Below are 72,089 nucleotides of genomic sequence, written 5' to 3'. Positions count from 1 at the left end.
CCCTCAAAGTCAAGGCCACAAACCAACCACCGCATTTTAAACTGACAAGATTTTTCTTCGAGTGAAATAGGGGCAGAAAATTTTGTTTGTTTCGGATAAACCCTCCGTAAGGAAAAGAAAGCACCAGACAGGTTTGACCATAAATTTTCAAGACCCTCCTGGAAAATAGGACCTAGTTTAAAATTCAAAACAATCATGAGTAGCATAATCTAGCATAAATGTACCCCAAAGGAATATAAGTTCGCTTCAAAGTTTGCATGTTTAAGATAGGATTCAATTAGGAGTTTTCAGGACCCTCCTGGATAATGGGATGTAGTTGTAAGACCTTCTTAGATAACAAGATTTAGCGGAAGTCATACCTTTAGAAAACATAATTCAACTTTTAAAACTGTCATTTAACTAGGAGTTTTCAGGACCCTACTGGATAATGGGATCTAGCTTTCAAATTTTTGGTAATATTTGGTAACGTGATTTAGTTTAACACTCACAGATGTGCCCAACTACCAAATTGGGGCAGAAAATTTTCTTTGTTTTGTCTATTTTATTGAAATTAGGAGCCCACCTGGAGAGCACGGGAATACAATTCAAGTTCAGCAATCAGGCACCCACCTGGAGAGCACGGGAATACAGTTCAAGTTAGAAATCAGGAGCCCACCTGGAGAGCACGGGAATACAATTCAAGTTCAGCAATCAGGCACCCACCTGGAGAGCACAGGAATACAGTTCAAGTTAAAAAATTAGTAGCCCACCTGGAGAGCATGGGAATACAATTCAAGTTCAACAATTAGGCGCCCACCGGAGAGCACGAGATTACAATTCAAGTTCAGCAGTCAGGCACCCACCTGGGGAGCACGGGAATACAATTCAAGTTCAGCAATCAGGATCCCACCTGGAGAGCACGGGAATACAATTCAAGTTCAACAGTCAGGCACCCACCTGGAGATCACAGGAATACAGTTCAAGCTCAGCAATCAGGCACCCACCTGGAGAGCACGGGAATACAGTTCAAGTTCAGCAATCAGGCGCCCACCTGGAGAGCACGAGAATACAGTTCAAGTTCAGCAATCAGACGCCCACCTGGAGAGCACGGGAATACAGTTCAAGTTCAGCAATTAGGCGCTCACCTAGAGAGTTAGTCATTTACACAAGAGAAACGATTTGCACATTTACACAAGATCTACTTTAGAGGCCAGCCATAGAAATCTGATCAATCCCTCTTAACAACCCAACATCAATGATCCAATAATACCAAAAATTGATAAACAAAATAAAATCACACATGAAAGCATGCTAACAGAGAAGCGGGGATCCGTTAACAACATTCATCAAGCTATTGTCATAAGATGAGATAAGTACAAAAAGAACCTTTTATAGATGCATCTGAGCTTTGATTCCTTGACAACTTTTGAAGCTAAAACACCAACAAAATTGCATAAAAGACTTCAATAGAAACTCAACAAAACCTCCTCTAACTCGGCTACATCGGACACCTCGACTCGATTCTTGGATTTTGGACTAGAATGCTCGATGGTTATGGAGTATTTTTAGGCGATGTTCTCTCTCTATTTCCATCAGTCTCCATCATAGCAGTCAAAGGGAAAAAGGAGATGATGAGAAAGAAGAGCAGTGGCCGTATTAGATTTCTCCGGCGAGTCCGGTGACGAGAAAGAGCGGCGGTGGCATGGATCTTCAAGAGGTGTCACGGTCGCGTTTGATTTTTTGTCTTATGCTTGTGTGTGTGTGTTCCAGCGAGTGGGTGGTGAAGGGGTCGAGGAGAAGAAGAAGTCAGGAGGGTCGTCTGAAAGAGACCATATCCAGAGAGGGGAGGGGAGTCCGAAAAATGGTCACAAACGGCGCCTCATTTCCTAGATCCCTAGGGTCTTTTGTCTGATTAGAGCCTTTTGGCTTTTTGTGTATCTTTGATATTTTTTAAAGAAAAACCACGGGTCCTCCTGGTTTTTTCAGTGTTAGATATTATATATAGGGGTAGGGATTAGGTTAGGGGTATGGGCCTAGGAATTATGGCTAGGTCAAAAATTAGACCTAAAAATGGGTTGCTCGAGCCCAAGTTTTATACTTTCTCCGCAAACGGGACTAAAATACAAACTTATTTATTAATTAGTCATACTTAAATAAAAATAACTGTTAAAATAAGACTGGCCATTAAAACAAACTATTTTTTTTGTATTTTTTCAAGGTTAAAAATGACTAACAAAACATTAATGGAATATTTTTTTGTAATTTTTATTTTCTTGTATAAAATAAAGTAAAAGAGTAAAAATTAGTTGAAATTGCTATATTAGGCATAAATTAAATATTTACGTGCTAAAATATGAAAAATCTTAGGGAGAGTCAAAAATCACATGTCTACAGCTGCCCCTGTTTGACTGAAAACGCGAAGAGTTTTCGGACTAAGAATGACTAGATATGTTTTTTGACCCGACCCTTATTTAAGGAGACCAAAACTAAGAGAAAAGAGGAATATGACTGAGCCCTGGTATCTGAGCTGCCTACATATCCTTGGCTATAAAGGAATCAGGTCACGTGTAGTTCAGAAGTGAGTGAGATGATGGAGTATGCTGAGGTGGAGAGCCAGTCAAGGTGTCGTTCCGCCGATGTTCCGGCCCGCGGTCCTGTTTTTACATCAAAATAAAAAAAAATTAAAAAGACTAGTTAAGCCTGTCAACTACGAGTTACAAGATTCCTATCTAGAAGTCTTCTGAAGCTTGATCTTGAGTCTTGAATGGTTCTTCATGCAGACTTTGGATTTGAACCTTGACGCTTGCTAGTTGCAGGTGCTAGCTCGTTCTTCTTCAAATTTTCGGATCAAGACCGGACATGTAGTCCTTGTGACCTCAACCATGTCTTGAGAAGCTCACATCTTTCATCAACTTCTGCATTTGGATTCACTTTTTGCCCTTCTTTTTTTTTATTGTGACTAACTTCTGTTGATCAGCTCGGACTGTTGACTCACATTCTTGCCGCGAGCTTCTTTTGTTGCTGACATGAATTGTAATCTGAGATGTTTCCCCTTTTTTCAGGTGGACGCCTGATTACTGAAATCAAATTATAATCTGAGATGCTTTCCTTTACTCCAGGTGGACGCCTGATTATCGACACTTAAATTGTTTCCCTTCCCTAAAACTGGTGTTGTTCTCCCTTAATCTCCAGGTGGGCGCCTGATTGCTGAACTTGAACTGTATTCCCATGCTCTCCAGGTGGGCACCTAATTGCTGAACTTGAACTGTATTCTCGTGCTCTCCAGGTGGGCGCCTAATTGCTGAACTTGAATTGTATTCCCGTGCTCTCCAGGTGGGCGCCTGATTGCTGAACTTGAACTGTATTCCCATGCTCTCCAGGTGGGCGCCTGACTGCTGAACTTGAATTGTATCCTGTGCTCTCCAGGTGGGCTCCTGATTATTGAACTTGAATTGTATTCCCGTGTTCTCTAGGTGGGCGTCTGACTGCTGAACTTGAATTGTAATCCCGTGCTCTTCAGGTGGGCGCCTGATTGCTGAACTTGAATTGTATTCCCGTGCTCTCCAAGTGGGCTCCTGATTTTTGAACTTGAATTGTATTCCCGTGCTCTCCAGGTGGGTGCCTAATTGCTGAACATGAATTGTATTACCGTGCTCTCCAGGTGGGCTCCTAATTTTTGAACTTGAACTGTATTCCCGTGCTTTCCAGGTGGGTGCATGATTTCTATCTTGAATTGTATTCCTGTGCTCTCCAGGTGGGCTATTGATTTCAACAAAATAGACAAAACAAAGAAACTTTTCTGCCCCAGTTTGGTAGCTGGGCGAGTGTTAAACTAAATCATGTTACCAAATATTACTAAAAATTTAAAAGCTAGATCTCATTATCCAGGAGGGTCCTGAAAACTCCTAGTTAAATGACAGTTTTAAAAGCTGAATTATGTTTTCTAAAGGTATGACTTCCGCTAAATCTTGTTATCTAAGAAGGTCTTACAACTACATCCCATTATCCAGGAGGGTCCTGAAAACTCCTAATTGAATCATATCTTAAACATGCAAACTTTGAAGCCAATTATATTCCTTTGGGGTACATTTATGCTAGATTATGCTACTCATGATTGTTTTGAATTTTAAACTAGGTCCTATTTTCCAGGAAGATCCTAAATATTTACGGTCAAACCTGTATGGTTCTTGCTTTTCCTTATGGAGGGTTTCTCCGAAACAAACAAAATTTTTTGCCCCTGTTTCAATCAAAGAAAAACTTGTCAGTTTAAAATGCGGTGGTTGGTTTGTGGCCTTGACGTTGAGGGTGATTGCTCCTCCATTTCCCATGATAACTTTGACTTCCGCTCGAAGACCTTGCTAACCACTTTCTCTGTCATCCTTATCAAAGAAAATACCTCTTCTCCATTCAGACCCAATACCCTCTATCTGTTGTATTGCTCATGAACTGACATTTGCCAAACCTTTGTGTCTCACATGAATCACAAAGCACGTCAATTACCACCCACTCAGTGTGTATGCTGTTCTTTCTTAACTTATGCCACTTTGATGTGCCAGCCAAATCTCGTTTTGTGCAATTGGAAAGCTGGTGGCAAATTTTGAAGTCATTTCTCACTTATTTTGACCAAACAGACTCAAGAAGAGGAAGTAAACAAGACAAAAGGAACAGAGTAAAGGACAAAAGAAAGAGGTGATTCCTAACAAGAAAACTACAAAGTAGAAACCTATCAGATGTGGATACCAACTCTAATGACCATGACATGCACCTGTGGCCTATTCTGTTGAGCAAGTCTGATGTTCAACTCCTGTTATACCTTTAAACGTGAAACTGGACTTCAATGCTCCGATTATCCAATCTGATTCACAATCCTTCTTCGACTTATAGTGCCCGAAGGGTTTTCACCATCAAGTCTCTCTCATTTTGTTCTTTTTCTCAACTTACCGTCGCCTCAAGGTGCCCGCGAAGGTTTTCACCAATAAGACTATCTCATTTTTCATTTTCCTTGATTGGACCGGAGTGTTGCCCCCGATATGATTCACCTTTACTCTCTTGACTTGGTATCTCTCGAAGACTGATCGGAAGGTCTTTCTTTGGACCATAATGTGGATTTTTGGATAGGGTTAGAAAGATAGGGTATCAAAAGGCTCAAAACAATTCAAATGGGTTCGAATTACAACTTTCGGAATTAGATTTCTTACAAAAATCACAACTTCTAGCCCAGTTTCTTCGCTTGGGGACTTTTGAATTTTTACTTTGATGAGACCGAACCGTGAGGTTGCCTACGTATCCTTAAAAGGAATCAGGTCGAACGTAGTTCATGTTATAGGAATTACTTTGTTTGTTGTGATTTTTCTTTTCTATTTCTTTCTCTTCTTTTCTTCTTTTTGTTTTTCTTTTTGTTGTTTTTTTCCTCTTTTTTCCTTCTTTTTTTTCTTTTTCTTTTCATTCTTTTCTTTCTCTCTTCATTCTTTTCTTTCTCTTTTCATTCTTTTATTTCTCTTTGTCCTTTACTTACATTTTGTACTTGCGTTTCTGACCTTTACTACTGATTCCAAAAGAGGGGTATGAAAAAAAAATAAGGCTCAAAAAAGGTAACAAAGGATAAAGTGTTTAGATAGCAGAACAAAATGCCTTCGTCATTCCAATCTTCAAAACATGCTAAGTACGAATAAATACAACTTAACCAAAGAAATCATACATAATATCTTTTGACCGCATCAGAATTGATAGTCATTTGTACACATTTGCCTTCAACATCTGTCAAATACAAAGCACCATTGGACAACACTCTCACTCTCATTAACACGAACGGCCCCCTGCAAATTTGGGGTGAACTTGCCTTAAGCTTCGACCCGATGTAGCAGGATGTATTTCAATAGGGTTTCTTTATGTTCTATCTTCTCCAGTTTCATGCAATTCGGGCTTGAAGTGATCTCAAAATGCCTTTGCTTACTTCCCCTCGCATGTCCCTATATCTTCAAAATTGCTTCATTGCTTCATGACTAAATTGACTTTTAAAACCAGGCTAAAATTATGCGTGCATGTCATGTCACTAGAGTCAACAGGAAAAGAACTATAAAAGAAAAGAGAACTAAACAAAAATGACTAGCAGTTACAGAAAATAGAAAATTGCATTAGACAGATGGTGAAAGGGTTTGAACAACAAAACAAGCAAACTAAACTGGGGTTACAAATCTAGAACAAACCTAAACAACACTAAACGAGCTTCTATGACTAAACAGCTGGGCAAAATAAAAGGATAGAAGGGTTTGAGTCACAGGACAATATCCGGATTACAACCTTGGAAATAACCCGGACAACATAAATGACAACAAAATAAACCACCAAAACTCCTCCTTGGCTAACCAAGAAAAGAGCGTCTTTCCAATCACCAAACTCAGCATCTTAGCCACTGACTTCTGCATCAACACTACTAGGACCTTCACAAGTCTCCAGCATATTGTTCTTAACAAATTGCTTTTGGGTTCCCTGTGCCTGCTCGTTCTTAGGATCAACCTCTGATAGGGCTGAAAGCTTCATAGCGTGTGGAACTCCAAGGATCTCAGAAGAATTCTCATATTCCTTTTCAAAATAAATCATACCCACCATATGCGTCTCATTATGCACAGGCGATGGCCCTTGGCTAGTGTCTGCTGCATCTGGATTTTGCAGGCCAATGTCACCTGCATCAATAAGCTTCTGAATTGCTTTCTTCAGATGCCAACACTTCTCTATGTCATGCCCCGGGGAATCTGAGCAATATGTGCACCTTTGAGAAAAATCAAACTTCTTTGGAAGAGGGTTTGGCATTTTTATCTGAATCGGCTTCAACATGTCCAATTTCCTTAGCCTCTAGAACATACTGGCATATGACTCTCCCAATGGAGTGAATGTTTTCTTTCTCTGCTACCTCTCATTCTTAAATGCTTGATTGGGCCGGAAACCTGATCCAGGGGGGTTTAGGTAAGCTTGTGGGGGCGGATAAGACATTTGGGGAAGTGGCGTGGGCCATCGCGGGCCTTGTGGGTGTGGAGCATATGGTGGTGCATTGTGAACAGGGTACTGGGAAAGTGATGTACGACTTTGGGAGTTCTGTGGAGAGAAGTAGCATTGGGGAGGGTCATCTGGTGCACAAGGATATCCACGGGGACGATGTCGAGGCTGGAAGTGTTGAGCAGGAAGGCCCATCGGATCATCTTTTCTATTTCTCTTTCTTCCACCCAAACTTACTGGGATGTTCTGAATGTCTTTCGTAGTATCTTTCAATGTCGAATAACTCATGATTTTGCCTGACTTGATTCCCTCTTCTACCATCCCCCCCATTTTTAACACATCATTGAAAGGCTTACCCAAGGCCGGGATCAAATGACTGAAGTAGGTGGGCCCCTAGGCTTGTAGGAAAAGCTCAACCATTTCTTTTTCACCAATCGGGGTACTAACTTGAGCAGCTTGCTCCCTCCATCTGAGCCCAAACTCCCTAAATCTTTCCTTCGGCTTCTTTTCCATTCTAGATAGGGAAGAGCGGTATGGGGTAACACCTGATTTGTATTGAAAGTGTCGAATAAAATCTTGAGCCATGTCACCTAATGTAGGCCACTTACCGACATCTTGACGATTATGCCACTCCAAAGCTGCCCCAGTCTGGCTCTTACTGAAATATGTCATCAACAAGTCATCTTTCTCTCCAACACTTCACATTTTACAGCAAAAAAACCCTCAGGTGGGCTACCGGATCTCCACACCCATCATACAAGTTGAATTTTGGCACTTTAAATCCCGCGGAAAGGCGAACGTCAGGGGACACAGACAGTTTTTTGTAAGCCATACTACCCTGGTCTCCCATTCCTTGCTTATTCTCTAAGGACTGTTCTATGCCTTTTAGCCTCCTGTGTATCCCATCTCGCCCTTCTCTTCCTGTGAACTTTTCATTTTCAACATGAAGCTCATCCCGAGGGCTCTTCTTGTATGAGTCAGGAACCTTGTGGGCAACCTCTGTGGGGTAGTATTGGGCATCATGAGCTTTGAGTGGGTATTCATTGTTGGGAATAGTGGATATGACAGGAGGGCAATTTCGAGAAGAGGTAATTGGAGGAAGAGTGATGGAGCTACTAGGGTGGTTGGGAAAGCTGTGATAAACGGGTGAATCTGGAGAGTATGGGGAATCATCCGGCACTACGACCGGAGTTTGGGTAAAGGCAGCATCTAAGAAGCTAGGTGGTGGCGGAGGTGGTGCCTTCCCATTCATCCAGGCATGATACATGTCCGTTATGTGTTGTCTCAACATCCTTACCTCATCAGCCAAACCAGTGTCCTGTTCAACCAGCTGCTTTCGGGCACCGGTATCAACCAACCCAGTTCTGTTGTTGTCTTCCATTGCCTTTTATATTGTGGAGAGGAGTTACTACTTCGAGAACCACAAACCAACCACCTTTCTGCTATGAAGATATCAAAAGGAACAAAATGGGGTTATCCCGTTAGCGTTAGGGCATTAACAGCTAAAATATCACATTGCGTGCAATGCACCTAGTCACACTTATCGGTTCTTGAATGACTTCCAGTGTTCTAAGGTCACTTGGCATCATCCCAATTTGTCCATTAGAATCTTATCTTTTCTTTTCTTTCCTCGCACTTCTTAGCTCGCTCATTTTCTTTTCCCTTTTTCTTTCTGATTATCGCTCTTTTCTTTCCTCTCATTTCTCATCCCATGATTTCACCTCTTTTTTTTCCTTTTTTCTCTCTTTTTCTTTTCCTTTTTTTCTTTTCTTTTTTTCTTGTAATAAATAAAAAATGATTCGATCAAACCTTATGTAGGTTGCTTATATATCATGACACCGCATGAATCAGATCTTTGCGTAGTTCTGGAAGATCGAGAGTAAAGAACATAAACTAACATTTCCTTTTTCATTTTCTTCTTCTTTTTTTTACCTTAGTGACTACTCCGATGAGAAAAGATTTTTTTTTTTGAATTTCCTAGACTGAATGCTCTATAACCTATTCTAAACTCAAGCTTAACGAGCATGTTTTTTTTCTTTTTTTTCTTTTTGAAACAAATACTCTATTAAGGAAAATCCTAGAAGAGAAAACCCCCCCTTTTTTATTCTTTTTTTAGGAAGAAAATATAAAGAATAAACCACAGCAAAGTATTTGAATTTTCACTTGATATCCTGATACAAGATTTCGAAACAAAGAATAAACAAAATAAAACTAAATGTTTTTGGATTTCAATTTTGATTGCCTAAAGGAAAAATTCTAATGATAAACAAAAGACAAAGTATATTTTTTTTTATTTACAATATCCTGAAGTTCTAATGAAAATAAAAAGAAATTTGTTTTCCCATTTTTCACTAATTTTCCAAAGAAACGCCCCAAAAGAAAATCTTTTGGATTTTAAAATTAATACCTTAAAGAAAACTTTTAAAGAGGTACTAAAAGAAAATTCTTTTTTTTTCTTTTGAATTTTGGTCCCAATATAGTAAAGGAAATATAAAAACAATTTTTATTTTGATATTAATTGCCTAAAGGAAAAACAATCTCAAAGGAATTTTTTTTTCATTTCTAGAATTAGTATTCTAAAGAAAACTTATAACGAAAATATAAAAACGCAAATTTTTTTTTTTTGGATTCTTGACTTATAACACATTTCCAAATGCAAAAACAAAAGGCTAGCCAAATTTAACTAGACAATACAAACTCTAACATCACCTAAAAGACTGAATACTACTATACAGGACTAGAAAATAAAACAAAAATAATTGACTCAAAAACATAAAATGGCTCCTCGAGCAGCTCCTGAATGCAATGATCCTGGAGTATCTGTCATGCTCAAACTCCGGTAAGTAGAACCACACCTGTATGAGAAAACTTAAATCAACACTATGTGAGACAATAACATTCCCTAAGACACATGCAAGACATGATTGGGGCTATTTTTGCAAAATGGCTTATTTGGCCAAGAGGTGGCTAGAAGTGCAAAATTTGGCTAATACCCCGCAAAACCAAGAACCTAAGATTTACTAGGAAGACCGGACCCTATGTGGGTTGCCTACGTATCACGCCCCGAAAGACGAGAATCAGGTATGCGTAGTTCGGGCAAATTGGATAGGGGCAAGAATAAAAAAAACAACTAATTTTAGAGAAAACATTTTTGCCTTTTTTTTTTTTGAAAAATGATGAAACATGCAAAATATTTTTGGATTTTCTTTTTCCTTTTTTTATTTTTGATTTTTTGGAAAATGATGAAAAAGTGCAAAATCTTTTTTTTTTTTGAATTTTCAAGCTCTTTTTTTCCCTTAACAAAAATGTGACAGAAAACATAATTAAACCGGTGAAGCCAGGTTTTTTCATTTTTTCATTTGCCCTCAACTATTATTGGTCCGCCAAATGACTCATTTACCCTTGAATAAATGCAACATGTAGCACATAGGATGAATCAAGATGGTCTGTTATTTTGGGTACACCTGTCCTAGACGGACTAAACCCCTGTGTTGGGTCCCCTAAGTCAAGTGCACATGATGCAAACAAACATTCCTACTAGGGATCTGGCATGAGGTTGAGTTATTCTGGGTTTAAAAACCTGGGTTTATTTATTCTAGACCTGGCTTACCCGAGCGGACAGCTCGAGCCGGGGGAGGGGGGCAGCGTACCGGGAATACAGAAGCTTCATCGGCTTTGCAACTTATCCGAACCTCGTTTTAAAATTTGGGATATGACTCTAACAGAAGAGAAGTCACACGAAGTGCACACTCCTCCATGATTTAGAAGACTCAGAGAGAAGAAGGGTTTCATAGCAGTTTATATACAGTTCACAGAATATCAAAGCGGTAAAAGCAACACTTAACACATTAGGCCCAAACATGTAACAAAATCAGATAATTAATTAAGCCAACTATAACAATTTATCTAAGCTCAAATTCGGAACCCTGAACCAGAGATTCTAGGTTCGATCCCAGCAGAGTCGCCAGAACTGTCACACCTCCTTTTTATTACACCCCCGGAAGGGAGTATAAATGGGAGTTTTTTTCAATTTAAAGTGATAATCGAAACGGGATTGTTTTATTAAAAATTCAGAGTCGCCACTTGGGATAATTTATGGTGTCCCAAGTCACCGGTTCAAATCCTGAATCGAGGAAAAGATTGACTCTGTATTACAGTCAGCGAACACAGAAATCCGGATAAAGAATTTTATTAACCCGGGGGAAGGTGTTAGGCATCCCCGGATTCCGTGGTTCTAGCACGGTCGCTTAAACTATTATAATTGGCCTATTATCTGATTTTAATACATGTTTTAGCCTATGGTATATTTTAGCTTATTAACCGCTTTTAGTCATTTTTAAGAAGATTCAACGTTATCTAAAACACGCCTTGAACCACGCCGAATGAAATGTACCTGCGGTCCACGACACGTTCTATTTAACCTTGTTGGAAATTAGAATCGGGTCACATGAAATGCACACCCGGATCCCTTAAAAAATAGTAATGTGTTGTTTTTGACCGAACAGGTTATCTAAAACGGAGTAAATGTATTCAGACTTAGCATATAAACCATCAAAGGCAATAAACTCATGCACTTACCCATTCAATTCAATCCAACTACACCCCTGGATCTTTTGCTATTATATTTATCTACTTCAACAAAATCCATTCTTAGATTATATGAACAAACATGACATCCTAACTTAAGAAACCAACAATACAAGTACCCATTAAATTAATCTAAAATAAAGATGAATAAGATTGTGATCACTTAAAGAGCAAAAATAAGAATTCATTACATGTGTTACTAAACATTCTTAAACTACCAAGAAGACACTCAATCTTCAAAGAAGCAGAATAACGAACCAAGTCTCTAGCAAACTTCAGGAACTAGAGAAACGATTTGCACATTTACACAAGATCTACTTTAGAGGCCAGCCATAGAAATCTGATCAATCACTCTTAACAACCCAACATCAATGATCCAATAATACCAAAAATTTATAAACAAAATAAAATCACACATGAAATCATGCTAACAGAGAAGCGGGGATCCGTCAACAACATTCATCAAGCTATTGTCATAAGATGAGATAAGTACAAAAAGAACCTTTTATAGATGCATCTGAGCTTCGATTCCTTGACAACTTTTGAAGCTAAAACACCAACAAAATTGCGTAAAAGACCTCAACAGAAACTCGACCAAACCTCCTTGAACTCTGCTACAACGGACACCTCGACTCGATTCTTGGATTTTGGACTGGAATGCTCGATTTTATAGAGTATTTTCAGGCGATGTTCTCTCTCTATTTCCATCCTTCTCCATCATAGCAGTCAAAGGGAAAGAGGAGACAATGAGAAAGAAGATCAGTGGCCGTATTAGATTTCTCCGGCGAGTCCGGTGACGAGAAAGAGCGACGGCGGCATGGATCTTCAAGAGGTGTCATGGCCGCATTTGATTTTTTTGTCTTGTGCCTATGTGTGTGTGTTCCAGCGAGTGGGTGGTGAAGGGGTCGAGGAGAAGATGAAGTCAGGAGGGTCATCTGAAAGAGACCATATCCAGAGAGGGGAGGGGAGTCCAAAAATTGGTCACAAATGGTGCCTCATTTCCTAGATCCCTAGGGTCTTCCGTCTGATTAGAGCCTTTTGGCTTTTTGTGTATCTTTGATCTTTTTCAGAGAAAAACCGCTGGTCCTCCTAGTTTTTTCGGTGTTAGATACTATATATAGGGGTAAGGATTAGATTAGGGGTATGGGCCTAGGAATTATGGGCTTGGAAATTATGGGTTATGTCCAAAATTAGACCTAAAAATGGGTTGCTCGAGCCCAAGTTTTATACTTTCTCCGCGAATGGGACTAAAATACGAACTTATTTATTAATTAGTCATACTTAAATAAAAATAACTGTTAAAATAAGACTGGCCATTAAAACAAACTATTTTTTTTGTATTTTTTCAAGGTTAAAAATGACTAACAAAACATTAATGGAATATTTTTTTGTAATTTTTATTTTCTTGTATAAAATAAAGTAAAAGAGTAAAAATTAATTAAAATAGCTATATTAGGCCTAAATTAAATATTTACGTTCTAAAATATGAAAAATCTTGGGGAGGGTCAAAAATCACATCCCCAGCAGAGTCACCAGAGCTGTCACACCTCCTTTTTACTACACTCCGGTATAAATGGGAGTTTTTTCCAATTTAAAGTGACAATCGAAATGGGATTGTTTTATTAAAAATTTAGAGTCTCCACTTGGGATAATTTATGGTGTTCCAAGTCACCGGTTCAAATCCCGAATTGAGGAAAAGATTGACTCTGTATTACAGTCCGTGAACACAGAAATCCGGGTGAGGAATTTTGTTAACCCGGGGGAAGGTTTTAGGCATCCCCGGATTCCGTGGTTCTAGCACAGTCGCTTAAACTATTATAATTGGCCTATTATCTGATTTTAATACATGTTTTATCCTATGGTATATTTAGCTTATTAACCGCTTTTAATCATTTTTAAGAAGATTCAACGTTATCTAAAACACGCCTTGAACCATGTCGCATGAAATGCACCCGCGGTCCACGACACGTTCTATTTAACCTTGTTGGAAATTAGAATCGGGTCACATGAAATGCAAACCCGGATCCCTTAAAAAAATAGTAATGTGTTGTTTTTGACCGAACAGGTTATCTAAAACGGAGTAAATGTATTCAGACTTAGCATGTAAACCATCAAAGGCAATAAACTCATGCACTTACCCGTTCAATTCAATCCAACTACACCCCTGGATCTTTTGCTATTATATTTATCTGCTTCAACAAACTCCATTCTTAGATTATATGAACAAACATGGCATCTTAACTTAAGAAACCAACAATACAAATACCCATTAAATTAATCTAAAATAAAAATGAATAAGATTGAGATCACTTAAAGAGCAAAAATAAGAATTCATTACATGTGTTACTAAACATTCTTAAACTACCAAGAAGACACTCAATCTTCAAAGAAGTAGAATAACGAACCAAGTCTCTAGCAGACTTCAGGAACGAGAGAAACGATTTGCATATTTACACAAGATCTACTTTAGAGGCCAGCCATAGAAATCTGATCAATCCCTCTTAACAACCCAACATCAATGATCCAATAACACCAAAAATAGATAAACAAAATAAAATCACACATGAAAGCATGCTAACAGAGAAGCGGGGATCCGTCAACAACATTCATCAAGCTATTGTCATAAGATGAGATAGGAACAAAAAAAACCTTTTATATATGCATCTGAGCTTCGATTCCTTGACAACTTTTAAAGCTAAAACACCAACAAAACTGCGTACAAAACCTCAATAGAAACTCGACCAAACCTCCTCGAACTCGGCTACAACGGACACCTCGACTCGATTCTTGGACTTTGGACTGGAATGCTCGATGGTTATGGAGTATTTTCAGGCGATGTTCTCTCTCTATTTCCATCTGTCTCCATCATAGCAATCAAAAGGAAAGAGTAGACGACGAGAAAGAAGAGCAGTGGTTGTATTAGATTTCTCCGGTGAGTCCGGTGACGAGAAAGAGTGGCGGCGGCATGGATCTTCAAGAGGTGTCATGGCCGCGTTTGATTTTTTTGTCTTGTGCATGTGTGTGTGTGTTCCGGTGAGTGGGTGGCGAAGGGGTCGAGGAGAAGATGAATTCAGGAGGGTCATCTGAAAGAGACCATATCCATAGAGGGGAGGGGAGTCCAAAAATTGGTCACAAATGGTGCCTCATTTCCTAGATCCCTAGGGTCTTCCGTCTGATTAGAGCCTTTTGGCTTTTTGTGTATCTTTGATCTTTTTCAGAGAAAAACCGCTGGTCCTCCTAGTTTTTTCGGTGTTAGATACTATATATAGGGGTAGGGATTAGGTTAGGGGTATGGGCCTAGGAATTATAGGCTTGGAAATTATGGGCTAGGTCCAAAATTAGACCTAAAAATGGGTTGCTCGAGCCCAAGTTTTATACTTTCTCCGCGAATGGGACTAAAATACGACCTTATTTATTAATTAGTCATACTTAAATAAAATAACTGTTAAAATAAGACTGACCATTAAAACAAACTATTTTTTTTGTATTTTTTCAAGGTTAAAAATGACTAACAAAACATTAATGGAATAATTTTTTGTAATTTTTATTTTCTTTTATAAAATAAAGTAAAAGAGTAAAAATTAGTTGAAATAGTTATATTAGGCCTAAATTAAATATTTACGTGCTAAAATATGAAAAATCTTGGAGAGGGTCAAAAATCACATGTCTACACAAGCTGCTCTCCTCTTGAATTTAGGCCCAGGATTGGGAGGATACTCTTGCAACTTATAACATTTATCAATTGAATGGCCTGGCTTCTTACAATATATGCACACCATATTAGTATTCCCCTTCTTAAAAGACTCAAAATTCACCTTAGAAGACTCAAAATTCACTCTCATAGGATAGGGCTTCTGAACACCAGAAAAGAAAGATGCTAAGTCAGAGTTAAATGTCGGATTAGAAGGTTGAAGCTCCACTTGACTCTCATCCTCGATTAGCATTTCATAAACACTATCTATGTCAGGTAAGGGTTTCATGAGCAGGATATCCCTTCGAGCACCAGAATAAGACTCATTCAATCCCATAAGAAATTGATGTACCTTTTGTTCCTCTTCTAACTTCTGGAATGCCTCTTTACATCCGCAGGTACACTCTGGATATGATATGGAATAAGCTAGTTCATCCCATAGTTTCTTAATTCGATTGAAATAAGAAGCAATATTGGAGGCTCCTTGAGAAATAGAGGCAAGTTCCTTCCTAATCTGAAACACCTTGGTTCCATGTGGTTTTCCATACCTTTGCTCAATTTCCTTCCATAATTTCTGAGCAGACTCAGTGTACATTACACTTTCTCTAATTTCTGTTTCTAGATTATTCAATATCCAAGCAATCACCATGTCATTACAACGACACCATGGTTCATACAGGGGAGAGTTCTCATTTGGCTTAGCAAATGTCCCATTGATAATGCCCAATTTGTTCTTACAAGACAGTCCTATCAACATACTTCTCCTCCAACTTCCATATCCAGTACCATTAAATGATTTGGTGACTAATACTGTCCCGGGTGAGTCGGAAGGATACAAATATAGTGGATGAGATGGTTCGACAGTAGAAGAAGCAGTGGAAGAAGAAGTTATAGTCGGAGGATCACCAATCGACCCCATACTTCAACAAAACTAGCAATTAAAGTCACAATTAACACATGCTGTGAAGAAATACCACAAATTCCGAGGAAATATTCACCCATACTATACACAATCGAGATTGAAACCAAAAAAGCCAACACGGCTCATGTCAAAGATGAGAACAGTAAATCAGAAGGAAATGTTACCGAATTTCGTCAATGTATTTGAGCGGAATGGAAAACGTGCCAAAAATTCGGTTGAAAACTCGCCGTAGAACCTCACCGTAGCACCGTCGAACCACCGCCAAAAGCAAAAAAAATGACCAAATCAATCAACACGGGTAGTGTCGATCGAACAACATGATTTGATTGGCTTTGATACCAAGATAATAGCTGAAATTCAAGTCAAAATTCAGTGCAATTTGTAATGAGAAAACCCTAGTTCTTAGCTAGGAAGAGAAGAAGAGACTAGAAGCAAAATTCTGGATTCATCTTCTTTCTGATAATGTAAAAACTGTACAAAAAGAATATATGGGCATGTTTATATATTTACAAATCAATCTTAAATAAAGGGACTAAACTAATGGACTAAGGAGGCCTTTGTTGGGCCTTGTGTGCATTTTGGGCTGAACCTCATCCTGGAGTCCAACAGGCACAAATGTTTATTAACAGACGCTTTCATTTGGGGCAAGTACTTTTATAAGATTCATTTTTCAGGATGAGAAAATAAATAAATGAAAGAGATTGTGTCCTTGGTTGTCGGAATAGTTAAGGACAGGTAGTCCTTAACTTTGACTCACAAGCTCATAAATTAAGGATAACTAGTCCTGAACTTACAATAACAAGCTCATAAGTTAAGGACACTTGGTTCTGGACTTAGAGTTGGAAGTTCAAAAATTAAGGACATTTGGTCCTTAACTTAGAGTTACAAGCACAGAAACTAATGATAGGTAGTCCTTAACTTAGAGTTACAAGCAGAAAAATTAAGGACAGGTAGTCCTGAACTTCGAGTTCCAATTTCAAAAGTTAAGGACATGTAGTCCTGAACTTAGAGTTACAAGTTCAAAAGTTAAGGACAGGTAGTCCTAAACTTAGAATTATAAATTAAGGACAGTTAGTCCTGAACTTATAGTAACAAGCTCATAAGTTAAGGACACTTGGTCCTAAACTTTATGAGCAGAAGGGTATTTTTGTCCGGGCAAGTATAAATTTATTAAAACAGTGACTAAAGACTAAGATATTTTAAACAGTGACTTAAAAGTAAATACATATTTTGTTACTGGCTAACTGTGCACTTCACCCTAATAATTCGTATTTTAAACTCCATTTACAAGCATCTCAAAGATATTCTAAAGTAAATTCAGAAAATGCAATTTGAAAAGGGAGAAGCATCGTATTCATACTTACCCTTCTTTTACCATAACTATTATCTACCAATTTTGTAGTAAAATACTTATATAGTAGGTAACAAATCATAAAAGCATTTACATATATGACATCCTAAGTGGTGCTGTGACATATAACTTTAACTGGCAAGCAGGATAGCCCTTCCATAAAGCAAGTAAAACAATCGCTTTAGCCTCATATTTGTGGGGCCCCTTTTTTGTTATACCCTAATAGACTCTGTATAACTTTAAAAAAGAGTTATGTAAAGTGAAAAAGTTTGATTTCTTTCTTTAACAAATATAGAGAAGAAGAATTTGCAACTGCTATGATTTCTACCAAGTAAATCGCACTTGAAATAAATATCAAACCCAAATTTTGTCAGAAATATGTGATATATAAGAAGTAACAATTTGATGCGAATGTTGATAATAAAATCTCAAAATCTTCCGACGACTCCATTAGAGTTGATTACTTTTATACATAATAGACAAGGCTATTTTTTCATTTCAAAATAGATTTGAACAATTTGAAGTATATGAAAATATTTTTGGTTTTCTATTTGGCAGTGAAAACTAAGACCACTAAATGCTGAAAATTTGAAAAAATATTGCCTTAATCTTGAATGTTCCTTAATGCGTAATAATCAATTCGATATTGATGGTTTAGATATATTTTCTGAATTAAAAAGTATTAAGGAAAATAGTACAATTAGAAGATATCAGTTTAAATGATACACTGAATCAAATAAAAATATTTAATTTTTTTCCAAATGCCTAAATTGCTTATGAAATAATGTTCATAACTCATGTTACTGTTGCTTCAGCGGAAAGAAGTTTTCAAAATTAAAATTGATAAAATCATACCTAAGAACAACAATGTCACAAGAAAGGTTAAATGGATTATTTATATTGTCAATTGGAAAATACTTATTAGGAGTTGTTGATTATAAAAAAAAATTATGAATAACTTTATATCTAAGAAAAGCTTAAAAAAATAGACTTCAAATAAATAATAATAATAAATTTAAAAATTTAAGACCCCTCATAAAGTTTGACTTTAAGCTACAAAATTCGCTGGACCGTCCCCGATACCCAGGACAAAGTTGTCAAGTTCAATATTGAAGTTGCAACATTTCTGTTGTAGAGATGAGCTATGATTATATAATATTGACTCCCTAGCTTCACTCTTACTTGAAAGTTGAATCCTTTCCAATTTACATATTCAATCAACTTTGAAAAAAAACTCTTAATTATATATATTCCCTCCGTTTCAATTTATGTGAACCTATTTCCTTTTTAGTTCGTGCAAAAAAAATAATCTCTTTGGAAACAATTTACCTTTATGCAATGATTTATAGCCACACAAAATATATGTGCTTCATTTTACACCACAATTTCAAAAGTCTTCTCTCTTTTCTTAAACTCCATACCCAGTCAAATGTGTTCAGATAAATTGAAACGGAGGGAGTATTATGAATAATCTGCTCTTCAAACCAGTGCCTAAAATGTGGGTTATAATAGTGCCAGTTTTAGTAGTAAGTTTGTGCTGATGTAGATGAATGTGATAGAGATGACATTTTCATAATTTTGCTATTCCTTCGTCCATTTTTAGTTATCCATTTTTAACTTTGCACTCCATTTAAAAAAATAAATGAAGTATGTATTATAATTTTATTCATAATAATAATAGCATTTTCAAAAGTATTGAGAAATGATTTGAGGAATGAGTAGCTACTTATAAGGGTAAAACAAGAAAAAAAAGATTGTCTTTCTCTTGATTTAATATAGTTGACAAGTAAAAATAAAAATATATTTTTAATATAGTGAACAAGTAAACGTGAATGGAAGGAGTACCTTTTCCACAATTTTTTTTCCAGAAACAAGCTTTTGAAATTAAGCAAAGAATGTATCTTACTTGTACTTAATTTGTTGCAGAAATTAAAGTGTCTTGTCATTGAAGTTGCGAAGATGATGTAGTTGAACTACAAGTTAATTTATCAATTTCTAAACATTAAATCGTCCGAAATCATTAAATGGTGACGCGTTTAAAATTCTTAAATTTCATAATAAAAACACAATAACTTAACAACAACCAAAAGAAATGTGAGGGAACCCCATGTGGAGGACCGGGAAAGGTATGGACTTGTGGGTCACGGAGGAAATAATGTCCAAAATTTCACATGGCAAAGAGTAAATCACGGCAACAACCCTACATTTTTGGTTAAACACCAAAATGGGCCCCAGAACTTTGGATCCCATCATCTTCAATCCCCAAATCCAAATAACTCCAAATACTGTCATCAACTAAAGGGGTCACTACCACTAGTTATTTTTAAAAAAAAATAGAAGTACTTACACACGATGAGGTTTAATGCTATATTGGAGTAAAAATATATATTTCTTTACCATGACTAAATAATATAAGCACTAATAAATTTCATTTAAATTGATGATTTTCTTAGACATGAAGTTCAAAAATCACACAAACATATAACATTCTATAAGTACTAGGGGTGTTCGTCGATCGGTATAATACGGTATTTAGATATTTCGGTTTGGTATTTTTGATATTCGGTTTCTTAAAATGTTATACCAATACCGTACCTAATTAAATTTTGCATGTTTCGGTTTTTCTCCTTTCGGTTTCGATTTATTCTGTTCGGTAAATTCGATTTATTCGGTTTGAATACTAACTTGTGCATCGAGTCATAGAATGTAATATTCTTAATTAAAGTACTCAAAAGTATAAAACTAAAAATGTTTGTTGACAAAAGTTTTATCCAAACCCAGTAAATATCAACTCAGAGAGAGAAAATTGTACATAAAAGAATAAATTTGATCATTAAAAATGTCTTGTTAGTTGCTTAGAGTTACTTGATGAACTTAGAGAATAAAGAAAAGCAAAAATTTTAGATTTTTTATATTTATGTTATAATTAATAATATGTGTATTGAGCAATATAATATATATTTCGGTACGGTATCGGTATTTCGGTATTTCATTTTAAAATACTAAATACCATACATATTACCGTTTTTAAAAAAAATTAAACCAAATACCATACCGAATACCAAAATATTGAGTACCAAATACCAAAATTTTCGCTTTCGGTAGGGTAATTCGGTATTTACCAAATTATGCACCGCCCTAATAAGTACTGATAGAATCTTGTGATCTTTTATTACTATTAAAGATAAATCTAAAAAGTTAAAAAAAATAAAAATCACATAAAATTGTATTAATTTTTTGTAGAATCAAAAAGAAAAACATAATCCCATAAATCCGAAATATTTATGATGAACAATAATAATAACAGATAGAATATCGATCTAAACGGAGCCGCCCTTAAGTGGAAGATTTTATGACGCCTCTTTATTAAATTTTCTAACCGTCAACATCAATAACCACCATTTATTCTCCCGGTTTCCGCGTATAACATAATTCAAGATTGAGAACAATCCATCGGGAGAAATTAAAAAATAGCCAGATTTATAATTGGTCGTTCAAAAATAGCTCAATTTTAAAAATAATTAAAATTTAGTTACTTTTTATGTAAAGATAAATTTGACCGAAAACACTGTTCAAAACTCGAAAAATACGCCAGTATATTATGCTGAAGTTCCAGCATAAGTATACTTGAACTCCAGCATATTATACTGAAGTTCCAGGATAAGTATGTTGGAACTCCAGCATAATATGATGGAGTTCCAGCATAAGTACACTAGAACTCCAGCATAATATATTGGAATTCCAACAAGTATACTGGTCCAGCATAATATACTGGAGTTTGGAGCACCGGTGCTCCAGTCTCCAGTATATTATACTGGAGCCAGCAACGTATACCGATCCAACATAATATGCTGGAGTTCATACACAGGTGCACCGAACTCCAGTATATTATGCTGGACCGGTCTCTGTTGCAGCAAAATAGTGGCTATTTTTCATTGACTTGGTAAACGCTGGCTATTTTTGAATGACCAATCCGAAAACTGTCTATACCGTGCTATTTTTACCAATCCATAAGCAATAAGCAACCTCACGCGGCCATGCACTTGCACGGTTGAAACTAGGGGTGTGCATTCGATTTATCGATTCGATTTTGACCCTTATCGATAGTTACTTATCGATTATCGATTTGTACATATTGTTATCGTGTCAATAATGTTTCGATTTTTTCGATTTCGATTTATCGATTTTTGGGGTTTATCGATTACACCAATAAGAAAATTTGCGGGATTCCACGGAAAGTATATTGCTATAAACACGCTTAATTAATATGGACAAAAAGAAGCTAAAATAAGACGAACACCGTTTATAACATAAAAATTGTGTCAACAAGCACATGCAACGAAACTAAAGTAAGGGATCAAATGTATGTCATCAACACTCTAACGGTATAAAAAAATAAAAATACATCATCCCGGCTAATTTTATTTTCTATTAATTTGAACTTCATTCCCTTGAACTTTAAATATGATCATTCATTAAATGTGGTAGATAAAATAATAGGGTTAAAGACTTAGGGTAAAGGAAAGAGTATTATAGAATAAGGGTAAAAAAAATTAAGTATATCTTATCGGTTTATCGATAAACGGATAACCGAAGAGGACAAAATCGAAATCGATAACTCGATAAGGAAAATTTCGAAATCGAAATCTATAAATCGATAACAAATAATCGATTCGATTTATCGATAAACCAATTCGAATGCACACCCCTAGCTGAAACTACACTTATCAATACCATATTTTCATGTATGTGTGAAAAAGAAAAACAATTTGACTCTATCAGTATGAGCTGTATGTTTCCTGTAATTATTTAAATTAAATTTGTGATCAATCTTAGAATATTTATTAGACCAATCCTTATTTTCTACTTTGTTATTGTAGAATTGTGATTGACTTATAAATTAGTTTAATACTACTACTTATTGACGAGACGTGCGGTGGTGTTAATGAGAGGTTAGAGGTTTGGAGGCAGAAGTGGTGGTGTCAACGATAGGTTAGAGGTTTGGAGGCAGACCCTGGAGTCTAAATATTTCAAGTTGAGCAGGACCAAAGCAGAATACTGGGAGTACTGCAAGTTCAGTGGTGCAACTCAGGTAGTGGACGAAGACGTGAGACTTGATTCTCAAGTCGTCCCTAGGAGAGAGAGTTTCAAGTATTTTGGGTCCGTTATTCAAGGGAATGAGGAGATCGACGAGGATGTCACGCATCGTATTGGGGCAAGATGGATGAAATGAAGGCTCGTTTCTAGTGTTTTGTGTGATAAGAATATGCCACCAAGACTTAGGGAAGTTCTATAGAGCGGTGGTCAGACCGATTATGTTGTATGGGGCGGAGTGTTGGCCAGTCAAGAATTCTCATGTCCAGAAGATGAAGGTGACTGAGATGAGGATGTTGAGATGGATGTGTGATAACTAGGGATTTTAACGTGTTTCATGCTCTTTCTTGCTTACGCTTTGATTATAAATTGTTACAAAATAGTCCTAAAAGGCTCATAAGTTGTGCTTGATTGTAGGTTTGATCAACAAAGTGACAAGATGTCAAAGATCGTCTCAAAGGAGTGAAACCTGCACAAGTACCAAAGACAAGGCAAACTCAGGACAAACAGGCCTAGTGCGACCGCACTACACCTTGTGCGGTCCTCACTAGGGAGATTCAGAGAACTGGCAAATCAAGTGTTAAAACAGTGCGGCCGCAGTGGAAATTGCGTGGTCCGCACTGAAGGCTCCGCGGCCGCACTACCATTATGTGCGGTCCGCAGAGGCAAAGATCAGAGAGATGAAAATTGCCAAGGCTCAAGCTGCGCAGTCCGCGGTCATGTTTGTGCGGACCGCATTAGAAGACTCCGCGGCTGCGGTCCATTTTGTGTGGTTCCCGGAGCCTGAGTTCAGAGAGATGAAATTGAAGAGTCAAGAGCCTAGTGGGCCGCAGTCCATTTTGTACGGTCTGCACTGACCCCGCAGGGGCATTTTTGTCAAGTTTTTCCAGCTTAGTATAAATAGAATCTTTGTCCATTGTTATCAGTTATTTTCTGAACAGAGCTGCGGTCGTGAGAAGACCATCTGTAGCCATTTTGGGCATTTTTACTTAGTGTTTATCATTGAATCTTTGTATCTACATTAGCAATTAATTAATATGTCTTTATCTTCATCTATTTCTCTGTTTTTATCTTCAAACATGAGTAGCTAAACCCATTAGCTAGGGTTGTGGCTCAACCGTAGTGTGGGTAATTGATGGGTGTTATGATTTAAGGTTAGATTGACTATGGGTGTTTGTTATTTGGGTCAATTTTATGGTTTAATCTATGAATTAGTGGTTACAAACACTGGTTTGTGTTAAGTTGACTTGGCTCTTCTTGAGAAAGAGAGCCCAAGTCTCCAAAATTGACCCAACAAGGAATTAGGATAGACTCAAGAGAATTAATAGTCCCAATTAAAGGGTTAAACCTCGAGAGAGTAATTACCCGACTTGAACCCTAGTTGCTTGAGCAAGATTGCCTACCTATTTAGTCTTGAGAGAGTCAATTGGGCAAAATCACACTCTCTGCAGAGGTGTGAGAGTGGGTAAAATCGTGCAGCGGTTATAACATATTTTTCCAATCATGTCAATCATGCCTTAGAAGCAATTACCCGTCAATTGGCCACCTAGGAGGATGCCACTACCCTAGTGCCTTTTTATCCATTAGATACAACTTTTAGCAATTCTCGTTTAGCATAATCTAGTTGGATTTATAATTAGTAGTTTATAATAGTAGTTTGTTAAAGAAAAACAAAAAATGATTGGAAGTGATATTTGGAACAATTACACAATCCTAATCTAAATAGATACTCGACTCCATTTCTAGCTCTCTGTGGAAATCGATCCCGACCCACAAATCAGGTAAAAGCTATTGCGACCCTCTCTTCCTACTTTTTAGTAGTGCGGAGTAGGCTGCGATCACTTTTTGGCGCCGTTGCCGGGGAGCTAACGGTTTTGGATATCTATTTAGTTAGTTTTGTGTATTGTTCTTCTTTCCTTCTTTGTTACTTACTTGTTTGTGTCATTAGTCAGGTACTAACATGGCTTTAAACAACGCTAATGACCCTCTTTGAAATGTGATAGCGGGGGAGGAGGTAGATGATCTTGAGCAAGATGAGGTGCCTCTTGCACCTCAAGGTAAACGGAGAGGCCGGAATGCCAATGCTAATCCAAATGACAATATTCCAGACCCTCCCCCGGTTCCTCCTAGAGTGGCTCCCAGAGTATTACCGAACCAGGGCTATACAAGTGCTATTGTCCCACCTCGGATTTGGGCGGGCAACTTTCAGATAACCAATATGATGTTGACCTTACTTGAGCAGCGTGGATACTTCACGGGCGCTGCAAATCAAAATGCATACAAACATCTCATGGGGTTCGTAGATACATGCTAGGGGAGCAAGCAGACGAATGTGTCCGAGGATGCATTGCGATTGAGACTTTTCCCGTTCTCACTTCGGGGAAAGGCATTAGATTGGCTCGAGAAACTCCCTAACCATTCCATCACAACTTGGGATGAGTTAGCGGATAAGTTTATTGCCAAATTCTTCTCTCCTAGTCATATGGTGGCACTTTGGGATGAAATATTGGCCTTCAAGCAAGAGCCAACAAAACCTTTGCATGAAATTTGGGAGCGGTATAGAACGATGGTGAATGAGTGCACAAATAATGATATGACCGAGGCCATGATCCAACAAACCTTCTACCGGGGCATAAATACTACAAATCAATGCATTGTGAACCAATTGTCCAGGGGCAATTTTATGAAGCTTTCTTATGATGAGGCATGTGATGTACTTGATGAAATGGCGGACACTTCTTCAACATGGCAGAGTAGAGCAAATGTGCCTCAAGGTAACCCTACGGTTATCCATATGCACAAGAAATTACATGATCACGGGCAAGCGATAGCTGAGCTTACTACTACTATGAACCAATTGGCTAAGGCACAATTGCAACAAGTTCAGAATCCTCGCCAAGTGAATGCCATGGAGGGTGTTAGCATACTTGTCAACAAGAGAAGGAAAATGAGGCAACAAAATCAAGTAAATTCTAAGAAATTTGTTGATGAATATGATGGGTGTCCAAATGATGGTTATGATGACCAAAGTGAAGAGGTACAATATGTCAACAACTATCAAGGCAATAGAGGCAACTCTTCAAACCAACAATGGCGACCCCAAGGAAATTGAGGCAACCAACAACAAAGTGGTGGCAATTGGAACAACAACAACCAAAACAACAATTGGGGTAATCAAAACAACAACCAAGGCAATTGGAATGAAAATAACAACAATTGGGGCAACAACAACAATCAAGGCGGGTGGAACAACAATGGAAACCAAGGCAATTGGGGGCAAGGCTTTCAAAGGCCCTCAATGTACCAACAACCGAACAATCCACCCCCTTTCCCTTCTCAAGGTCCTAGTTCTTCTGGAAATGATATGAGCAGAATTGAAATGATGTTCGAGCAGATGATGAAGAGGAATGCGGATTCGGATGCATAGTTAGCTTCTCACAACACCTCTATCCAAAACTTGGAGGTGCAATTAGGCCAAATCTCTCAGTCATTGAATACTCGCCCGAAGGGTGCTCTACCAAGTGATACGGTAGTGAAACCAAAGGGTGGGAACAATCATGTTATGGCAGTCACAACAAGAAGTGGGAGAGGCGATGATGATGTTAAGTTGCAAGATGACGAAGTCCCTTTGGTAGTTGAAGATGTGGTTGATGAAAATGTGAACAATTAAGTGAGAATTGATATTCAAGAAATCGAGGTGGAAACCCAAAATGATATGAACCCGTCTAGGGAACACATAATTAACATGCCGGAGCCGATTGTGCCAAAATCCAAGGCTCCTTTGCCAAGGCCACCTCCACCTTATCCTCAAAGGCTTGCGAAGCAGAAGAATAATAATCAGTTTAAAAAGTTCATTGACATGATGAAGAGCTTATCTATTAATGTGCCTTTGGTGGAGGCATTTGAACAAATGTCGGATTATGCAAAATTCATGAAAGACTTAGTTACAAAGAAGTGTTCTATGGATTGTGAAACTATAAAGATGACTCACCAAGTTAGTGCTATAGTGCATTCATTGGCCCCGAAGCTTGAAGATCCCGGTGCTTTCACCATTCCTTGCACCATTGGGAGTGCGGATTTTGCCAAGGCTTTATGTGACTTGGGAGCTAGTATTAATTTAATGCCCTACTCAGTTTTCAAAACTTTGGATATTGGGCAACCTAGACCAACCTCAATGAGACTTCAAATGGCGGATTGATCGATGAAGTGACCTTTGGGAATTATTGATGATGTGCTTGTCTGGGTGGACAAATTCATTTTGCTGGCCGACTTTGTCATTTTGGATTATGAAGTGGACTATGAGGTTCCTATTATCTTGGGCAGACCTTTCCTTGCAACAGGGAAGACATTGGTTGATGTTGAAGCGGGTGAGCTCACTTTCCGAGTAGGATATGAAAAGGTCGTTTTCCATGTTTGCAAATCTATGAAGCAACCTAATAGCACCGAGGTGTGCTCATTTGTAGACCTTGTCACAAATATGATTGTGGATGATACCAGTGCTATGATCAACATGGAGGATCCTCTTGAGGCCGTGCTATTAAATCTTGATGTCAATGAGGATGAAAGTAGAGTGGAGTGCGTGAATGCATTACATGGGTTGGACTCTTATTCTTATGAGCTTAGAAAATTGTCTTTGGATCTTAAAAACCGGAAAACTCTATCAACAAAGCCATCAATTGAGGAGCCACCTGTGTTGGAGTTGAAACCACTTCCTCCACACCTCAGGTATGAATTCTTGGGCTCAAACTCTACTTTACCAGTTATTCTTTCTTCTTGCCTTACTAACATGCAGGTTGAAGCCACTTTGGCAGTGCTTCAAAAGTAGAAAAGGGCAATTGGATGGACTCTAGCTGACATTCAAGGAATAAGCCCCGCATTCTGTATGCACGAAATCATCTTGGAGGATGATGCAAAGCCTTCCTTGGAGCATCAAAGAAGATTGAACGAGGCTATGCAAGAAGTGGTGAAGAAAGAGGTGATCAAATGGTTGGATGTCGGGGTTGTGTACCCCATTTCTGATAGCTCGTGGACTTCTCTGGTGCAATATGTGCCGAAGAAGAGTGGTATGACTGTGGTGACAAACGACAACAATGAACTTATTCCTACTTGGACAGTTACAAGTTGGAGGGTTTGCATGGACTACCAAAAGCTAAACAAGGTGACTCGAAAGGACCATTTTCCATTGCCATTCATTGACCAAATGTTAGATCGTCTTGTTGGGCGTGCTTTTTATTGCTTTTTGGATGGGTACTCGGGGTATAATCAAATCTTAATTGCCCCAGAGGACCAAGAGAAGACCACATTTACTTGTCCGTATGGAACCTTTGCTTTCTCTCGGATGTCGTTCGGATTGTGTAATGCTTCGGTGACATTTTAAAGATGTATGATGGCTATTTTCACCGACATGGTGGAAGATATATTGGAGGTCTTCATGGATGATTTCAGTGTGGCTGGTGATTCCTTTGAAGAGTGTTTGGGTAATTTGGATAGAGTGTTGACCCGGTGTGAAGACACAAACCTCGTACTCAATTGGAAAAAATGGCATTTCATGGTTGAAGAGGGTATAGTGTTGGGTCACAAAATCTCAAAGCATGGAATTGAAGTTGACAAAGCCAAGATAGAGGTGATTTCAAGGCTTCCTCCCCCCATTTCTGTCAAAGGGGTAAGGAGTTTTCTTGGGCACACGGGTTTTTACCGGAGGTATATAAAAGATTTTTCAAAAGTGGTACACCCCTTGTGTAAGTTGCTTGAAAATGATGCAAAGTTTGTGTTCGATGAGGGATGTATGCAAGCATTCGATCTTCTCAAGCTTAAGTTGACCACTACCCCTATCATTACCGCACCAAATTGGATCTTGCCTTTAGAGCTCATGTGTGATGCAAGTAACGTTGGGGTTGGGGCTGTTTTGGGTCAAAGGGTTAAAAAGATGTTTCATCCGATGTACTACGCAAGCAAGACCATGGATGAGGCTCAAAGGAACTATACAGTCACCGAGAAAGAGTTGTTGGCTATAGTGTTTGCAATGGAAAAGTTTCGACCATATCTTATGGGAGCCAAAGTTATAGTGCACACCGATCATGCCGCCCTTAGGTACTTGATGACAAAGAAAGACTCCAAGGCAAGATTGATGAGATGGCTGTTACTACTTCAAGAGTTTGATATAGAAATTATGGATCGGAAAGGTAGTGAGAACCAAGTGGCGGATCACTTGTCTCGTTTGGAGGAAGAGGGGAGGCCTTATGATGGCCTTGAGATCAATAATTCATTTCCCGACGAACAACTACTTGTAGTGTCAATGAATGATATGCCATGGTTTGTTGATGTTGCCAATTACCTTGTGATTGGAGTAATCCCGTGTGAGCTCTCTTCTAACCAAAGGAAGAAGCTCAAGCGGGATAGTTTGGATTTCTATTGGGATGAGCCATACTTGTTCAAGATTTGCACGGATGGTGTGATTCGTAGATGTGTCCCAGAGGAAGAACAATTTAGTATCTTAGAGGCTTGTCATTCTTCACCCTGTGGTGGCCATCATGGTGGGGTAAGGACCGCCTCGAAAGTCCTTATTTGTGGATTCTATTGGCCCACCTTATTCAAAGATGCGGGTGATTTTGTGAAGAGGTACGAAGATTGCCAAAGAGCGGGCGGAATTTCAAAAAGGGATGAGATGCCTCTCAATACCATTCTTGAAGTGGATATCTTTGATGTTTGGGGCATCGATTTCATGGGTCCATTTGTTAGCTCTTGTGGGAATACTTACATTCTCGTGGCGGTTGACTATGTCTCAAAATGGGTTGAAGCCGTGGCTTTGCCTAACAATGAAGCCCGGAGTGTTGTTGCATTTCTTAAAAAGAGCATTTTCACAAGGTTTGGCACTCCTCGTGCGATTATTAGTGATGGGGGGTCTCACTTTTGCAATAAAGCTTTCGACACATTGCTTTCCAAGTATGGTGTCAATCATAAGGTTTCGACCCCTTATCATCCTCAAGCTAGTGGTCAAGTGGAAGTCTCCAACAGAGAAATCTAAAGTATCTTATCAAAGATGGTCAATGCAAATAGGACCGATTGGTCGAAGAAGTTGGATGACGCTCTATGGGCTTATCGGACGGCTTACAAAACTCTGATTGGGATGTCTCCGTATCGGTTGGTGTTTGGGAAAGCATGCCATCTTCCGGTTGAGTTAGAGCACAAGGCCATGTGGGCTTTGAGGAAGTTGAACCTTGAATGGGATGTTGCAGCTAATCTTTGTGTTGAATAACTCAATGAACTCGATGAATTTAGATTCCATGCTTACTCCAGTTCGTCCTTGTATAAGGACAAGTGAAGTACCTTCATGACAAATATGCTCGTGGAAAGGAGTTCAACGTAGGTGATTTGCTTCTCTTATTCAACTCCCGATTACGTCTGTTTCCGGGAAAGCTCAAATCCAAATGGAGTGGACCGTTTGAAGTTGTGTTTGTGACCCCTTTTGGTGCTCTTGATTTGAAAAACAATAATGGTAAAGTCTTCAGAGTTAATGGGCACCGAGTCAAGCATTATCTTGGAAAGTTTGATAACAGCCACGTGGTGGCGCTTCTTCATCTCAAGTGATGTGGTGGTAACATGCGTCGTGCCACGACGTTAAATCGGGCGCTTCTTGGGAAGAAACCCATGTCTTTTTCTTCTTGTTTTCTTTGATTTTCTTTGTAGTATAGTATTGATTTTTTGGCTCACTGGTTGTGAGATGTTACAGGGTTGTGTTGATGCAGTATAAGGCATGATGGAAAAATTGAACAAGTATCTGAAGTTGCCAGTGCGGCCGCACTACATTTTATGCGGTCCGCACTAGTGTGACCAATGTGAGGACTCTCTGAAGTTTGCCACAGTGGCCGCATTGCATTTTGTGCGGTCCGTGGTAGAGCTCTGCGGCCTCGGTTCATTTTCTGCGGACCGCATAGGCTTGCCTTATCAGGTTTGATTTGAACAGCCCAGTGCGGACCGTGGTCCATTTTGTGCGGTCGCACTGGTAGGTGAGAATGGGTCCCAGGGGTTTTTCTATAAATAGACCCCATGGACCCCCTTTTACACTTTTCGCAAAATCGAACCTTAGAGCTCATATTCACTGTTCATAATTCTCCTTTGATCGTAGTAGCTTGTTTGCATTGTATTGATTCATTCCATCTTTATATGTGGTAACATTTCACTCAACTTTTCTTAGTTTAATTTTGTAACTTTGTTTAATTTTCATTTTGTCTTAATTTATGTTCCTCTTCTTTCCATAATTAGTTCAATTTTTAGGTTAGTTTAGTTTAAATGATGATTTTTTGGACTTAGTGAGTAAAATGTGCTGGGTAATTGAGTAGGGACCCTAATTAGGTAAAAGGTTGAACTAAAAAGCAAAAATTAGGAACCTTAACTCAGTGCCATATCTGGGCACCCTCTGCGTACCGCGATCGTGTTTGTGCGGACCGCGGTGCCCTAGTGCGGTCCACAGTACCACTTTATACGGACCGCGGTGATAAACTTCTGCAAGATGACTTTTGCTCAGTGCGGCTGCACTGCATTTTGTGCGGTTCGCACTGGTCCAGTGTGGCTGCGGTACCCTTTTGTGCGGTCTGCACTGGTCAGATTCAAAGGGTGGGTATTCTGAGCCCCACCCCTGTACGGACCACAGTGGTCCCAGTGCGGCCGCACTCCATTTTTTGTGATCCGCACTGGACAGTTTCTGCAACTGTCTACTTATGTTCTGCAATTCATTATGCACATATGTTTCACTGCTTCTATTGATACTAACAAGTTAGATGCTTGTGTTTGCAGATAATGGTTAAACAAAGATGAAAAGGCTCCAAACAACCCGACAGAGGTGATTCCTCCTAGGGAGGGAAGTAGAGATTGGTTAAACTCACTCCCCAGGTTCGTCAAAACATAAAGAAGATGAGAAAGGCAATTAAGGCAGCTGATAGAGCATGTGATCAGTCGGGGAGTGAGTATCTTCCCTCCCAAGATATCTCGTCAGACTCAGCACCAACACATTTCTTCTCAAGTTTCAGATTGACAGATGACACTCCTCTACCATCACCCACTGCCCAAGCACCAGGGCATGTTTCTACTGAGTCGTCTGAGGGCTCAACAACCGGCAATGGTGAATACTCCACCTCCCCCACAGCTTCATCATCCGGGGAGAGTGCAGACGGAGGTGAGGAGGAGGTGCATGGGGATGAGGAGGTAGCTGAGGGTGGAGAGCCTCAGGTTGGGGGTATTGCACGAACTAGAAATCCTGAAGTTTGGGAGAATAGGTTTGTGAGCCAGGTGGCGTACCACAAATTTCGGGAGTGGTGGCCGGTGAGAAAATTGATACCGGAGCGGAGTTTCATTGACAGAGATCTTTACCCCACAACCCTGACGTGTATAGATAGTTCAGAATGAGAGTGGGTTAGGAGCACTTTTTAGATGACTGCGTGGATGCCAATGAACACTTAGTCAAAGAGTTATACTGTGATGTATTCCACATAGTAAAGGGTTCCAAATTGACTAAGGTTCGGAACCTTAAGGTGTTGTTTGACGGGAAGTCGCTCAACGAATACCTGGGTTTCAATGAGGTAGATGAGTCTCTTTATATGGCAAAGCTGGAGATGGGGGAGGAGGTCCGTCCACGGTTAGCTCAGTACTTGGCAATCCCAAGTACCGTTCCGGAGTGGTCGATTGTTGGGGTCAAAATATTACGGAGGACCCTAAACTTTGAGGCGAGGGGCTGGGAGACATTTGTGTGCAGCCAGTTAGACCCTACTACCCATGACCAAACACTTTCTCTCCACCGGGCTGTTTTGGTTGCTTCCATTATGGCAGGGTACCCCATCAATGTGGGGAATGTGATGTCCCAGATCATTTCTATAGTGGGTGCCGAGAGAGACCGGAACTATCCCTTCCCCAACACCCTTACTATGTACTTTCGGGACTTGCAGGTGGACAAGAGGCCATATGAAATCAAGGTCAAAGTGACAACCCTGTTCTCCTGGTATAGCTTGAAGGGGAATGACAACCCCAAAGACAAGAACTACAAAGCCCCTACTTCTGCCCCAACTAGCTAGTCTGAAGAGCCAGTTGTGGTAAAAACCCCAGCTGAGCCTACCTCCACTCATACTGAGATGTCTTTCGGCCCTTCCACATCAGCAGGCCCGGAGATCCCATCTACCCGGGCCCATTCCATCACTGCCCATCAACTAAGCCAGGCCCTTCTAAGTATAAACAATTGGATGCAGACTGCCTCATCCAAGTTGTCTACATTGACTACCACAGTAGAGGCTTAGTCGGCTCCTCCAGCCCCACAGGTTCCCCGGTCGATAGAAGATGCTTTGAAAGAGATACTTGAAAACCAGAAGAAAATCCTCACTACTCAGGAGACATTGACCAAGGCAGTTGATTCACACAGCAAGGCTCTCAAGGAGCTTGCTCGGGAGCATAAGAAGCTTAGGAAGACACGGGCCTCCAAGGAGTCCGTGAAGGAGCTGCAAGAAGATGTAGATAGACTGAAGGCAGACCAGCTGCCTTTGGACCTGTTGCTCGATGACCCAGTCTCAACAGCTCATTCACAACCGGAGCAGACCCAGAGGCCTCCGAAGAGGAGGAAGATTCCTAGAGCAGATGATGCCATCATCCAGTTGGCGGACCCACCGGAGGCTTCCTCCAGTCAGCCACAGGGTGTACCAGATCCAAAGCCTGTCCAGGTCCAGGCCCAGGTCCCATCAGCTGAGCAGCAGGACACCGAGAACCAGTCTGAGGTTCCCGAGCACATAGAGGACCCAGGGACCATCCATGATCATATGCAGACCGACAGGGCTTAGGGAGTCCTCATATCCTTTTTCTATTCCTTTTTATGCTTATTTGGACTAGTTCGCATTGGGACAATGCCAACTTTTATTTGAGGGGTGCGCCCTACATTTTTGGATGACTGTATATATTGATTCATTTTATGCTTTCTTGATTTTCACATTTGGTCTTTATATAATTTGATAGTTAGTTACTTTTATCGCATTTTTCATCTTTCTTTGGGTCTATATATAAAGTTACATCATTGTATATATTCCCCCATTGTATATTCAAACTCCCTATTGTATATATTCATTCTATTTTCCGCAAAAAATTCTCGTTTTTAGCTTCTTATTTATGTTCGTAGCTTTTGTTTTGTTTTGGACGTTTTTAATAAGCCTTTGGTTTTCTTAATGCCACGGTTCTTTCCAAATGTGGAGTATTGTGTGAACCGGGCGGCTCTTCCCAATGATGAATGGCGTGACAACCTTCTTAAGGGTTTGAGTCCGTTTTTGTTTTTTGTTTTTAGTAGTTTATAGTTAATGATACCTCAAGCAAAGCTTCACTTGGGCCTAACACATTTGCCTTTGATCCCATGGTCAAAGACAAAATATTGTGTTTAGGATGGTGAAAGTCGTGACCTTGAGACTCTTGTGTTGACCGATAATCGTCAAGTGGTTTTTCGGGACCATTGTGTGGTCAAATCGTATCTAAGGTCATTGTGGGCCCCGGCTCTATATCTTTAGCGATCCTTTAGCTTGTGTGGTGAGTAATTGAATTGCAAATCCAAGTCCCGAGTCATTGGTCTAGAACTTGCCCTGAATGTTTGTTGAGGCGAAATACTAAGTGAATTTTGACTTGAGACGTGATTATAGGCTCTCCTTGATCCAAATGATAGTTTGAAAAATTCCATAGCTTACCAATGATATGATCCCTAATTAACCCTTTTGAGTCTTAGACCTGTTTCTTTCAAGAACTATGACACAAGCTTATACCCGTTCTAAAATATACCCTCTCTTGGCACCCGATCTTTCCTTGAGCACATGGCAAAAGTATAAGTTTGGGGGGAGAGACGAGGAATGACAACAAAGTGGTAAAAGGCAAAAAAATGAAGAAAATGAAAGGCAATGAAAAAGAAAGAAAAGCAAAAGAAAAAAAAAGAGAATGCTCAATGTGAAAAAGAATAAAAAGGGATTCAAGAAAAGCAAAAGAAAGAAAGGTGTGGAAATTTGAAAAAGGAGAAGAGGTTTGAATTGCACAAGAAAGAGTGACAATGTGTCTCTCTAGCCCTTTAGAAAGAAGTGAGATGACTCAAAGAGTCAAGAGAATGTGTGCCAAATAAATCAAAAGAAGTGCTTAAGGGAAGATGGAACCCACTTAGATCAAAACATTTCTTACCCTGAACCAAAAGCCTTCACAATGAGTCCACAAAAGCCCTATATGATCTTTAGTTGAATGAAGCTTACATTAGTGGATACTTACATAAGGGGCAAGTATATGATACTTAGAGCCAGACTTGTGACCTTTTCTTGAGAGAGATGAATAAATTTCCATTAACCTCGGTTTGTGTGACAATATTCTAAAAGATGAGGTTTGCTTAAGGAGAGTTGAGGATGTGTGAGTTTGGGTTCCACAATGACCAAAGTAATTGAGAGAGTTCTTTGATGTAATGAGTCAACTCTTGATGCTCTTATGTCATACTTGATCCATGTTTTTTTTTCAAAGGTTAAAGGTTGTTAATGATTCATTCGTATTGAGGGAAATTATTAGTCCCAATTTATGCTTGTTGAGGTTACTTTAGGATAGCTGAAAATTCTTGGATTTTCCCTTTAGGGGTGAGTCTTATTTTGTTTGCTTGAGGACAAGCAAAAGATTAAGTTTGGGGGAGTTGATAACTAGGGATTTTAACGTGTTTCATGCTCTTTCTTGCTTACGCTTTGATTATAAATTGTTACAAAATAGTCCCAAAAGGCTCATAAGTTGTGCTTGATTGCAGGTTTGATCGACAAAGTGACAAGATGTCAAAGACCTGCTCAAAAGGAGTGAAACCTGCACAAGTACCAAAGACAAGGCAAACTCAGGACAAACAGGCCTAGTGCGGCCGCACTACACTTTGTGCGGTCCACACTAGGGAGATTCAGAGAACTGGAAAATCAAGTGTTAAAACAGTGCAGCTGCAGTGGAATTTGTGCGGTCTGCACTGAAGGTTCCGCGGCCGCACTACCATTATATGCAGTCCGCAGAGGCGAAGATTAGAGAGATGAAAATTGCCAAGGCTCAAGCTGCGCGGTCTGCGGTCATGTTTGTGCGGACCGCATTAGAAGACTCTGCGGCCGTGGTCCATTTTGCACGGTCCGCGGAGCCTGAGTTCAAAGAGATGAAATTGAAGAGCCAAGAGCCTAGTGCTGCCGCAGTCCATTTTGTGTGGTCCGCACTAACCCCGGAGGGGCATTTTTGTCCAATTTTTCCAGCTTAGTATAAATAGAATCTTTGTCCATTTTTAGGTCATCAGTTATTTTCTGAACAGAGCTGCGCTCGTGAGAAGACCATCTGTAGCCATTTTGGGCATTTTTACGTAGTTTTTATCATTGAATCTTTGTATCTACATTAGCAATTAATTAATATGTCTTTATCTTCATCTATTTCTCTGTTTTTCTCTTCAAACATGAGTAGCTAAACCCATTAGTTAGGGTTGTGGCTCAACTCTAGTGTGGGTAATTGATGGGTGTTGTGATTTAAGGTTAGATTGACTATGGGTGTTTGTTATTTGGGTCAATTTTATGGTTTAATCTATGAATTAGTGGTTGCAAACACTGGTTTGTACTAAGTTGACTTGGCTCTTCTTGAGAAAGAGAGCCTAAGTCTCCAAAATTGACCCAACAAGGAATTGGGATGGACTCAAGAGAATTGATAGTCCCAATTAAAGGGTTAAACCTCGAGAGAGTAATTACCCGACTTGAACCCTAGTTGCTTGAGCAAATTTGCCTACCCATTTGGTCTTGAGAAAGTCAATTGGGCAAAATCACTCTCTCTGCCGAGAGGTGTGAGAGTGGGTAAAATCGTGCAACGGTTATAGCATATTTCTCCAATCATGTCAATCATGCATTAGAAGCAATTACACGTTAATTGGCCACCTAGGAGGATGACACTACCCTAGTGCCTTTTTATCCATTAGATACAACTTTTAGCAATTCTCGTTTAGCATAATCTAGTTGCATTTATAATTAGTAGTTGATAATAGTAGTTTGTTAAAGAAAAAACAAAAATGATTGGAAGTGATATTTGGAACAATTACACAATCCCAATCTAAATAGATATTCGACTCCATTTCTAGCTCCCTGTGAAAATCGATCCCGACCCACAAATCGGGTAAAAGCTATTGCGACCTTCTCTTCCTACTTTTTAGTAGTGCGGAGTAGGCTGCGATCAATGTGCGGCATGCCAAGTTAGACAGAATTAGAAATGAAGTTATCCGCGACAAATTGGGTGTGACGTCTATGGAGGATAAGACGCGGAGGTGAGACTAAGATGGTTCCGACATGTGAAGAAGAGATGCACCAGTGAGGAGGTGTGAGAGGTTGGCCTTGGAGGGCCAACGGAGAGGTAGTAGGCCGAAGAAGTATTGGGAGAGGTGATTATGCAAGATATGTCTTATTTTTTACTGAAGACATGACCATAGATAGGAAGATATAAATGTCTAGAATTAGGGTGGAGGATTAGGTAGTTGAGCTTTGTCTTTGTTTGTTATAGTAACTTTAGTACATCACTTAGTATCTTTCGTGTATTTTCGTCTTTTTAGATTTCTGTTATAACTTCTTGTTGCCTTCGCTTTGTTTTTCTAATTGCACTGTCTAGTCTTAGTTATGTGTTTTCGTTTGGTTTTCTGGTTAGTTTATTTGTCATTGGCCTTTTTTTATTATCTTTCATGAGTAATATCTTCCCAAACTCTAATTGTAAGAATGCACTGGGTTTGTTATTGGTGTTGTAATACTTATGGGTCGTTTGGTTGGAATACGATTTATACCGATATAAGTTATGCCGGTATAAGTTATATTGGGATAAGTTATGCTGAGATTAATTATGCTGGGATTGTTATTTATTCATTGTTGGGTATGTTGTATTAAGAATGACAATTGCATAATTTCTAAAAAGAAGGTATAAGTTATACTGGTGCTAATTACCAACCTTTTATAAGGTATAAGTTATCCCAATATTAAAATTAATATCGGGATAACTTATACCTGATTTGCTAACCAAACAGAATATTAAGATAGTATTAAATTTTTATACTACTCTTATACCTTGTTATACCTAACGACCCCAAAGCACAATGATTGACGTACAATGAGTAGAAACAACGTATTATCCACTAGATCTAAACGTAGGAGCTTTTGGATGACCTTCTGTTGACAGACCTAATCTTTTCTGTTAACTAAAAATAAATTTTTCTTGCCAATTGCATGCGAAAAAGTAGTCCACTGTGAGTATTAAAGAATTAGTTTGTCAGATTTGATTCAACTCCCGCGCTCAAAGAAATAGAATAATGCAAAATCTCATTAGTTTATGTTTAATTGCATGGATTACGGAGATAAAGTGTTCAAAATTTCTAAAGCAGAGGGACCAGTCTTTAGACATTCGGTCAAAATTATCAGTGCCTTGAATGGCTCCCTCATTTCTCTGTCTATTGCCACCCCCACCCCCACCCCCACCCCATCCAATCCGGATTCCAGGGGCGGATCACTATGTTGGTTAATATGTTTACGTATACATACTAAAAAAATATACTATTAAATACGTATTTATTTATTTATTATTCCATTATAATAATTTGAAATCCCTATAGTAATCCATCTGAATCAGCCTGTGCCTTTGTCTCTGCCCCACAACCCTTTATATCTTTGTTCATCCTTTGGATGGTACTATTATATACCTCAATCCATCTTATATGATGTTATTTAATATAAAATTTAGAAGAAATTTTTTTCAACACACATCAAAAAAATTACTTTAAGACTTGTGATAATAAAACGAAAATTTTGAAGTTAAAAATTTTCAATTACAGAAAGGTAAATTATTTTGAAATAAGACGGACAGTGACATAAATGGAACATAGGGACAAGTGAAGAACACTAGTCCTTTATTCCTTAAATATACCCTCTTCCTTCCTTCTTCTTTCTACTTACATCTACGAGTACTTCTTTCTGCAAATATGGTGGTGAAGGTTTCAATCTTGCTTCTTCTCTCCTTGCTCTCCACTGTCTCTGCCGTTCGCCCAGCTCCTCTTGAAGGTACTACAAAGCTCAAACATTAATCTTTTAATATGCTAATTTAAGCTATAATTTACTTCCCATTACTTAATATGGTCGGTTGTGGGATTTCACTGGGCTGTTGTTGTTGTTACTTATTTTCGTATAAAAATGCAATCTTGGAACTATCTCCTACCAAGAAGTCCTACCTTCCAGCTACTCCACTAGGTGATGTTTGCAAGCTTTTATGTTTTTTTTATGTGTTGAAGAATGTTTGGTTCTGTAATGCTATTCAGCTCTCTATAAAGAGGAGGTTCACATTGCGAAGAACATTTACTTAGGATTCATACTATTATGTTTTATAAAAAATAAGCTGCTCTTGTTTTTGGCTATAGGTGCTTGTTTCTTTTGGTGGGGTGAGGGAGGGTTAAAAAGGGAAGTGGTTGAATCTGTGCTCGATATAGTGTTAAACAATATTTTGTTAGGATCTGTACTTTATATAGTATGTCACTCTTGTTTGCTTGATGGGGTTTTTCCTTTTAAATGGTGCGGATTCAGATATTTAAATTTGATGGGTTCAATATTTATATTACCGCTGATTCATAATGCTTTTGCAATTATGAGTTCATAACTTAATTTGTTGAAATTTTAGTGATTTTTCACACATATATATATAATTATGCTCTGGCATAAAAAGATTGGGAGTTGAGCTCGTTAGAACTACATCGCATCCGCCTATGGGAAAAGGTTGCATCTTCGCTTAGGAGAGCAAGGTTTTTGTGTAAAAGAACGTTTTCTTGGATGGTTGGATTACAGTTATGAATTGAAGGAAATATTCTATTTTCAGGACTACTTCCAAATGGGAATTTCGAAGAGCAACCAAAGCCAAAAGACCTCAAGAAAAAAACAGTACTCGTAGGCAAATATGCTTTGCCCAAATGGGAAATCAATGGCTTGGTAGAGTACATTTCTGGCGGGCCACAGCCCGGCGGGATGTACTTCCCAGTCGCCCACGGCATCCATGCCGTGAGGCTAGGGAATGATGCCTCAATTTCTCAAACAATTCCAGTAAAGAAAGGCTCTTTGTATGCACTCACATTTGGGGCATCAAGAACCTGTGCTCAAGATGAGGTATTGAGGGTGTCGGTACCTCCTCAAACCGGGGACCTTCCATTGCAGACCCTTTATAGCAGCAATGGCGGTGATACCTATGCTTGGGGTTTCTATGCTACTTCTAATGTAGTTAAAGTTTCCTTTCATAATCCTGGAGTTCAAGAGGATCCAGCTTGTGGTCCACTCTTGGATGCTGTTGCTATAAAAGAACTCTTCCCTCCTCGGCCCACCAGAGGTATATTTTCGGGCTTTATTTATGCTTTTATCTGGCTTTTCACTGATTGTCATTATTTTATTAGGTAATGTTAAAGATGTATTATTTGTGCATCTAATACTTCAAAGGTATATGAAGAAGCCAATTCAAAAAAAAGAAAAAATCCAATTCAAAAGGTATATGAAGAAGTTCTATCAAATAGATATGTGTTCTTACATATTTTAACTTTCTTTGGAATGAGTTGAGCCAAATAAGCGAAATGGATATAGAGGACTCATGTAGCTAACCCTACTAGTTCAGTATTGAGTTATAGTTGATTTATTGATATATTTCAATTGTTTCTCTAAAGTTTACTATATGTTATGTAATGATCTAAAAAGAATTGTTTCTCTAAAGTTTACTATATGTTATGTTATGATCTCAAAAGAATTGTTTCTCTAAAGTTTACTATATTTTGATATTGCTTGTTGAACTTGTGAATAGGATAGGATTCTATACAAAGTTATAAACTTTTTAATCTGTTGAACGTTTCGTTTTACTAATATATGTTCTCCATGTCATTCATCTGCCTTCCATGTTTTTGTTGTTATGTCTAGTGAAATAATACATTTATATATAACCATTAATCCAGTATATGAAGTATTTTGTTGGGTGCAAGTGTGTGAAATTTTTGTTTTCTTGATTTTTCTCTTTGGTGTTCTGCAGTGAATTTGGTAAAAAATCCTGGTTTTGAAGAAGGACCTCACCTCTTAATAAACTCTTCGCACGGAGTCCTTCTCCCTCCCAAACAGGAAGATTTGACATCCCCACTTCCAGGCTGGATCATTGAGTCACTCAAAGCAGTGAAATTCTTGGATTCAGCTCATTTCAATGTCCCGTTTGGCCAAGCTGCAGTTGAACTACTTGCAGGGAGAGAAAGTGCCATTGCCCAAATCATTAGGACAGTCCCTAAGAAGGTGTATGCCTTTGCATTCACTGTTGGTGATGCAAAGAACGGTTGCCATGGCGATATGATGGTTGAAGCATTCGCTGCTAAAGAAACATTCAAAGTTCCCTTCAAGTCACAAGGAAAAGGCAGCTTTAAGACTGTTAGTTTCAAGTTCACAGCTATCGCAGACAGGACAAGAATTACTTTCTACAGCTCTTATTACCATACAAAGATCAATGACTATGGATCTCTTTGTGGTCCTGTTGTGGATGAAGTTAAGGTGACCCCTGTTGCTTAGAAGTACACAGAGCTTTTGTAATGGTCAATAGAGTTTTTTGCAATGCTAATTTCATACTTATTAAGCTACCACTGTGAGGCAATTGCTGTATTTTACCTATGTGATTGCTTTAAACTATGAATTAGATGCCTGCTGTGAGACTTGTGTACTATTGCTTTTAAGGAAGTGTGGATCTAGTTGAACTTCCTCTCCTTTACTATGTGCACTTTGATCTTGATTCTTAGATAGTCAAGAAGTAATATATAAAATTGTACTACTATATTTCAAACTTTTCATGTTTCTTGAAGGATGAAATATAAATGAGTTAGTACCCCAAAATCCGTCTAAATTATATAACTTTTGTGTGATGTCTACTTCTATCGCATGTTTCCGAAAATCCCCCTAAACTATATGATGGTTGAAGCATTCGCTGCTAAAGAAACATTCAAAGTTCCCTTCAAGTCACAAGGAAAAGGCAGCTTTAAGACTGTTAGTTTCAAGTTCACAGCTATCGCAGACAGGACAAGAATTACTTTCTACAGCTCTTATTACCATACAAAGATCAATGACTATGGATCTCTTTGTGGTCCTGTTGTGGATGAAGTTAAGGTGACCCCTGTTGCTTAGAAGTACACAGAGCTTTTGTAATGGTCAATAGAGTTTTTTGCAATGCTAATTTCATACTTATTAAGCTACCACTGTGAGGCAATTGCTGTATTTTACCTATGTGATTGCTTTAAACTATGAATTAGATGCCTGCTGTGAGACTTGTGTACTATTGCTTTTAAGGAAGTGTGGATCTAGTTGAACTTCCTCTCCTTTACTATGTGCACTTTGATCTTGATTCTTAGATAGTCAAGAAGTAATATATAAAATTGTACTACTATATTTCAAACTTTTCATGTTTCTTGAAGGATGAAATATAAATGAGTTAGTACCCCAAAATCCGTCTAAATTATATAACTTTTGTGTGATGTCTACTTCTATCGCATGTTTCCGAAAATCCCCCTAAACTATATCCCCCTTCATAATAAAATCCCCTCGTCGCTTATGTGACATTATGTGTGTTAATAAATTGCCCAAGAGCGCGTGAAGGCTAAATAAACCCCCATTAAAATGGCGTGTCTAACAGCTAATTAGCCCTTCTTTTTTGAAATTTATATTTCTTTTTATTTTCTCCTCTTTTTCTTTATATTTCACCTTCCTTATTTTCTTCACCTTTCTTCATTTGAATCCATCTGAAATTTTCTCTCTTTATCATTTTTGATTTTTTTCTTATCTTTCTCGTTTTACCCGTGTGTAGCTATCTTCTTTAACAATTTAGGTATCTCCTTTCAACAATCTTCACAATTCAGGTCTATCATAACCCTAATCTTCTATATCGAATTAGGAGCAGAAACCCTAGTTTTTATCCTGCTTTTCGAATGGAAGCAAGAATAGACAATGCAATCAAGATTAGAACCAAGATTAATTAAGAAAATCGCTACTGAGTGTAGCCATTCTTTGATGAGAGCAAAAAGAGAAAATGAGTTTTTTACAATTGACCCACTAGTTTTAACCCTAGCCTCCTTTTTTATTTTTAGTAAATTTTTATAATGATATAATAAAGTGTACTAAAATCTTAATTAAGTCTGTTTTTAGATTAAGATAAAGAAATATTCATGTAGATTGTCACATGGCAGATTTTAAAAATAATTTCGAGAGTGTATTACATGCACTAGTAAGAATGCGACGAGGGAGCTTATTATGAAGGGAGATATATTTTAGGGGGTCTTCGGGGACATGTGATAGTTTATGTAGGCAACTGACAAAGATTGTATAGTTTAGACGGGTTTTAGGATATTAACTCAATGTAAATTACATTACTAATCTTCTCACTTTAGTCACTTAGTTGGATTTTTTTTTTCTTTCTTTTGTTATACCCTTTCTATCTAATTTTTCTGGTCACCGTACAATCTCACAATCCCTTTGTCAGGAATATACCTCTAATAAATTCCAACTCCTCTTCAAACGCATACCCCTAAAGTGTTTATGGCTTATGGCCTTCCTAAAAAAGAAAAATTGTCTTTTCATAAAAAGCTTAACAGGCTTGTATATATTCTGCTCTGTTCTCTTCAGTGGCTGCACCCCAGACTAGTCAGAAAAAACTAATTTCAAGGGGTAAAGTGAAATAAATCACTCTTTAGGTTTTAGTAGGGATGACAAATGGGTTGATTTGACAGAATTTGGGCGGGTCAAGATGAGTTAGGTCAATAAATAAGTCATTGCCCAACTCAGCCCAAAACATACTTCGTCTAAGATGGGCTGGGTCAAGATGGGCTAAACAATAGGTCATAACCCAACCCGTCTGCTTATCTTGCATAAAAAAAAGTCTTACCTTAAAATGTGTAAATTGAAAAATATTTTTCGGGGTGGGGGGGTTGGGGTGGGTGGGTGGTGCAGGAAAACAAAAAAAAACGAAAAATAAAAATTGAAAATACAAAAAAGAAAAATTGAGGGGGGGGGGGTAGGGTTGTAGGGTGGTGCAGAAAAATAAAAAAATTAAAAATTAAAAATACAAAAATAAAAGTAAATATTTTTTTAAGGGGGTTTGCGCGAGAAAATTCTCGTTGGATTTTCTTTTGTAGGAATTGATTGCAAGAAGAATATTGCTAACGTCTCACTCTGGTTGTAATGGTTGAGAATGAAATTTGTTGAAGATTAGGAGAATGGCTAATACAAAAAAGAAAGAATTACAAGAAAATACATATGACTTCACACCATAACAAAAAATGGCCCATGTTTTTAAGTTTTACCCCACCTAGCCCACATTGTACATATTTTGAAAGCACTTGCAAATTCAAAATCTGTGTTCTTACAACCATTGCTTTTAAAAGCTATGGAGTTAATTCTTTGTTCTCACAACCATTGCTTTCACTCTCTCTTCTTCTCACATCTTCTACATATGCTTCAAGGGGCCGTGTATTTTCTGATTCTCCTCTTGTGTCACCTGCTTGCAATGTAAGAAAATTGAAGAGTAGAAGTCCACCATTGAAGACCATTCAAAGCTTTGCTTTTGATAATGGTTTTTTTTTGAATTTGTTAGTTGTTTGGATCGGGTATTGTTCCAATTGATTGAAAATATCAAAAGAAGTTCAAAATTTAAATTTGAGGTGATTTGGAGTAGATTTGAGCAGGATTTGAGTTAAATTTCAGAAAAGACACAAGGAAGAAGACGAAGTCAGTTTTTGTATAATTATGTATAATCTTGTATAATAGTGTATATGAGTGTAGAAACACACCTTATACACTATTATACATTTTTATACACCTTTATACAAGCGTCTGTAGACGAATTTCTTCCACGATTTTCAGTTGCGATTCTCGTTCAAAACTAGTCCAAATCTCCATTAAATGACTTCAAATTTTATATACAACCTCCTTATACTATTTCTAACAAGTCTAAATAACACTCACTCCAAATTTCTCACAAAATCAAATTCGAAATTGAAACCCACATTTTAAGCTTGTTAAAAATCTAATCTTCACCACCCAAATGAATTTGGTTTGTTGAATTAATATTTGAGTCACGTTACTGATTCAAAAATTAATTTAAAAGCTTCAGGACTCTTTTTTAAAAATTAAATAGTAATTTTGAGAATCTATTTGAGTTGGATGTTGAATCTTAGCCTATTATTTTTTGGGCTAGTTGGTTACTGTAAATTGAAATATAGGCTATAAAATTGAAAAGTATAGAGCTCAGTTGTTCTAATGTGAAATTTTCCCTACAAAAAATAAAAATTGAAAATATAAAAAAAAAAGTAAAAAAGAAATAATTTTGAGGGCGGTTTGCGCGGGGAATGGGGAGGGGGGGTAGGGTGGGTGATGCAGAAAAATAAAAGAACAGAAAATTAAAAATATAAAAAAATAAAATAAAATTAGGGCAACTAAGTAAATTTTTAGATAAGTTGGGTTAAAATCCCTTTGTTTTGGGTGAATTTCATGGGTTATATTTGAACTGCTTAATGGGTCAGAATAGGCTATAAAAAATAATGGATTAGCTTGGGCTCAGCCCAAATTGACCCATGAGCTAAAATATTTATAGCTCAACCCATTACTCTCTTGGCGGGTTGGCAGGCTGGATGAGTTTAAACTCAAATTGCCACCCCTAGGTTTCAGTTTACCTACATTCTCAATTTGCTTAGTGATAAAGAAACACAACATCATTCAGACAAGCAATTAAAATTAGTACACAATAGCCAAATAATGAAAATATAACAGAAGATAATTCCGACTTCTAGGGAAAAAAAAAAGGAAAGAAAAATAAGAGAAACTTGTGCAGGTGTTCAACCGGAGGAATATTTACTCTATTCATTTCTTATTATGAAATTAATAAAAAGGATGTCGCTTTGTCATACAGTTTATAGAGAATCAAACTCCTTTTCTATAGAATGGTTAGTCCAATGTACTATGGGCTTATAGACTTTTCCACAAAAGAAGCGAATGTCCTCTGTTCAAGTCATCTGCTTGTAGTGACAATGCTCATCTGATACAATGGAGAGATCTCTGTCATAAAAGAGAGCTCAGGAAACAAGGATTCTTCATTTGCTGTCATCCAAAATGCCCACAAGACACTTCTCCAATAGAAATTCAGCATTAACCCAGGCATGGTATTTGTCTGAACAAAGTGTTAAAGAATGCAAGTTTTGATGAAACAAAGAAAAATTCAAATTCTAAGCAAGGAATACTAGTGTTGCAAACTCCAACATTAGAAAGTTCTTTGCCCTGCCATTCATCAGATCCATTTAAGAAAATATATCCTTATTGCCTTTGAAAAGGCTCATAATTTTACGTCAAATATCATCCTATCACAATTGTTAATCCGAGCATCTTGACTAATCCACCAGGCAGTCTATCCAACCCACAAGCACAGGTCACCAAGTTAATCATGCCGACTAAAGTTGGACCACATGGGCTCACACCAATAGTTGTAACTATGATTCAAACCTGGAATCTGAAGGTGGTTACTCCCTTGCTTCAACCACTAGACCATTGACCATCCCCTTGGAGACAACGACCATTATTAATATTTCCTATATGCTCTGTGTGTGTGTGTCTGTTGAGGCAGGGAGGAGGGGAATCAGGGCAGGGTGAGGAGGGTCAGGATAACTTTAGCAGATGCAGAATAATGTACACATGGTACACATAAAGCCTGATGTTAGTATTGCTGATGGAAGAGGAGCTCCATCAGCAATGGCAGAAGAGGATCCACTTTTCATGTACTTTTTGTGCAACCAATCCGATAATTAGTAATCTTTAACAGATTCGATATGGAGATCCCATTAAACTTTAGTTGAATCTAGTACGGCTATATGAGTTTTACAAACTAGGAAAATAACAAGAGCTAGCAGAGGATACTAAACAATGCCGTGCAATCTTTTCCTACGGCCTTCAACAGCATGTCAACACCTGAAAAAGAGAAGGTAAACAAACTAGTCCAAGTAAATAAAATTCATAACTTAATATCAAAATAAAGTTTTCCTTGGTTATTACTAAAGGAATCTATTGAATGCATGAACAAGTGAACAGTAATCGTGAGGAATGGGACAAAAACAACAGCACAGAGGATAGACAAGTATCTTGGAGTGCAAACAAATTACAAGAGGTAGAACGCGGGAAAGGAATAATGAACTACTTATATATACTTCTGACAAAGCATCAGTGAAAAGTAGAAAGTGAAAATGTCACCAGTTGATTTCAAAGTTAACTTCAGCAACAGCTCCTTGAAATCAGAACATTTCCATCTTTTACAAATTCCATGACAGTTTATCAGCTATCACTTGCAAAAATAGGTCAAAATAATGAAGGAAATTAAAAGAATTTTCATGTCAAATATAAAAGAACTATTGACTTAGAAAGAGTTTAAAGTTCTTGACCATTCTGGAATCTTTACCAGCTGCCTGGCATATCACCAAATCCATAAACATTCCTTTTTTGCTATACATAAATAGGAATTGAACTACAAAGAATCATGAGGATTCCAGCTAAAAAAAAGTCTAATTTCGAGGCTTTAGAAGGAATTCTATTTAAGAGGCTCACTTGAGCCTCCAAAGTCCACAATCTGCCCCCACCGCCGGAAAATTCCCAGAAAAGAAAATAGAAGAAAAAGACTGCGTTAACAGACAATGGATTCCGAGTTGAGAGCACATGGAAATCAGGAGACAATTAGGTCAAAAAAGATTATCCAGTGGTTCTCTAATAATGTTTTCAGAAGGGATTCCCAAGGCAAGGAAGATGGCAGAGGATGTATACTTCTTCGCAGGGGTGGCAAACGAGCAAGTTGGGCTGAATTTAAGCGGGTCAAGATGGGTTAGGTCAATAAATGGGTCATTACCCAACCCAGCCCAAAGTGTACTTGAGCTAAGATGGACTAAACAATGGGTCATAGCCCAACCCGCCCAACTTGACCCATGTTTTAGAACCATGCTCATCTTGCATAAAAAGGCCTTTTACCTTAAAATGTGTAAGTTGAAAAATATTTTGCGGGTGGGGGTGAGATTGAGGAGGGTGGGTGGTACAGAAAAATGAAAAAACAGAAGATTGAAAATACAAAAAAGAAAAGTAAAGAAAATATTTTTGAGGGGGTTTGGGTTGGGGGGGGGGGAGGAGGGTTGGGTGGTGCAGAAAAACAAAAAAACAGAAAATTAAAAATACAAAAAAAAAAAAAGTAGGGGATAGGGGGTAGGGGTTAGGGTCCGTGGTGCAGAAAAACGAAAAAACAGAAAATTAAAAATACAAAAAAAAGTAAAAAATTTTTTTTGAGGGGAGAGGGGGGGGGGGTGCAGAAAAACAAAAAAAAATAAAAAATTGAAAATGCAAAAAAAAGAAGAAGTAAAATTAGGACAACTAAGTAAATTTCTAGATAAATTGGATTGAGATCCCTTTGTTTCGGGTGAGTCTCATGGGTTGTATTTGGGCTGCTTAATGGGTCAGAATGGGCTATAAAAAATAATGGGTTAACTTGAGCTTAGCCCAAATAGACCATAGACTAAAATGTATGTAGCCCAACCCATTAATCTCTGGGGAGGGGGGAGGGTTAGGGTGTAGAGTGCGTGGGTAGGTGGTGCAGAAAAACCAAAAAACAGAAAATTGAAAATACAAAAAAAAGGGGGTAGGGGTTAAAGTGGTGGTGTAGAAAAACGAAAAAACAGAAAATTGAAAATACAAAAAAAAAAGTAAAATTTTTTTTGGGTGGGTGGGGGGTGGGGGGGGGGTTGGTGTTTGGTGCAGAAAAACAAAAAACAGAAAATTGAAAATTAAAAAAGAAAAAAAAAGAAAGTAAAATTGGGGCAACTAAATAAATTTCTAGATAAGTTGGGTTTGAGATCCCTTTGTTTTGGGTGAGTTTCATGGGTTGTATTTGGGCTGCTTAATGGGTCAGAATGAACTATAAAACATAAATGGGTTAACTTGGGCTCAACCCAAATACACCCATGAACTAAAATATTTGTAGCCCAACCCATTAATCTCTGGACGGGTTGGATGGGATTGGGCTCAAATTGCCACCCCTACTTTTTCAGATAGATAGAGTTAACCATGCTGGTTTCCTAGGTCCGCACACAACATACATCTAGTATGGCGACTCTATGATTTACTGCTTACTGAGAGCAACATTTAGCATATAACTCAGGTCCATAAACCTCATGCCACCATCCCATCCTTTCCATATCCTCTTCATAAAAGCAGGGAATGGAGGAATCCACCCTCACAGTCAAGTCTCACATTATGATATGCATGAACCAGAGATTATGTCTTCAAAAACCTTCCCCTTTGAGATTTATTTTTGGAAAAGTAAGCTGTTTTATTCAGAATTCTAGCACCAAGTTGATGCTGTACGAAGCTACAAAAGCCTTCTCTGGACTATTTGCCCTATGTGTCATGTACTCAAATGAAATCCAATACATTGTCAGTGTTATTTACAAAAGCAATACTGCACCAAAAACTTATGTATCGTAAGCATTGGATCTTTACAAAAGATAAAACAAAAGATCTCTCTAAAACATCTTTGGTTCCTCTCTTACCAGGCTGTCCAAAAACTACATGTAAGGAATGGTTCTCAACCATCTCCTGTGGATGTTCTTGAGAAACCTTCTAAATTTTGTTACTCATAATTTCTGGTTCTCATGTTATACTAGGGAAATTATAATAAATACACTTCATACACATTGCCTCAAAAGGTCAGTTACACAAGAACATTGGTCAATGAAAGACAACGTAAAAGTTAAGGGAGACTAACATGAAAAACTCGAGGTTACCACAAAAGTTAATGCTCAGTCATACTAAAGGTTCCGGTAAAAATGAAAAACTCTTTAAGAGGCAAGGTCAACTCACTTATAAGTTATATCAAATGCTACAAAATTTCTATGGCATTATACCACATGTAATATTTAAATATTCAGTACACTCAGGGCAATGTGAGCGTCACTGAACCTGCCACATCAAGGTGCAAGAACATAACAGTTCACCAACTCCTTTGGTATGTATGGCCCACCACGTAATCCCACTCGCTAGGACAACTCTTCATTAATACTCCAGGAGAATGAATTTCAAACAGTGAATGATGTAGCTCACCAGCAAGACTCATCTAAATAACTAGTTAGTCTCAGAAGCAAAAGAAAATGTCAAATTGTATGCTACTAAGTTGACAAACTGGCAAGCTCAGACTATGAACTGAAACACCGAGTATCTTTGAGGACAAAAGAACTATTGAGATTGAAATGCATCTGGCACAACATGGTACAGTAGAAAGCCAAGATGGGACAAGAAATGATTTCCATAACTAATTAACGAGATAGAGCAAAGCAAAATTTGATCCATACCTCCTGGGTGAAACTTCATGTATGGTGTTATATTGTAGACATGGCCTTTAAGAACAGTCCACATTGAATCTTCATTTTGGTGTTGCTTAACTTCATTTATTGATATAAGTCTCCTATTGGACTGTCCTTTCAATCCTGAACAACAGATGCAAGAAAACTGGAATAAGAAGCACAAGAAAGAGAAGTTCCACGGGAGGAAGCCAACCAAGTGATTGACGATAATGCACTTTATATGTCAGACATAGGGTAGAAAATTACTGTAGTACAACAAGGATTTGCATGTTCCCTTCATTTGTTTACTCTACTTCTGTTATGGAGGGAGAAATTTTTACTAGACTACCCATAGTAATGAGTACAATAAACTTTTAACCTTGGTTTAATGCATCAAGGCATCTGAAGATTGATTCCAAAGGACATGCAAAATGAAAGTTAACTGCAGAGCAAGCTGCAATTTTGAAAGGTTTTACAATTCTATGTTGGTGAGTAATAGCTACTTCCTATTTCCCACTAAAGCCTGTTCTATGCTTGAGGCTTAGACACTCAAATGAAACAGGATCAATTTCATTTGTAAAACAGTAATATGCAATATCTTTTATAATAGAACAGTAGCGTATATTAACACAATATCATCTGCAAGTATCATGCACCACGGAACCTCATTCTACACACAATAGGTACTTGTCTAGAGTTTGTATACGGAATAATATCTTCACATCAAAGGACTTTTTAGACAACCTATACATTTAGGGGACCCTTAATTAACCCTAAAAGACAAACTATTTAGTATTGGAATGAAATAATCCCAAACTAAAGTGGCATAGGTTTAGAGTATTCATATATCTTGCCCCAATTAGCTTAGAATAAAGGCACAATAGATCAATTGATTGATTGATATCGCATGACCTTCTGAAGTAGTTCTTTTGTTCATCGGAAGTCTTTTACATCAAAGGTTTGTTATTCCTCAATTGGCTTATAGGATTTCCAACCAGCCTTGGTATTAGAGCCCAAGATAAGCTCATGAAGTTAGGGGTTCAAATCCTCCTTTTCGAAAGTTGCGCAACATCGCATGCGAAGCCTGGTAAATGGACTAACAAGGACGAAGTGGATCAACAAGTTTTCTGGTCCATTATTGGACAGGATTTTTAGGCTCTGTTACAGCTCAAGCTAAGAAAGGATACAATATCCAGCATTAGACATTCACATATTCGCTCCTTATCTTGTGCTACCTAATGGATTTAACGAGCCAAATCTAGTTGATCTATTAACTACTTTCATTAGCAAACGAAACTACAAATGCGTCTAGGCATAGCAACAAAATCACTTTTTTTACCTGATATAGAATAATGCAAACAAGTAATACATCTTTTTTGTTATTCTGGAAGGAATTCCACATATGAAGTACTATACTTATACGTCTATTGAACTATAACCTGTATAAAACTCGGTGAAATAAAGCCAAAAAGGCGAACTTGGAAATGCATTTATACCCTGTTTCTTTTCTATCCTTATCAATATATAATTGGAAGAACGACAAATTTCAGAATAAAGTGCGGAAGATTACACCAAGAGATTCTTACCTGCAAGGTCAGGATGTGTTCTTGTAAGCTTAAGCCAGTCCATCTGGCTATAACCCTTCTCAAAGGGAACCTTGGCTCGAGCTGCAGACTTCCTAGCAGGCTTTATCTGTTCTTTAGAAACTGTGACTGAAGATCCACCATCTCTTGATGCTACTTGACCAGAAGTTCGGCTCACTTGCTTGCGTGGAGATGTGTCTATAACATTGAAAGACAAAGAACCAACTGTTCCCTCCTTCTTTGTGGTAGCATTGCTGTCCGATTTACCTTCCCATGGTGCATCATTATTTTGACTAATACCAGCATCATTTGAGGGCTCATCTTTTATTCTAATTTCACTAATATCTTGAGCGAACTTCTGTGCGTCTACATTATCAGGTCCACCAACCTAAAAAGCCCAATTGATCTTTCAGGTTCAACTGATAAAAGAGGAATTTAACAAGGTAATACGACTTGATCTTCAAGCATGAATGTCTCACATGTCCTTCATTACATGGTGTTATTACTTATTATCTCAATTACCTGACAGAACGTGAAATCATCATCATTAGCCATTGCTAGCTCAGCTGTGTAATGACACCAACCAAAAAGGTCCTCTTCAAGGAATCTGGTGAAAATAAAAAAATTAACATTGATAACAAAAGTCAGTTCCTCTTCCTTTTCCACACTCATCATTCTTCTAAAATTGTTAATTTGTATTTAAAAGGCACAGTATTGAAGTAGTGTTCTATTGTCCAGTAGGGTGATATGAGTGCCCCATATAGCTGACATTAGTATTTGTATTCAAAGACTGTGGTGCATAGCTTTAAGCGACGACGCAAGAGCTTTTAATAACATTGGCTAAATCATGCACAAGTAATGAAGAAAAGGGTCAAAATTTTCACCTATCAAAACAGTTTAACTTACAATCAACTTGAAGAAACTCTACAACATACCTAAAATCATGAATTTAAAGCACTGAGATTGATCACAGTAACCAAAAAATGAGTCAACTCTCAAGCAATCAATCAAGTTCAAGAAAATCTACAACAGTCATAATATCATGAAATCAAAGAACCACATTAATCACATTAGCTTAAATCCATCAAAAACCCCATTCTCATCCCAATTACCAATAATCAGTAAAAGGGTCAACTTTTCACCAATTATTGAATCAAGTTAAAGAATTCTAAAATGGTCAGATAATTGCCACAACTCTTTAAAGACGAATTATCAATTCAAATTACAAATTCTCAGATAATTCAGAAACTAAACATAGTTAAAAAATTGCAGAGGGTGTTAAATTCACCATTTTCTTGTGATTCTTGATGTGTTGTTTTTCTCTGCTTGCTGCTTCTGGAAGCTGACCTTTTCTTTTTAACTGCTACAATGACACAATGTTCGTTCAAAGATGATGGGCGGACTAGCTACGCTACATTCTTGAGTTTCTTCACCCTTTTCTGATTCCTTATGCATTTGGTGTGGTACCATGTGCATCAAGAGGAGTACAACCAACTGTAGTATTTTTTATGGTAAATTGACATTGTAACCCCTAACTACTTCAAACATAATAAACTACCCATTTACTTCTTTTTTTTTACCCCTCTTGATTTTGTTGTTTTTAATAAGAGATTTTACTTTTACACATAAAAGATCTTAAAATAATATAAAGTAAATTTTTAAATAATTATTTTCTTATATTCAAATTATAAAAGGTTATGTTCACCTATTTCCTCGATTCGTGGGAAGAAAAAAATATATTGTACTCCCTCTACTTTAAAAAGATTGATATTATTTCATTATTCGTTAGTTTAAAAAAGATTGACATCTTTCAATATTTTCATATGAAATTTTTATAGCCACACTAGTGATATGACATGTGGCACACCACAAGTTTCAAATTTTTTACAGCCATATTGTTTGACAAAAAGTATAGATCTTGGTTCAAATAATTAAATTTATATAAACAAGGGTTAATCTTAGCTAACAATAATACCCTTAGATGGAGCTCTTGTAGAAACAACAAATACTATGTAGATATAGTCGGACAGTGCAATGGCTTACAATTAATATTCTAGAAATCAGAGGCAATAATGTAGCATTCAATATCAATGAATAGTAATAAATGACATTTAAGTAAATAGAATGAATGAGTCACCCAAGAAAGGGTGGAATAAGTGGATGCTCTTTCTGACAATGATGAATGATAGACAATCCCTTGAATATTTTAGTTATTTTCGGATCTAGTAGAAAAGCATATACAAGAATCTCAGTGAAAATGTGATGTTTGTATCTTAGTAAATCATATTTGATTCTCTTTCTCAAGTCAAAGTGTATTTTTTACAAATGATATCACCTATCACCTATCATTGTGTCTTTTTGTATTCGAAAAATATCCTGAAATATCCCTCTATTATTAGAAATTATTTAAATTACCCTCCATTATATTATTGGATCAGAAAAACCCTACCGTCTCACTATCAAACACATATACCCCTTCTTTGACGGACTAGACATGTTACATGCATCCAAGGCTCATGGTCCATCTAGCTTAAGTTAGACTTGACCCACCCCATTACCCAATACCTGAGTCGTTAAATTTGACTCTCACTAACAAATTCAAATCGCCTCATTACATGACAGTAACTCCATTGTTAATCAGAAATCTGGCATGGATCGTTTATATAAAGATGGTTCAATCACTTATTTATATACTTATACATTGTGGGAGTTAGTTATTACATGGATCAACAATTGGAAGAGGACAGTGAGATAAAACTCCATTTCTGATTTTGAGAACTAGAAGAAAGCAAAGGACATGCCATAACAGATTGCAACCAACGTTGATTGTCCAGCAATAGAAAACCAGATGATTGACATGATGGATCTAGTTATTCCATGACCAAAGTCCAATTATTCCATGCTGAAAATGAAGATGACGACAACTTTGAGGAATAAGATGATTCCCATTAAGAGTGCAATATTGGTTATTTTTTTGGAAATATTCAAAATTGGACCAACGCTTGTCGTGTACGAGGACCTAATCGAGATAACAATCGCCATTGAGAACCTCAACAACGGTATTGGCAATGGTGGTGGTTTTACCAATGCCATCTTTGTGGGGGCAATGATGACAACTTTTGGGGTTTATCTAACGAGCCGAGGTTACGGTTGTACTAGAGGATGAAATGGATGGAAGGGTAGAAGTTTCTAGGAGGTTTGAGAGTGGGAATGAGTTTTAGGGTTTTGAGAGATACAAAATTGGGAGGGGTAATGGAGGAACAATAGTGAGAGACGGGCTTAGGGTTACATAGTGGCTTCAGAGATAATATTTTTGTGTGGAGGAAATGAGAGATTATACTATTGAGTGAAAGAGAAGAAACTTGGTTGGAGAGGGTGAACTTTAATGGATTGGGTACCGGGTAATGGGGCGGGCTGAATCTAATTTAAAACTAGATGGACCAAGAGCCTTGGATGTGTGCCACGTGTAAAGTCCACCAAAGAAAGGATATATATGTTTGAATATTAAGACGGTAAGGGTTTTTCTGATCGAATAATATAACAAAGGATAATTTTAAATAATTTTTAATAGTATAGAGATATTTCAGGGCTTTTTACGTTTTGAATTTATAGGGAACATGCTCCTAAAAAACCTAATAATACAAGTGTAGAGAATATCTACTAGAATATTCTCTTTAATACCCTAGCTTGAAACTAGCCATTATAACTCCTTCAAAAGTACTCGACCTCGACCCTTGTTAACTCTTCGACCTCAAACTTTGCCGCTTCTTGAGCCATTTCAACAACCGACGACTTGGGAGCTCTTCCCCTAGTAGTATCTTGGCTTCAATATTCTAACGATAGATTTTGACCCATACAGTTAGTCCCTCCGCTTATTGAGGTCGACTTCAGGTGGGTTCGATGAACGAATCTTGTTCTTTGTGGTCGAAACAATCGAGCGAGCTATGCAGCTCGTGGTGCTTTTGGTGAACTGGCAGCATGGCCCTACGTGGGCCGCACATTTCAAACGCTTCGATTTTCCCAGGCGATTTGCTGAAATCATGCCGTTTACGAGTTAGGATGATATCATGACGTCATGCGTCATTATGATGTATATTTTCAATGCGTTGCTTCATTTCGCCTGTGATCTCTGATTAAAAAGCTACCGCTTCAGTATTGGTGCCAGTAATGATGAACCATTTTTGGCTCTGGTGCCAAGACCCTTATAAATAGAGTTATTTGGATGCGATTTTGAGGTTTAATTTTTCTGTTGTTTCGAAATCCCATATTTTTCTCTTGCTCTCTTCTTGCTTCGAAGTTCTCTTCTCTGTTCTAGTGATTTGTATTGTTCTTAGTTCTTCCTCATTTGATACCTCTCTTTCCTTTATCAAACTATGTCTAACATGCCTTTTGAGTCTAGTGAGGGAAGTCATGTGGCCCCCTTAGCAGTGGTGTTTCCTTCCCATAAGGAGAGTGCTCCTACCACCGTTAAGGATGGAAACTTCCCGTTGGTGGAGGAGATGATTCCTTGCAACTTTCAGTATATCACCAGATGCTGAACCTGGAGCCTTTCGGTCAGTGATGACGGTGAAGGAATTGGAAGAACTTAAGGCTAAGTTTGGCCTTTCTAATCACATTGAATTAATCTCGACTAGATGGGATACGGTGGGGGTCCACCCGTCTTAGGTATTGCGCCTTCTACGTCTACCCATTCCAAGTCAGCTACTCTCTCCCTCTCCTTCCGTTGGTGGAGGAATTTTGTCGTTATTATAACGTTTGCCTAGCTCAAATCGCGCCTTAAGTTTATAAACTTTTAAAGATGCTTACAAGTTTGCCGAGCTAGCCGGGGTCGAGTTGACACTTCGGCACTTAATACATTTGTTCGCCCCTAGCTTTTATAAAGGAACGATGTTGAATCTTCGCCACCAATGGGGAAAGTGCTTGGAGGTGAAGCTGGACGACAAAGTCAACCGCCAATTCTGGTTCAACTTCTTTTTTGTCAGAATCGAGAACGTGGTGGTCAAATGTCGACGGTTTTCCTTAGGCTTGGAATTATGTTCATAAGCACCTAATTTCCTTGCTTGTAGGTATCTAATTTTTCTCCTGTGCTTGGTCGTGGGCTTTGACTTCTTGTCATCTTCTTATGCAGCCAAGACCTTGCCTCCTCCTTCTGTCACTCACATTTCTGACTGGGTTGACCGGCTCCTCCCTCACATCGCCGGGATCCGTGAATGGCCAACTTTTTTCAAGAAGTTTGGGCCCGCTCTTTCTCTGACTGGTAATCCCCTTTTACCATCAGTGTCTTAGCTTATTTTTTTGTTTACCTTCGCCGAACTTTCCCTTTCCCTGTGTTTTCTTAGCTCCGGACCGGGGATCTTCAAGGAGGTTGAGAGCTCCTGCACCCTCGTTCTGGAAGAGGAATGCTACTACGTTCTCGGCTCCTACCCCTGCTTCGACTGCAACTGAACCTCACATTGTCCTGGTCCCTCCTGTTGCTGCATCTGATCTGTCCCTCCTTTAGCTACAGAGACTTTAGCCTTGGAGATATCGACTTCTCCCTTATATGCTCTTATAGACGAGGACGACGAACCTTTGCCCGGTGATGGAGATTTGATGCCTCATAAGAGGAGGGCCGTGGACGTCAGGAGAGAGAGGTCAGCGGCCAACGATATAGGAGACTGTGGTTTTGTCCTCCGGGAGACGACCACAATGCATATTGGGGAGAGCCTAGAAGCAAGTCCCAAGGCCATATGTTTGGAGGATATGGATATACGACCGGTGGGGGATGTGGTTGAAGGCGAGGTGGGAAATAATAGCCTGTTATTCCAAGGTGCGTTGAGGCCTCATCTTCCAGGGTTGCGACGAATGCTCCTTCTTCAACTAATGATAGAGGGAAGGCTGTTGCTGAGGGGGATGTTGGATCTGATTCCGATATGGATGTAGACGAGCTGAGGATGATCGACGAGGGGCTTACTCAGCTTGAAATGAGATTGGAGGAGGTTCACAGACTATTACGATCCTGATGGATCACAATCGTCTTGTGGACACCGAGAAGATTATCCCCTCACTTGTCCCTCTTAGTTATGAAGTTGAGGGTACGACCCTCAAGACTATGAATGACAACGGCTTGTGGAATAACATTGTCGGCCTCGCCCTTCAGGTAAGTACATTCGCTGTTAGTTGTTATCCTTTGATTTTTTTTCTTTCACTGTCTCTAACTTCCTTTGTTTGTTTTGTAGACGGTCGTCTTAGAAATTGAGAGTACTCGTAGGGAGCAGAGGCGTAAAGATATCTATGTGAAGTTGAAGGACAAGTACTTCAGAGTCCTTGAGAAGTACCGAGAGCTTTGGTGTCAGCTTCGTGAGGGCCGCGATATGCGCCAATTGAGGGAGGACTTGAAGGCCAGTAACGAGGAGCATGTGTGGATGGTGGGGAAGTGCAGCGTCTTGGAGGGGAAGTTGAGGAGCAAGGAGGAAGAACTCGAGCTCAACAAAGGGGCCGAAGCTGAGTGCAGTGATATCCAAGCTTAGATGGTTTTGTTACGAGCCCGTCTTGAGGAGTGTCAATTTAGGGGGGAGTTGAATCCTTGCTCGTCCTCGAGACAATTGTTTTATTAATAATTGTTGTTTCTTGTAGAGTAGAAAAGTAAGAAAAATAAAATTTTACATAAAATTCAAAACGTATAAGTTTTTCAAGTCGCCAAATCTATACCTTGTTTCTGCTTCTGCTTTTATTTGCCAAAAACTTTCAACTCCTCTTTTTATGAACCTTTTGAGATTGATAACATTATTATCATAATTTGAGTTTATCAATTTTTTGTCCATAAGCTTGCCCTTCATGTCAGTCTCCACTAATATAGAATCAACACTAATTTATAATATTTTAGGACTTTTTCAGGCTTGTAATGATAGGCTTAATAATGGTAAGGTAAAGGGATATATTTGTAGTGACTTTGTTCCATCCAGCTTTATTATGAGAGCCGATTATTTTACCAAAGTAACTATGTAGAACTCAGCACAAAGAAAATAACTCTAGAGATTGGGCTAAAGGTCCCGGTCTCCAATTCCATAATTAATATCACTTAACTCATCATTTCTCTAAATAGAATCCTTAAATTCAAGATTCTTGAACCAAGAATTTATTCTACAGATATATACACCTTGTTTTTCTCTTTTTTTTTAAGAGTGAAATAGAACATTCACTCCACAAGTATTCCTTCATCGCTTGCTTTAATAATCATTTTTGCTCAACTATAGTCGGAAGGAGTAGTATCGATCTTTTTGTAGGATAAACCAATACGGTGTATCAATAAAATATGGTTTATCCCCCTTTTTTTTCTCTTTTTTTTCTTCCTTATTTTTTGGCTCAAAGTTAGGTGCTAAAAGGGAAAATATAAATATTTATGGTTAAAAATAGATAGGCTAAAAAGTGTGTCAAAGAAAGCCTAATTTCATTCTAAAAATAGTGTTGTCTAGAATTTCGCCTTGATAGATATTTGGGGCAAGTGCTAGCAGAATTTTATTGATTCTTCCTGTTGAGATCATAATGCTTCTCAGTTCCAACACTTTCTCAACTTTAGAGATACTCGTTCTTGCCTTCACAAAAATAAAATCACAAACTTGGAAGTTATATGTCATAAATAAAAAAAAATTATGTTTGAAAAATATGTAAACATTTACTTTAAAACTTAATATTGTACGAGAACAATAATTAAGAACAAAATAAAAGATGTATATATATATATATATATAAAGAGAGTGAGAGAGAGAGAGAGAGAGAGAGAGAGAGAAGAAAAAACTTGAAAAAGTGTGTGACTACACATGTTTTTATATGTAATAGACTGACTAATTTAAGACCTTATTAGTCATTTAGTCCTGCTTTAAATATAAACCAACAAATTTACATGTGCCAACATTTTGAATTGATTCATTAAATGGTTAATCAACCAGTTACTTAGGCATATCGATTACTATGGAGTTACTCCTGTACATGTGACTCTGTTTTTGTAGACGCCTTCATGAGATGTTCTGGTTCTACAATAACCTGGATATTGACCAGATGAATTGACTAAACATTTAATTATCCAAATCTATGTCGGGATTATGAGGCTCCATTGCTTCTCCCTCAATGGCTACGAGTTTTGTATCTTAGTTCTGAGTTTAACATCGTCAGCTCGACTTATTAATTGCAGAATTCATCAGTCTATTAAAGTAACCAATGGATGTTGTTCAAAGTGTCTTCTAAAGTTCAATTTTAGCCTGTAACCATTTACCTTAAACTTATTTCCTCAATTTTTCTGAATTTCAATTGTCCCGTATGGAGTGACACCTATAACATTGTAAGGACCTGTCCACCTGGATTTTAATTTTGTAGGAATAACCTGAGTCAGCTATTGTAAAGAAGTACCTTATCTCCAATTTTGAAACTCTTTGGTCGGATCAACTTGTCATGCCATATTTTTGTTTTTTCTTTGAAAATTTTAGCATTTTCATATGCTCCCAATCTCAGTTCTTCCAATTCATTAACCTGAGTAAATCGCTTTTTACTAGCAGAGGTTAAATAAAAGTTTAGTGCTTTCAATGCCCAAAAAACTTTGTGTTCTAATTCTACGGGCAAATGACAAGCTTTTCCAAATACTAATCTATATGGAGTGTTCCAATTGGCGTTTTGAATGCCGTTTAGTTGTAACGATCCGACCAGTCATTTTGAGATCTAGCATATTATTCAGCGGTATGAGGCCATGAGCAGCTTCATTTCAGGTAGTATAAATTGTACGCGTAGTTGGAATTAAAATTCGAGGAGTTCGGAGTTGATTTGGAAAGGGAATTCTCATTTTGGAAGCTTAAAGTGAAACAATATGACTATGGGTTGATTTTGAGTAAACGACCTCGGAATCAGGATTTGAAGGTTCTAAAAGGTTCGTATGATGATTTCATAATTGGGCGTATGTCCGGATTGGATTTTGGATGATCCGGGAGCATTTCGGCGCCTATTGTGGAAGTTAGCATTTTGGGAAGAATTTCATATATTTGGGTTGTAGTGCATTTTAGTGTTATTGATGTTCCGAGTCTAGGAATAGCTCCATATGGTGATTCTGGTATTGGGAGCGCATCAGAAAGTGGATTTGGAGATCTGTAGGTCATTTTGGAGTCATTTGGCTAAAGTTAGACATTTAAAGGTTTTGAGAAGTTTGACCGGAGGTGGAATTTTTGATATCGTGGTCGGATTCCAATTACGGAAGTTGAAGTAGCTCCATAATGTTGAATATGACTTGTGTGCAAAATTTGAGGTCAACCGGACGTGATTTGATATGTTTCGACATCGAATGTAAAAGTTTGAAATTCTAAAGTTCATTAAGCTTTAATTGGAGTGTGATTCATGGTTTTAGCGTTGTTTGATGTGATTTCAGGCCTCAAACAGGTCTGTGTAATGTTATGGGACTGGGTTGTGTGATTGGACGGGGTCCCGGGGGCCTCGAGTGTGTTTCAGATCGATTTTGGATGAAAAGTTGGTGTTGGTTTGCTGGTGCTGGTTTTGCCTCACACGAACGCGAGGGAAGAGACGCGTTCACGTAGAAGAGTTTCTGGGCTGGTATTTTTGCCCTAAGCGAATGCGGTGAGGGTCCTATGAACACGTAGGTGGGCCTGGCAGTGCCTCGCGAACACGGTGGCCCATCCGCGAATGCGAAGAAGAAAAGAGGGAGTTGGGCCTAAGGCCATTTGGCATACGCGAACGCGTAGAAGGGAACGCGAACGCAAAGGAGCGGGTTAGCTGGCCTTCGTGATCAAAGGGTTGCGAACGCGAAGTGAGAATTCTGGGCACGAGGTCGTGGAGCTTCGCGAACGCGAGGGCTGTGCCGCGTTCACGAAGAAGGGTCGGATTGGGTAGTGAGTTGTTTTAAAAACAAGTTTTGGCTCATATTATCTCAAAATCTTACATGAGAGCCGAGTTTAGGGCAATTTTGGAGGAGCTTCTTCATTACCATCACTAGGTAAGTGATTTCTTTCCATTTGTGAGTTAAATACATGAATTATACATGGATTGGAACATGGAAATTAGTAGAAATTATGGGTTTTGGTAGAAGACATAAGAATTGGTATTTTTAGATTTTGACCACGAAATTGGACACGGAATTTAGAATAAATTATAAATTTGAGTTCATGGGACTATGGGTAAAGTTTATCTTCGAAAAATTTCGGAATCAGGGTACGTGAGTCCAAGGGTAATTTTTATTGACTTTTCGATCAGGGTTAGAAATTATTATAAATTGGATTATAATGAGTATTCGAGCGTATGTTAATGGGTTTGCATAATTATTGGATAACTTTGGAGTGTTGGGCATCGATTCAAGTTGTTTGAAGGGCTCGGAAGCCGATTATGAAACTTCGGAGCGAAGTAAGTCTCCTTTCTAACCTTATAAGAGGGAATTAACCCCCTAGGTGAAATAATTTAATATGTGCTCCTATTTGTGGGGGCTACGTACACACGAGGTGATGAGAGTCTGTGTGTAGCTACTATTTAACTTAAGTTCGGGTAGTCTAGGACCCAAAAACATGTTTTACTTATAATATTTGCAGCCTAATTGTCTATTTAAAATGCTTAAATAATATCAAACTTGGTAAATAAACTTCTAAAAGGCTAAACAATATTTTATTGACTGATAAAAGAGGAATTGCCATTTCCTTGGATAATTGCCCTTTGATGAATTCTTGATTAACTGTTTAAATGTGTTTACCTTTTATGGAACAGGTCGAATGCCTCAGTAGATTAAGTAGATGCATCTATGATTCACGCCATTCGACCCTCTGGCTATGCACAGTTTAAATATTATGTTGGATCGGGCCGTACGACCTCGACATGATTTGTGCATGCTTGTATTGCTTGCCCTGAAATTTATAAATAATGATATTGCTTCCCCGGTCTGCGATAAATTGATAAATGATGAAATATGATTGGAAACCTATATTATCAAAAGAATTGTTTACTTGCTTCATGATTTCCTTGAGTTAACTGCCGTTTTAATATATCCATGACATATTATATTATTGATGGCCATAGTAAGTGTCGGAGTCGACCTCTCGTCACTACTACTTCGAGATTAGACTGGATTCTTACTGGGTACACGTAGTTTTCATACTCATACTACACTTTCTATGCATTTTTGTTGCACATGCACCTGTATGTCTAGGGCCAAATGGGTGCAGCAGCATGGTTGATATGGAAACTTAGGTGAGCTGCATCTCTCGAGACAACCCGCAACCAACAGAGTCTCCTTCAGAGTAGTTGTATTTTCTATTCCTGTCCAAATTGTATTCCGGACAAATACTGTATTCATTTTATTCTTCCTAGTTGATGCTCATGCACATGTGACACTGGATTCTGGGATGATTATAAATTATTTATTATTGACATGTTTGAAAATAATATTATCCATCATGAAATTTTATCTTTTTACTACTGAATTGAAGAAAAATTGTGATTTTAAAAATACTAAAACGAGGACTAAATTGAGTAATTATGGTTGGCTTGCCTGATAGCTGTGTCTGGCACTATCACGACCTTTATTGAATTTTGGGTCATGGCAACATGGTATCGGAGCACTAGGTCACTTAGGTCTCACGACATGAGCACGTCTAGTAGAGTCTTGCAGATCGGTACGAAGACGTCTGTACTTATCTTCGAGAGGCTACAGGGCTATTAGGAGCATTTCCCTTCTTGATTCCTTATCGTGCGATTTGATTCCTCAGAGGCGTGTGCTTTATTTCCTTCCCATTTAATCTTATGCGACGTGAAACGCTGGTTATAAATCGAGAATTGAGGAATCACAATGGTACTACAGACGTGGTGCAGGATGTTTCTCCCTGCGTTTTGATTGGGCCGTTGCCGTCGCCTTGCGGAAGGCCATTCTATCAATATCAGTATTACCTTATGTTTTGAGATTTGGCATTGATTGTTATGACGATTCGTGCATTGCTATCGCACAGTGTGGTGTAATGATAGGATGCTTGTTTGTGCATCGAAGTAGTGAATGACTTGGAAGGATGTTTACTTAGTGCCAGATTCAGAGATTCAGTATTTTATATCCGACAGAGAAAGGGCAACCGGACTATGAGTCTTCAGGTTGGGGTTGATGGAGTAACGATACTTGGTATTTTCGAGCATGGTGGAATCTTCATCTATGATATGGTGTCATCATCTTTGACTGAATATAAAGTGTTAAGTTCGCCGGTGTTATGGTTCTCTTCAATTCGCCTATGAAATAGAGTATTATGAAAGGTGCGGGAGAAGCGGCTGTCAGAGATCGCAGTGTGCTGTGGTTTAGGATCGAATCGGCGTTCCTAGTATTGATGGCTCGAGAAAGATGATTTTCGGAAGGGTTTAGAGCTGGTGATGACCTGTTAGTTCAAGTGCTACAGAGATGGATTTTGATTTAAGGCAATAACTGGACAACAAAGGATGAGGAAGGACATGTGGGGGGTGTCTTGCAGTGGTTAAACTTTTAGAAGGCCAAGTGTGAGAAGTAGGAGTCGAGTAGTTGCTTAAAGGTTGAGTTTGACCAAAGTGGGAGAGTGGAGGAGTACATATGGGTTCTGTGGTAGGATGATTACACGCCTTGAGAAATGTGTAGAGAGATTTGGGATTCATGGTGGACGGTGACTAGGTCTACAGACTCAATTTGGAATATTAGCTGTTATATGGGGGAGATTGGATACAACATGGCTTTGGATTCGAATATGTCGTCGCACCTTTAACTGATGTCAATAGGGAGTGAATAGGTTTGTACAACTGGTGAATAGGCATGGACCCGGGATGGTTTATTGGTTCCGTAGTCATTGCACCTAGTGCAATGACATTGGAAAATGTCGGCATGTAATTTCCATAGGTGGATTATCTCCTGTGAGTAGGTCAGCGGTCGCGTGGTTGATGGAGCTTCTATGAAGAATTCTACTGGCTATCTGGCTAGAGGTTGAATATGTAAACGTAGCTAGTGATTCACAGTGTTCATGAAATAGGTAACAGGAAGATTTTGAGGAGTTTTGCGGGTTGATTGTGAAAGATCATGTCCACAACGAAGGAAGAATCTTCGTGGGTTTCAGGTTTATGCAATGGTAGCTTCAAGCTAAGTGGGAGAGTCCCACCGCTTATGATTGGATTGTATGGTTATCTACTTGTGTGGTTTATGGTGATCGACATATAGATGGGTTATTACGACTAAGGAAAGAAAACATCAGTGGTGATTGGAGCAAAGGATTTGAGGAATGTGTGCTATAATTGACCTTATTAATTCGTCTTCAGGCTTTGGGAAAGTTCAAGATTTATGCTTCGTATAGAGGTGATTTACAAGGAAAGTGATTCAGCTCAGTGCTTCTTTGAGAGGGTGTTCATGTGCTAGAAAAGCCTTGGAGTTTGATTATATTCAAGACCAAGTCAGAGTGGGTGACTCTCAACAATGGTCCTAGGGGATTCAAAAGTTGAAGTGTGGTGTATGGGGATTTCAAGTCCATAATATGGTTGAGTGTCGAGCTTTTGCAGCGGAGTATAAAGAAAGGGCTTGGAGTGTTCTATGTTATCTTAGGCTTGTAGTGTGGCATTTGGAGGATTGAGGACAAATGACTTCGGATGCATGAAGAAATTATCAGAATGAGTGTACTAGTTAAAAACGCAAATATGTGCACAAGAAGGGTATGAGATGGTTCGTGGGAGTTGAGACAACATGGTCTCGTGATACAAGGCCACTCATGATGAGTGCAGATTGAGTTCGTTATAGGTTAAATGGAGTTATTATTATTTCTAAGCCAAGTTAAGAATCGGTCAGAAGAAATCAGATCGGTTAGCCATGGTTGAATTGTCATAATGGTGGCAGTGATCAGTTCCTTCAGTGTGATTAAATTATGCATGTGATTTGTGACAGTATGTGTGAGGCTTGACGACCACCGTAATTGGTTTTATTGGATGTACTCAAGTGTTATGGCATGCCATGTGTAGTTGGATCCGGAAGGGTTGTGGTGGTTTAGAACACTACTTGAGGATTTGTGTGTTCTACGTTTATGAGAATTTAGTCTTGTGTTGTAGTGATTCTCCTGAAACGAGTAAGTGAAAGGTTTCCTCGTAGTGAAGTGTGTATCCTATTAGTGGTTTAGGAGTTATGATGAAATTCTTGGGTTCTCGCGTATCGGTAAGATAGGTGCAGTGAGTGGCATGAAATTTGAAAGTTAAGGATTAATGTCATTGTTTGGTAGTGACAAGGATGTCACGAGCTCGGATGAGCAGGAAAGGGTTTAAATGTTTAAAGTAAGCTGGTATTGTTCTCACCGTCACCTAGGGTCGATTGTCATGTGTAAGAGGCCTTGTGTATTGATTTGCGGATTCCTGAGCGTATCTCACGTGAAGATTGTATAAGTGTGACATGTAGTCACTTGATTGATTAAAGATTTAAACCAAGTATGGAGGTTGTGGTAATATCACTAATTTGAGAATTTATGCCTAGAGGGCGCTCGGTTCATTTGGTTGTGGACTGTAGGAGTTTGTTCTGATTATGATGGCTGTTCTTGTGTGTTATGGGAAAAATGGGTTATTATGGATCCTTGAAAGGTTATTTGCCTAGTGCAGTGCGATCAGAATGGGCTTGAGGTCTGTGGATGAATTTAAATATGAATGTGGGCTCTATATCAAGCTGGATGTGTTCATTTCAGCATATCGCTCCTTATGGGGGAGTATTCAGATGTTGGATGTCGTTTCGTCATTGGCTATTTCATGTAATACTACATTGTGCCGTGTGAGTTGTGAAACGGCTTGATAAATTTCATATGTGTTGAGATTCTGCATAGCGATGGCGTTATGTGAGCAGGATGGCTCTCGAGATTCAGGTCATATATCACACCTTATATGTGCTTGAGTTTTGTAGTGTATGGCGCTATCTGTATCCCCGGGGATAGTATTATGCACTTAGCATGCTTGTGGCCGATATTCGAGTATCTTGCAGTAAGGAGCATTCTAGCTCAGTAAGTATCTCTTTATGTAGATTTTATGTGTGGATCGGGTGGCACGCCACCATGGGAATATTGTTTGGATTGGGTTGCACGCCGCAATAGTGTGATGTTGAGTACAGTCCCCTATATTTGTTTCTGTGTGTTTGGTTTCCCATTTTCTGAGGAAGGTTCATAACACCTTCTCGGTGATCTAAATAGTTATGTGGGTTGAGTGGTCTCTTCCAGAGTTTGTTTTCCTTATGTATCACGTTTGAGTTTGTAACTTATTGGCATATTGTGGCATCACATGAGACTTCTAGGCAGCGCCTGGGTGGCTTATTGCCTGAACAACTTATACTGGTTGAGACAAGATTATTGGATCTGGGATCAGTGCGATCAGATTATATGAAGTATATTAGAGAGCAAATACCATTACTTGGTTCTCAATGAGGTGAAGATTCTAGTCAAGAGGAGAGATTCAATGATTTGTTGACTTGGCAATTGGTTATGAATTTCTGCATGTCTCTTCTGTCATGGCGGTATTACAAGAATTGGAACAAGACTTGTATATGTCATGGGGTGCATTGTGAGCATCAGATTCGAGGAATGTAGGCTGTTATGATAAGAGAATGTTATTATGGTCCTGTGAATGATGTGGTGCATAGTGTGAATTCAGCAACGGTATACAGTCATGGTCTGGTACATCATGTAGTGATTGATACGGTGTTCGTATGTTGGAAACAGGTTTGGCAGAGAATTCCGGATGTTGGAATTGGGATCCAAGGCTTATTTGCCTAAATAAAAGAGAATCTCTTTAGAGTAGCTCGAGCTAATGTGCTCGACTGAGTTATGGTAACACGGGAAGGTGCACGAGGTGTTAAATAGTGATTTCAGACAACTCCAACACAGTTCTTAGCACGTTAGAGGATGAACGTATGTTTAAGTGGGAGAGAATGTAACAACCCGACCGGTAGTTTTGCGATCTAGCGGTCGTTCAGCGATATGAGGCTATGAGAAGCTTCACTTCAGGTAGTATGACTTGTACGCGTAGTCGAAATTGAAATTCGAGGAGTTTGGAGTTGATTTGGAAAGAGAATTCTCATTTCAGAAGCTTAAAATAGGAAGAATCTGACTAAGGGTTGATTTTAATAAACGACCTTGGTATCGGGATTTGAAGATTCCAACAGGTTCGTATGATTATTTCGGACTTGGGCGTATGTCTGGATTGGGTTTTGGATGAACCAGGAGCATTTCAGCACTTATTGTGGAAATTAGCATTTTGGGAAGAATTTCATAAATTTGGGTTGTAGTGAATTTCTGTGTTATAGATGCCCGTTTGGGATTCTGAGTCTGGGAATAGCTCCTATGTGATTCTGATATTGGGAGCACGTCCGGAAGTGGATTTGGAGGTCCGCAGGTCATTTTGGAGTCATTTGGCTAAAGTTAGAAATTTAAACATTGAGAAGTTTGACCGGAGGTGAACTTTTTGATATCAGGGTCAGATTCCATTTCTGGAAGTTGGAGTAGGTCTGTAATATCGAATATGACTTGTGTGCAAAATTTGAGGTCAATCAGATGTGATATTTTAGGTTTCGGCATCGAATGTAGAAGTTTGAAATTCTAAAGTTCATTAACCTTGAATTGGAGTGTGATTCATGGTTTTAGCGTTGTTTGATGTGATTTGAGGCCTCGAGCAGGTCCGTGTGATGTTATGGGACTAGGTTGTGTGATTGGATGGGGTCCCGGGGGCCTCGGGTGTGTTTCGGGGTGGTTTCAGATCGATTTTGGATGATAAGCTGCTGCTGGTTTGCTGGTGCTGGTTTTGTCTTACGCGAACGCGAGGGAAGAGACGCGTTCGCATAGGAGAGTTTCTGGGCTAGTGATTTTTTCCCTACACGAACGCGGTGAGGGGCCTGCGAACGCGTAGGTGGGCCTGGCAGTGCCTCGCGAACGCAGAGGCCCATCCGCGAATGCGAAGAAGAAAGGAGGGAGCTAGGCCTAAGGCCATTTGGCCTATGCGAACGTATAGAAGGGAACATGAACGCGAAGGAGCAGGTCAGCAAACCTTCATGAACGCGATCAAAGGGTAGCAAACGCGAAGTGAGAATTCTGGGCGCGAGGGCTGTGCCGCATTCGCGAAGAAGGGTCGGACTGGGCAGTGAGTTGTTTTAAAAATGCATTTTGGCTCATTTTATCTCAAAATCTTTCATGGGAGTCGAGCTTAGGGCGATTTTGGAAGAGCTTCTTCGTTACCATCACCAAGTAAGTGATTTCTTTCCATTTGTGAGTTAAATACATGAATTATACATGGATTGGAATATGGAAATTAGTAGAAATTGTGGGTTTTGATAGAAGACCTAAAAATTGGTATTTTTAGATTTTGACCACGAAATTGGACATGGAATTTAGAATAAATTATATATCTGAGTTCGTGGGGCTATGGGTAAAGTCTATCTTCAAAAAATTTCGGAAGCAGCGATTTTTATCGACTTTTCGATCGGGGTGAGAAATTGTTATAAATTGGATTATAATGAGTATTTGAGCGTATGTTAGTGGGTTTGCATAATTATTGGCTAGTTTTGGAGCGTTGGACATCGATTTAAGTTGTTTGAAGGGCTTAGAAGTCTGTTATGGAACTTCGGAGCGAGGTAAGTCTCTTTCTAACCTTGTAAGAGGAAATTAACCCCCTAAGTGAAATATTTTAATATGTGCTCCTATTTGTGGGGGCTACGTACGCACGAGGTGACGAGAATCCGTACGTAGCTACTGTTATGCTTAAGTATAGGACCCAAAAGCATGTTTTACTTGTAAAATTTGCAACATGATTGTCAATTTAAAATGCTTAAATAATATCGAACTTGGTAAATAAACTTCTAAAACTAAAAAACATTTTCTTGACTAATAAAAGAGGAATTTCCATTTCCTTGGATAATTGTCCTTTGATGAATTCTTGATTAACTGTTTGAATGTGTTTATCTTTTGTGGAACGGGGCCGAACGCCTTGGTAGATTAAATAGATACATCTACGGTTCGCGCCATTCGACCCTCTGGCAGTGCATAGTTTAAATATTACGTTGGACGGGCCGTACGACCTCGGCATGATTTGCGCATGCTTGTATTGCTTGCCCTGAAATTTATAAATAATGATATTGCTTCACTGGTCTGCGATAAATTGATAAATGATGAAATATGAATTTGGAAACCTCTTATTATCAAAAGAATTATTTACTTGCTTCATGATTTCCTTGAGTTTACTGTCGTTTTTAATAAATCCACGACTAATTATATTATTGATGGCCATAGTAAGTGTCAGAGTCGACCTCTCGTTACTACTTTTTCGAGATTAGACTGGATACTTACAGAGCACGCGTTGTTTTTGTAATAATGCTACACTTGTTGTGCATTTTTGTTGCACAGGCACCTGTATGTCTAGGGCCTAATGGGCGCAGCAACATGGTTGATACGGAGACTTAGGTGAGCTCCATCTCTCGAGACGACCCGCATCCAACAAAGTCTCTTTTCAGAGTAGTTGTATTTTTTTGTAACGACCCGGCCGATCATTTCACGAGTTACCGCTCTGTTTCCCCCCCATTTCTCCTTCTTATTGTTTTGTTCAGCGGTATTATATGTCATCGGGTTGATTGGTTCGGGTTCGAAGAGGTTTTGGTAAGGTTTGATACACTTAGTCTCTTCTGAGTAAGCTTAAGTTGGAAAAGTCAACTGGATGTTGACTTATATGAAAAAGGGCTCGAATGTGAATTCCGATGGGTCGGATAGCTTCGGGAGGTGATTTGGGACTTAGGAGCGTGATCGGAATGTGTTTTGGAGGTCCGGAGTAGATTTAGGCTTTAATTGGCGAAATTGGAATTTTGGCGTTTTCCGGTTGATAGGTGAGATTCTGATATAGGGGTCGGAATGGAATTCCGAAAGTTGGAGTAGGTCCGTTGTGTCATTTGTGGCGTGTGTGCAAAATTTTAGGTCATTCGGACGAGGTTTGATAGACTTTTTGATCAAAAGCGGAATTTGGAAGTTTTTGGAATTCTTAGGCTTGAATCCGATGTAAATTTGGTGTTTTGATGTTGTTTTGAGCATTCCGAAGGTTGGAACAAGTTTGAATGCGGTTATGGGATATGTTGGCATGTATGGTTGAGGTCCTGAGGGCCTCGAATGAGCTTTGGGTGGTTAAACGAATCAAATTGCATGTTGGAAAGTTGCATTTTTTTGCTTCTGTTCTGTTGCAGGTTTTTCTTCTTCGCGATGGCGTGAGGAGGATCGCGATCACGTAGAGCATGTGTAAGGGGAATCCAGGTTTGTTCTTCACGATCACGAAGTTGGAGCTACGATCACGTGAGATGCTCAGGTAATGAATCGCGAATGCGTGGACAGGGTCACGTTCGCGTAGAAGTAGATAAGCGGGTGTGCAGTGGAGGGGATTGCTCTATGCGATCGCGTGAGGCGAGATGCGATTGCGTGAGTTTTGGCATGTAAGCTTTGCAAACACGAGGTGAGTTATGCGATCGTGTAAGGTAAAATGTGGTCCAACGAAGTTTGTGCTTCGCGATCGCGATGGATTTTCCGCTATCGCGATTAAGGATTTTTAAAAGATGGGCAAAATGTTTAAAAGACCCATTTACCCGATTTTTGGTCTAAGTCCACCATTTTTAACTCGGTTTTGGAGCTTCTTGAGGGAGATTGAAGAGGGAATCAAAGAGAATTTCTTGGAGGTAAGATTTATAGACTTAATACTCAATCCTATTGTGATTTCTACCTAATTAAACATGAAATTTGGGGGATTTGAAGCCTAAAATGTGGGAGTAAGGGCTTGGAAATTGGAGACCTTAACTAGGAATTTGAGGGATCATTTGTGGTCGGATTTTAGTATTCTTGGTATGTATGAACTCATGAGAGTGTGAGGAATCTAGTTGTGTAATTTTTATCGGAATCCGAGGCATGGGCCCGGGGGTCGAGTTTTGACCAATTCTGGATTTGATGTAATTTGATTATTTTCGAGTGGACTTTGTTCCCTTAGCATATTTTGATGGTTATATACTGATTTTGGATAGATTCGGGGCATTTGGAGGCCAAATCGAGAGGAAAAGGCATCGCTGGCTAGGATTTGGCTTGGCTTGAGGTAAGTAATGCTTCCAAACGTGGTTCTGAGGGTTCGAAACCCCAAACTATGTGTTCTATGATTACTATTGAGGTAATGCAATGCCAAGTGATAGGCGTGTGGGTGTGCATCGTGAGAAATACGGCCTGGATCATTCCATGGCACCGCTTAGCTGCTCTTTTATGTTGATATTGTGTTGTAATCATGTGATTAAGTTGATAAGCTGCAAATCATGCTAAATATCATGTTAAGGCTTCATGCCGATATTGTTGAGACCCGAGAGGTCATTTATTGCTGTCATGTCATTAGTTTCATGTATACTATACTCAGTTTATTCCTGCATATTATATTATGCCTCAGTATCGATTCTGTGTGTTGGAAACCCCGAACGATGTGTTCTATGATTATTATGAAGGTGACAC

General features: G+C 38.6%; 3 protein-coding genes across 3 annotated transcripts; 1 reads left to right on the top strand and 2 right to left on the bottom strand.

The window, feature by feature from the left end:
- Nucleotides 1-15,218: 15,218 nt before the first annotated feature.
- Nucleotides 15,219-16,169, bottom strand: LOC107762646 (uncharacterized). The gene has a single exon (XM_016581020.2). The coding sequence runs from the start codon at nucleotides 16,167-16,169 to the stop codon at nucleotides 15,219-15,221; it is 951 nt and encodes a 316-aa protein (XP_016436506.2).
- A 22,225-nt stretch (nucleotides 16,170-38,394) lies between these two features.
- Nucleotides 38,395-41,466, top strand: LOC107762645 (protein TEEBE). The gene is made up of 3 exons (XM_016581018.2): nucleotides 38,395-38,687; nucleotides 39,493-39,993; nucleotides 40,678-41,466. Exons 1-3 carry the CDS (start codon nucleotides 38,609-38,611, stop codon nucleotides 41,196-41,198), a joined length of 1,101 nt encoding a protein of 366 aa, XP_016436504.2. The 5' UTR covers nucleotides 38,395-38,608; the 3' UTR covers nucleotides 41,199-41,466.
- A 4,040-nt stretch (nucleotides 41,467-45,506) lies between these two features.
- Nucleotides 45,507-53,081, bottom strand: LOC107763861 (cytochrome b5 domain-containing protein RLF). The gene is made up of 6 exons (XM_016582367.2): nucleotides 52,898-53,081; nucleotides 52,132-52,216; nucleotides 51,613-51,997; nucleotides 50,036-50,170; nucleotides 46,575-46,625; nucleotides 45,507-45,834 (listed from the first exon to the last, which is right to left on the bottom strand). The coding sequence occupies exons 2-6, from the start codon at nucleotides 52,162-52,164 to the stop codon at nucleotides 45,758-45,760; spliced, it is 681 nt and encodes a 226-aa protein (XP_016437853.1). The 5' UTR covers nucleotides 52,165-52,216; nucleotides 52,898-53,081; the 3' UTR covers nucleotides 45,507-45,757.
- Nucleotides 53,082-72,089: the final 19,008 nt, after the last annotated feature.

Source organism: Nicotiana tabacum, chromosome 22 (assembly GCF_000715075.1).
Source record: "Nicotiana tabacum cultivar K326 chromosome 22, ASM71507v2, whole genome shotgun sequence".
Classification (NCBI taxonomy): domain Eukaryota; kingdom Viridiplantae; phylum Streptophyta; class Magnoliopsida; order Solanales; family Solanaceae; genus Nicotiana; species Nicotiana tabacum.
This window is presented reverse-complemented; position numbering and strand designations above follow the sequence as displayed.

Excerpts from the sequence above, each read along its gene's own strand:
- LOC107762646 (XM_016581020.2), bottom strand. The coding sequence starts at position 16,169 with ATGGGGTCGATTGGTGATCCTCCGACTATAACTTCTTCTTCCACTGCT.
- LOC107762645 (XM_016581018.2), top strand. The coding sequence starts at position 38,609 with ATGGTGGTGAAGGTTTCAATCTTGCTTCTTCTCTCCTTGCTCTCCACT. Across the intron at positions 38,688-39,492 it reads TCGCCCAGCTCCTCTTGAAG|GACTACTTCCAAATGGGAAT; the intron begins GTACTACAAAGC and ends TTCTATTTTCAG. Across the intron at positions 39,994-40,677 it reads CCCTCCTCGGCCCACCAGAG|TGAATTTGGTAAAAAATCCT; the intron begins GTATATTTTCGG and ends GGTGTTCTGCAG.
- LOC107763861 (XM_016582367.2), bottom strand. The coding sequence starts at position 52,164 with ATGGCTAATGATGATGATTTCACGTTCTGTCAG. Across the intron at positions 51,998-52,131 it reads ATGATTTCACGTTCTGTCAG|GTTGGTGGACCTGATAATGT; the intron begins GTAATTGAGATA and ends TGGGCTTTTTAG. Across the intron at positions 45,835-46,574 it reads AGATTGCACGGCATTGTTTA|ACAAATACCATGCCTGGGTT; the intron begins GTATCCTCTGCT and ends CACTTTGTTCAG.